At 35.1% G+C, this 60,011-nt stretch overlaps 5 protein-coding genes across 5 annotated transcripts; 2 read left to right on the forward strand and 3 right to left on the reverse strand.

Moving 5' to 3' along the window:
* Positions 1-15,563: 15,563 nt before the first annotated feature.
* On the forward strand, positions 15,564-17,342 carry LOC136781318 (uncharacterized). The gene has a single exon (XM_066740168.1). The coding sequence runs from the start codon at positions 15,564-15,566 to the stop codon at positions 17,340-17,342; it is 1,779 nt and encodes a 592-aa protein (XP_066596265.1).
* A 2,698-nt stretch (positions 17,343-20,040) lies between these two features.
* LOC136781319 (uncharacterized) lies at positions 20,041-26,848 on the reverse strand. Its single transcript, XM_066740171.1, has 2 exons — positions 25,308-26,848; positions 20,041-20,233 (listed from the first exon to the last, which is right to left on the reverse strand). The coding sequence occupies exons 1-2, from the start codon at positions 26,846-26,848 to the stop codon at positions 20,041-20,043; spliced, it is 1,734 nt and encodes a 577-aa protein (XP_066596268.1).
* A 17,581-nt stretch (positions 26,849-44,429) lies between these two features.
* Positions 44,430-44,774, reverse strand: LOC136781320 (arp2/3 complex-activating protein rickA-like). The gene has a single exon (XM_066740172.1). The coding sequence runs from the start codon at positions 44,772-44,774 to the stop codon at positions 44,430-44,432; it is 345 nt and encodes a 114-aa protein (XP_066596269.1).
* Positions 44,775-48,390: 3,616 nt separating this feature from the next.
* LOC136781343 (ribonuclease Y-like) lies at positions 48,391-50,352 on the reverse strand. The gene is made up of 4 exons (XM_066740195.1): positions 49,946-50,352; positions 49,618-49,754; positions 49,006-49,349; positions 48,391-48,920 (listed from the first exon to the last, which is right to left on the reverse strand). Exons 1-4 carry the CDS (start codon positions 49,986-49,988, stop codon positions 48,590-48,592), a joined length of 855 nt encoding a protein of 284 aa, XP_066596292.1. The 5' UTR covers positions 49,989-50,352; the 3' UTR covers positions 48,391-48,589.
* Positions 50,353-50,564: 212 nt separating this feature from the next.
* On the forward strand, positions 50,565-55,820 carry LOC136781321 (uncharacterized). Its single transcript, XM_066740173.1, has 10 exons — positions 50,565-51,074; positions 51,192-51,252; positions 51,421-51,882; positions 52,231-52,614; positions 52,783-53,412; positions 53,505-53,672; positions 53,907-54,232; positions 54,434-54,710; positions 54,871-55,209; positions 55,312-55,820. Exons 1-10 carry the CDS (start codon positions 50,565-50,567, stop codon positions 55,818-55,820), a joined length of 3,666 nt encoding a protein of 1,221 aa, XP_066596270.1.
* Positions 55,821-60,011: the final 4,191 nt, after the last annotated feature.

Below are 60,011 nucleotides of genomic sequence, written 5' to 3' on the forward strand. Positions count from 1 at the left end.
GATAAGAAAGCTCCAAGAGGGACATATGTGGTGAAGCACGACGTAAACAGTGGCATAAATTTCATTACTATCATGGATTCGAAGCCCGTCTCAATAGCTTCAACTGCAGCAGGTGTCAATCCTCTATCTATTTCAAAAAGATACAGCGCAGAGGCTAAATCTAAAATTGAAATACCTTTTCCGCAAGCTTTTCACCTATATAACAAATTCATGGGAGGTGTTGACCTGCATGACGGACATTGCAATGACATACTCCCAAGTATACGATCAAAAAAATGGACATGGGTAGTTTTTATGAGACTTATACAGGCGTCTATTACTAATTCTCTTGTAATTTTCAATGCTGCTAACGATGGAAAGAAAAAAGTTGGAATAAAAGAGTTCACTATTTCGATTGCCAAATACTACTTACAAAAAAGTAGTCGCAAAAGTAAAGCACATGGACGATCTAATAGTGACAAATTGAGGATTTGTTCCAATGGAAACTGTCCAATAAGAACAAGAATTTTCTGCAAAACATGTAATTTAAATATTTGCAATAAATGTTGGCTAAAAAAGCACACCTAAAAGTATGAATAAGTGAGAGGCAAGGGGACTCACGGAAAACAAGCACCCCGAGACGTGAGAGGCAAGGGGACTCACGGGAAAAAAGCACCCCAAAGGAGACAGAATTTTACCACATCCACGCCGTAGTCTCTGGGTAACGCTAAGAGTAAAAAAATCTTCCTAAAATTTGCACAGAAATCGTTTTTTACCAATAGGTTTTTAGAACAGCGGCCGAAACGAATTTTTATTTTTTCAACTTTATCAATTTTTTTCTCGAAATCTATGGACTTTAGAAAAAAATTCATAAGAACAAAAATGTCTTAGAAGCACTCGGGAAACATCCTAAAATTTTTTCAGAATTTTTGGAGACATTTTTAAAAATTCCATTTCACAAGTTTCCCGGAAAATCAAAAATTGTCTCAAAAAATTCTGAACAAATTTGAGAATGTTCCTCGAGCGATTCTAAGGCATTTTTGTTTTTATGAATTTTTTTCTAAAGACCATAGATTTCGAGAAAAAAGTTGATGAAGATTGAAAAAAAAAAATCGTTTTTTCCGCCATTTTGTAAAGAAGCGATGGTTCAAGGTCAACAAAAAAATTCCCTCTTAAACTTCAACTCCCATGGTCACCTTTGATCACGGTCGCAAGGTGATATCTTCACCGTAACACTTCGAAAAAAAATCCTAAAAATTTTTTTTTTCGAAAATTTAGGTGTTTTTTATGTTTCAATCGAGCATATCTCTTTTCCTGTAAGTTTTATCATGATTGTGGCAACGGATTCTGAAAGAGCATGCAATTTTACATCAGAATATGTGGTTCAAGAATTTTTTCAACGCCAATTACATAGGAAAAAATCACTTTGAAAACGTGCAAGAAATTTTGACATTTTGGACGTTAATGGGTTAATATTATTATCATTTGAAGACATAATTAATAAATCTAAATCTATCACAGTTATACTAAAATACCAATAGCCTCATTGTAAAGGAGAAATACTCCTAATAGCGACAAATTCCTGAGTATAATACGAAGCGCCAGACGCAGCTCGTTCACACTGTCGCCAAGGCTAAGTCCCGACACGTGGCAAATGCACTTCGACGGCAGTCGTATGTTCTAGAACAATGACGCATTTGACCATTGGGACCCGCAAATGTTACCATATAAGGTAATGTTTGACGCTGCACTTTGAGGGTAAGAGCCCCAAACGTGCAGCCCCAAAGTTCAGTTCGAGTCTACAGCTAAGAGGCACCAGTCGAATCTTTTAGGACCTTCAGTCCTCCTGCCTCTTAGACTTCTATAGGCAATCCTTTGCCAATTAAGTACACTATTAACTAGCTCATAGCTCTGGTTATCAACTTGTATAAAGAAGAAACGTTGTAAACAAATCTCAATAAATCTTATTAAACAAAAGAATTTCAAGTTTGTCGTGAATCAGCGATTGAACCACAACAGTTCAACTAATTCGTTCGGATCATTCCAATGTACATAGTTCACTGGTTTATCATTAACACACATATAACCGCTGCCTTTTACAATATTCTTTGGAGGAAATAATGGACTAATTATTTTCTTCCATTTATGACCCTTATTCCCACGAAGCTTTCCCTCGCTACTGTAATCTGCTCGGTGTACATTAGTTTGAGAAAGAATATTCTTATATGTTTTTAAATCATCTTCAGTATAATCATGTGGCTCTTTCATGAAGATCAATTCAAATAGACCAATAGTACCCTGATAATACTCCTTATCAATAATAATAAAATCTCCACGATCTACTTTAAAAGCACATTTTCCAATTCTCATTTTGTTAAGACTACCATCTTGTTCAACTCCAAAATTATAATCAATTATTTCCTTATTTTTACTCATAAACATCTCTATATATTTACGTCCAATTGCTCCATATTCTGACAAAGAACTATTTAAATCTAAGGATCTTTGCAATGGCGATGATGGAGTTTCTGCTTGCTTTGGTGATGGTATTGCTAAATCATTAACATCCTTTTCCACTTTCACTCCCTCCTCCTCCCCATCCCCATCCTCTTCCAGAGAAAGGTATAATGTTTCATTAGGTCGTGAATTTCCTTGCTCATCATCATCAGATGAAGGGGTTGGAATTTTAATTCTAGAGTTGTATGCGAAATCTTTACGTTGTGGAGCCGATGAGAGATAAGTCCTTTTACGTTTCGATGGAATAATAAAAGAATTATCGCTTACAGTTGTCTTCTGTAGCGGTTCCTGTTAATACTCATATTTCGGGGACACGAGGGTCATCTCATTATGTGCAGTGAGCTTCTTCAATGGCTCAACAATTGGTTTAAAAGTTTCATTTAAATTGGTTTCCATCATTTCTCTTCCTGATTTGAGTGCACGATATTTTTCACGAATTACTTTACTTTTCGCAACAACCTTCTTAAGCAGCATCTTTTCTTCCATTTTCCTGCTTTCCATGTTTTCCACGTTCAATCAACGTTCAATCCACGTTCAATCTACGTTTCCACGTTCAATCCACGTTTCCACGTTCAAACCACGTTCAATCTAGGTTCAATCCACGTTCAATCCAGGTTCAGTCCACGTTTTTATTTCCACGTTTATACTAGGTTTATTCCCCGCTCAATTGATGTGTGTGTGTTTTGATGGACACTTAGCTCTAAACTGAACAATCTTAAGCAAACGGTATACTATTTAATCTTAGCATACTCATCGAAACCTTTCCGATATCTACCATTTTGAATTGTACTATCCTTGTCGATCACTAGAAATCCATAATCATGGTGCCAGCACTTTGAACACAATTCATTGAATTTTTCAAATGACATATCCGTGTTTACATGATCGTTATAATTATGTTTTAAATTAGTACCATCTTGCTTAAAGATTATGAGAAGATTTGCATTATCACGAATCATGTGTTTAGGAATTTTAGCATAAGTTTGGCAGAGGTAGAAGCTAGTCAATATTTGAATGTCTACCCATGGAGAAGTAGTCTCTGATATTATCCTGCTTATCGTTAGCAACATCATCAAATATGAAAATAGAATTGGGTAACACCTCAGTTACCTTTACAACGTCGCTATTGTTTGAAAATTTTAAATATCCAATACCTTTTAGTCCTTTTAATAACCGTTCAAGGTATTGATACTTGGGTTGTTGAAGCGACTTTGAGTATACATAAATATTTTCAAATCTCACACCGTTAGGGCTTTCTACGAGACTAAGCAGTACGTTTGTTTTACCGCAATTCGAGGGTCCGCAAATTATACTACGAATTGTAGATGAAAGTAGGGATCCATGACGTTTACTCCTTCCTCCACAACCCCCACCGACAATAAAGCGATCGGCGTTGGAGACACGAATGTGCAGTGGTTGCTTTACGAAATCCATAACTGTAAAACTCTATGATCATGCAAGCTATTTATAGGCTTGAAGCAGATTATCTCATCAGTTCTCATTATGTCGTTGTTAATGTTAGATGTGCTACGTTTGGAGGATTTAACTATTGAGCAGCTTGAATACATTCCAAAAATTTTAGTATTGAAGCGCTTTCCAAACAGTATTCGACTTGTTTGGTGTAAATTGCCTGAGCACATTCGTGCAGATCCTGAAGTGCAACAATATCGTGCCTGTACGGAACATTATAATTTACCTAATCAAGATCATTTTGATGGAATACCGCCTTCAATAAAAAATTGCTGGATGTGTCAACGAACCCGTTAGGAAAGCATGACATGATGAGATATGGTTGTGGATCTTTTTTCAATAAGCTGCTAAATAAACTACCCTTCGAGCTGCATGTACCTGGCTACAATTATTGCGGTCCAGGTACTTGCCTTCATGAACGGTTAGCACGTGGTGATCGAGGAATAAACCCTCTGGATGATGCTTGCCGTGAGCATGATATCGCATATTCAGTATATAAGGACCTGCCCTCGCGTCATCAAGCTGATAAAGTACTTGCACGCCGAGCACGACAACGTATCATAGCTAGTGACTCATCCGTAGGTGAACGAGCGACAGCAACTGCTTTATGGGCATCAATGAATACAAGACGGAAACTCGGCTTAGGACTGCGAGTGTCTAGAAAAAGTACGAAGAAAAGAAAAATTCGTGTACCGAAAAAACGAGGTGGTTTATTGAGGAAAAAGTCACTTACTAAAACAAAACGGGGGGGTTTATTACCATTGCTTCCGCTGCTGAATGCGGTGGGCGCATTAGCTGGCGGTGCTGCAGGTATAGCAAAGGCTGTAAACGACATCAAAGCAGCCAAAAAACAATTGGAAGAAATGCATCGACACAATCGCTTAATGGAAGCGAGACGGGGACAAGGTTTATACCTCGCACCATACAGTCGAATAGGAGAGGGAGTGAAAAGGAAAAGGAAAAGAAAATAAATGGACTTCCTAAATCTGGACCTACTAGTAATATGCAATTATCAAACGTCTGCCGTAAAATACCGCATTTTCGGGGAGTCTTTATGCGTACATCTCTACCTCAAAATGAGCAAACGCAATGAGTGCGCAATTGTGAATCTTGATGACGAACAAGGTCCTGGAACACATTGGGTCCCTTACGTTAAACGTAATAAGCACGTTAAGTATTTCGATTCCTTCGGAAATTTAAAACCTCCAATTGAACTTGTGGAATATTTTGGACCTTCTGCTATAATCTACTACAACCACGACCAATATCAATCGTATGATTCAAGCATATGCGGTTAGTTGTGTGTCAAGTTTCTACGTGAACAATGTCTTTAACAGTTACACTCTCTGGCCGTGACTCGGTATTGGGGTCAGATTTTTTCCCCCCGATCAATCTTCGAGATGGACATTATGAACTCGGTCTCGTAGACTTTCAGAGCTTCAATTCAATCTCTAATGTTGATGAGACAAACAATATATTTTACGTTGATGATCAGGAGCTAACTATACCTACAGGTTGTTATGAGCTCAATGCTATAAATGACTTTTTACGTGCTCAAATGTTCGAAGGTGATGAAGAAGAAGTAATTGTTCTACGTGCTAATAATAATACATTAAAAAGTGAAATAAAGTGTAAATATCAGATTGATTTTACACAACCTAACAATATAGGCTCTTTGTTGGGTTTTTCATCATATAGTGTTATTACACCGAACACTCTAGCTGAATCAGACGAGCCCGTAAACATTATAATAGTAAATATTCTACGAATTGAATGTAACATTACAGCGGGTGCGTACACAAACGGTAGACCTCGACATGTTATACATGAATTTTTTCCGAGTGTTCCGCCAGGTTATAAAATCGCAGAAACACCGAAGAACGTCATTTACTTGCCAGTCATTGCGAAAGTAATTGACCGTCTCACCTTGCGTATTCTCGATCAGGAAGATCGTATAGTAAATTTCGGAGGTGAAGAAATCACAATTCGTTTACATATTAGAAAATGTTGATTTACAAGAATACTGTTATATACATATAACTACTTATACTACTTTTCTCTATTAACTAGCCAATAACTAGAATTAAAACATTTAATTAATAAAAGTTAGTTAAATTCAAAAAGGCTCCGGTTGCATTCTAACCAAGAGCCGTGTGGCATCATTCGTATGCAACCTGAACCTCTTTCTTAGGCAACAGTACTTCTTTGTTGCCAGGGCCTCAGAGCGCGCGTGGCCGAAAGTCTTAGTCAGCTATTAGAACAATCGACTTATTGACGCACGATCGATTCCCTAAAACCATACCATATATGGTCATGAGAATCGATGCATTTTAGGCAACGACTTGACTGCTCGGTTCCTGACCGATCAGTCCAGGCCCAGCAGTAACTAGAACAAGTCATCTGTGACTTTATCTGAGCATTAGCTCCCAAGTTACTCTAAATTCAATCTAACTTCAATTAGATAATCATTTTATTAAAAAACCTCTAAAACCTGTATAACTATAATTTATTTTTATAATTCAACATTATAAATAACTCTACAAGGACTGAATAAATTTAGTTGTACCAAAAGTACTTAAATTAGTTTGTCACGGTGTGAACCCATAACAATACTTATAAATCACCGATACTCGATGAGCCTATCAGTCCAACTGCTGCAGCAGGACAGAATACATTGAGTGAAGGTAACGCGGGAGGACAAAATACATTGAGCGAAGGTAACGTTGGAGCATCATTAACAAGAAGAAATATCACCTTTCTACAATCACTGGGTTTCAACGTTAGAAATAAAAATGGATCCATTAGATGTAACCGCTCAACCGGTGTTCGACAATCGCATCACTAAAATGGAAATGCATGCATACAATCCTTATGCAAATGCCTCATTGGGAAATAGTGATGAAATTCGAATTCCTATACAACAGCAAGATTTAATTCTTCTACCCTGTGAAAGTTATCTCTACATTGAGGGAAAGATAATCGTTGGAACCCGTGCTCCGGATGCAGCAACCCAAGATGTCGTAGGACTTGACTGTAATTCCATGGCATTCTTGTTTGATGAAATTCGTTATGAACTGAATGGTATTGAGATTGATCGCTGCAAGAATGTGGGTATTACTAGCTCCATGAAGAATCTCATCTCCTTAACTGCTGAGGAAAGTGCGTCTACGTCATTCAGGATGGTTTCTAACTGATCACAGGTCTACGAATCATTTCAACTTTTGTGTACAATTGCAAATGCTGTTGGGTTTTTGTGAAGACTACAGAAGAGTTATAATAAATGCACGTCATGAACTCGTTCTTATTCGAGCACGTGATGATATAAATTCACTACATTCTTCGAGAAAAATCATCAACTCCAAAATTGATTTGCAAAAAGTGCAATGGAGGATTCCTCATGTATCACTGAATGATTATACAAAACTTAAATTTCTACGTTTGATTGAGCAAAACAAAAGTCTAACCATGGCTTTTCGTTCCTGGGAACTCTACGAATATCCACTTCTACCTGAAATACAGAGGCATACATGGGCCGTAAAAGCTGCAACACAATTGGAGAAACCTCGATATGTTATACAAGCATTTAGACAAAATAAGAAGAGTACGCAGCATATGGAGGTGCTTAGATTCAATGACAGTTCTGTTCGTGATGTTAAAGTCTATCTGAATTCAGAATTTTATCCATATGACCGAATTGATAGTGATAGCGAAAAAAACCGTTATTCTGTACTATATGATATGTAAGTTAAATTTATCCATTCATATTATGCAGGAGAAAAACAGTCGAAACCAATGCTTAATTACAAAAACTTTGTGGAATACGGTCCTCTCTTCGTCCTCGATTGTTCGCATCAAAATGAATCTATAAAATCAGGCACTGTTGACGTTAAAATTGAGATTGATTGTACTAGAAATATTCCAAGTAATACTACTGCGTTTTGTTTAATTATACATGATAAAATCGTTGAATATAACCCGTTTACTAGTATTGTTAGAAATGTAAGTTAATAGACTAGATTAATATGTATCTTACTAATGTAGTGAGGGATAAAGAAAAAATAAATAAATAAGATATAATAAACATTTATTGATGTCATTCCTTAAAAACATTCCTTACAAACATTTCCAAAATTTATCTTATGATTATCATTGGGTAACTTTAAATTCTAAATTATTGTATCGTCCTCCAACATATAAGATTTTTAATGTATTCGCTGATGCAGCATTTTGAAGTTCTTTGATTAGTTCAGGCGACTCCAGTAACTTCATCATCCTTGAGGGTAGGAAGAACCATTCGTCTGTAGCCAGCTTCGCTATTAATTTCTCTCCATATTTGGTCTTAATTTTCACTAATTCAGTGATTTGATACTCCTTATTCTCCTCAAAAGTATTCAGCTTTACGAAAGTCTTAGGTTCGTAAGTTACAGTTGCAAGTGCATTGATCTTGGTTAAATCCTTTTTTCTGTGAAAAAACATAGAAATTGAGAAAAGAAAAACATTGAAATAGAATAGGAAGAAAAGAGAATAATAATAAAAGAATAATTCTTACCACCCAAAAGAGTTTCTGTGGTACAGCAAGGAAAATATTCGGAATATAGCTTTGCACTGGATCTTTCACCTCCTTGAAGCTTCTAATGAAAACTGACTGACTGAAATTTCCCGATTGCTAACAACAAGGGTTTTAAAAATGGTGGAAGGGATGAGATGCATTCATGGAAGGGGATGAGATGCATTCTTATTGGAAGTTAATATTTGGGTGGTTGGGTATTCTTGCCCGCCTACGAAATTTGCGTCAAACAAGTCGTAACACGTTACAAGCGGTTTCTCCTGATTTCTTTTAATTGCATAATCATGTTGTAGACTTTTCTAAAGTGAACTAGGGAAAATTTGCGTTAAACAAGTCACGACACGTTACCAGTGGGTTTTCCAGAATTCTTTTAATTGCATAAACGTGTTGCAGACTTTTCTTAAGTGAAAAGTGAAACGGGAAAATTTACGAGCACATTCCTTTTGATAGCTAGACATATAAAAAAATGAGAGAATATGAAAAAATCGGGGCTCTAAAGGGGTCATAAATCAAGTAACATTAGTCTAGACGTTTGTTTTGAACAAGTCATGGCACGATCTCAGACGTCCGGTGCTCGAGCATATCCGTTCTAGAAGATATCTGCACACTCTACAATCAGTTCTCCAATCGCTAGAATGGTGCCAATACAGTTTCTTAAAGTCTAGGTAAAAGTTATGTTTTTTTTGCTTTACCTACCCCTCCAAAAAAATGAAGTGCACTGACAACTCTTTCCCTTTCTAATACCTAGCCTGCTTGTTAGATGGATCGTATGATATGCTTAACTGAAAAGCTAAAAATGGCTAAAAGATAAGTCAGGAAAGGCTATAAAAATTCTTAAAACTGTTTTTTATTCAATAACTAAAGTTTTACTATCAGTTACTCATCCAGTCTCCATGTCTCATCCTCCTCCTCCTCCTCCTTTTTCATCCACATCCTCCTCTTGAAGGCTAGCTTCTGTATAGCCGTATCCCGTGGTACCGCGAGTGTATAATTTTAGTCAAACATCTTTTTTAAATTGAACTAGTTCACCCGTGTGTGTAATTACGTAATATTAAAATACCATTAGCGCGAAAGAAGATTAAGGAAGGCAGTCACCTGGCGGTGACTACTGGAACTAGCAATTAACTCAACCTAGTTTATCTGTGTAGCAGAGTCGGAAATAGTTAGGCTACGTAAGGTAACTAACCATCGACTTCGAAGGGTGAAAAAACTTTCCCTCAACTAGGGCCCCGTAGGATAACTTAGGTCCCCATAGGATAATTAACCAACGGTACCATAGGGTGAAAAATACCCCCTCCCTCCCTAACCAAACTCGATCCCACTATAAGACCCTTTCCTTCCTCATCCCCACCATTACCATACTAAGAGAGTCTTATCCCCACCCATCCCCCATCCACACCACAAAACAGCTTCCCCCACTCCCTGTCATCGGAACCGCATTGCTCCTCTACTATTGCACACCCAAAAACACGTGTAGCTCCTTCCTTCCTCTTCTCCTTCAATGAGGAGTGTGATAATGTCAATCAAAATCAAGTGAAGAAAAATGAAAGAGGAGAAATATAGCTCTTTCCACCTTTTTTCTCTTCAAGAGAGAAAAAGTGTGATAATGCCAATGAAAAATCATGTGAAAACAAAGGAATGAGAAGAGAGAAAATTCATTAATCATGTAAAATTATGTCAGCTTTTTCCTCTTTACCTATCTAAACTTCTGCAGTTTATGATAAGAAGCTGACGTATAAATGTGTGATAAAAGAGAAACATTATGTAGCGCTGCTGCTGTTGCGTGGGTAAGTTAAAACTGCGAATTAAGATATAATAAGTGAGCGAGTTCTACGAATTACTGCTGTGAACAGGGATTTAATTGAATAATTTCAAATCTAGTTTTACTGCTGATTGATTAGATAAAATATTAAGTAAATGAATTCTGTAGCTCTTTGATCAGGCCTATAGGATGAAAATCCGTAGCTTTACGGCTTTGATTCAGTCTATCGCTGAATATTACTGTATAAAGTTGAACATGGTGAATCTATGGAACCTACCAACGTATGATACAGCATCATTGGAACTATTAGATGAAGAACCATTACCTTCGATGGAAATACAAGAAGAATCATTACCTTTAATAAATCCACCAACTCCACCTCCACGACCACCAACACCAACACCATGGGAACCACCAACTCCACCTCCACGACCGCCAACACCAATGCCACGAGGGGTATCATTTGAATTTCATTCACAACCGTCGCCAATATTATGGGAATTACCAATTCCATCCCCTTCGCCACCACCATCAATATCATCGGAATTAACAATTCCATCTTCTTCACAACCACCACCACCACCACCACCATCAACATCTTAATTTAGTTTTCTAAAAGTAAGTAAAAAGAAAGGAAAGGGGGGAGTGAGGGGGAGTAGGAAAAAGAGATTAAGTAATTTAAAACTTGAATAAATGAGTGGAAATCCAAGGAAGAAAGATTTGTTTTCGTTGAGTGTAAATAGAGTGAGAGAGAAACATATTTGTACCAAATATTCGACTATACCATGAATATCAGCTAACTAAAATTTCAAAGGTTATAACGAGGTATGGTCAGCAAATACAATTAATGTTAAACACTGTAGAGTGTCTTCGACTACCATTGAAAATAAGTCGAAATATACTGGAAAATCATCCAGAGGTCTTTGATGAAATCTGTGAAACTCTTGAAAAATATAAAAAAGTGAATATCAAATTTGAAGATCTAACGAGAAAAACTTTTAAATTTCACATATATCAAGAGAAAAAGTTGATAAACAAAAAGAATGATTACGATGAAAACACAGAAGGCAATGGAGCTTCTGGAGTCGAAAGAGTTGTAAGAGAGGGAGGAGAAGAAGAGGAGGGAAAAGAAAAAAAAGAGTATTTAAATATGATGTATCAAATTAAAACTTACAGTAAGTATTAAGAGAATATGGTATAAATGTTTTAAAATATATTGAAATAATGAATCGTTTATTCAGAACCGTACAGTGAGAATAATTGAGAATCTCTGAGTATTTTGGTGTAACCAAGTTAACACCTGATTAGTGATTTTGGATCTCCAGCCAAGTTCTTCTTATAGCAGCCCAACGCTCAAAGAGAAGGAAAAAGCTTACAAAAGTTTTGCATGGATGCCAAGCATGGTGGCGCCACTTGTCTCGCGCAAAATTCAAATATTCGTTGCTCGTTATTAAAACTTAAAAACTAACAATAACTTATTTTGTTTCTTTGTTATTTCATTCTCTCTTTCTATTTTACAGATTAAAGGTTTTTCTCCCTCTTCCCCCCATCAGTCTTGGTCATCAAATGTGTAATCAGTGTTTGACGTAAATCACACACACACACACACACAACGCCCACATGTTTGCATCGTATAAAAATAAAAAAATTTAATCCTCTGATTTTAGTATATTATTTACTCTCATGTGTTACTGTTGTGTCTTAAAATGAATTTCCTACGTAAATTCACAGTTATATCAATATTCTCTCTATGGGTTGTGTTTTGTGATAATAATAGTACTTTCATTTCAAATTATTTAACAAAATATAGTTATGTTGACGATGAAAATTTCAATAATAACAATGGTATGGTATTAAATGCTGCGGATAATGAAATCTATAAACATGGATTAAGAATTTTTAAGCAAAACTTTAACTTAGTCGAGGATATTACGACCGAAGAAATTATTGATTTCATGCAAAGACCCCGATGTGGATTAAGAGATTTTTCGCAAAATAATGATTAGGAAGAGAACAGATGGTATAAAAAGGAATTATCGTGGTATTTTCATGTAGCTAGTATACCTCAATTGAAAACTGCACATGAAGTATTTAATCAATGGTCAATTGTGACAAATTTAACTTTTAAAGAAGTACAAGAAAAAAGTAAAGCAGATATAATTATTTCAGTTCAAAGTGTTAATCATAACTTTGTTTATGATTCAACAAAATGTGATGCTAGATTAGGAGGTCAGGTTGTGGGACATGCATATTTTCCTGATAAACTACAACAGCGAAAAGAAATTCATTTATATATGGATAAAAAACAATGGTTTTTTGGTTTAGGACCGTACAATTCACATTTGAATAGTTTATATTGGATTTTAATGCATGAAGTTGGACACAATTTAAGCTTACATCATGATACATTTGGGCATATAATGCATTCTTATGTTCAACACCACGATACTACGAATGGATCACCTTTTAATACAGTTGATTTAAATAATATTTATAATTTATATAAATCGGGCGAGGGAGTAAAAAATAGTCCAATGATTCCAACAACAAATGAAGATGTAACACCGCGAAGAAAGAAAACTTTTACCACCATTAATCCTACTTCAGATAAAAAACCACAATCAGAGGAAGAAGATGTTTCAAATTTTAACACAATTTGTAAATTACCTGCGAGTTATTTTCTCTATTTTATTCATGGTAAAAGATTTTTTGTTATTTATAAACAATGTTTTGGTCTTTTGACGTGAATTCAAAAGAATTTAAAAATCCACAATTAATTAAAAATTGGCTTAAATTTTTACCCTCGGACTTCAAATCAATTAAAGCTATACATGAAGTATCATTAGATGAGATTGCAGTATATTCTGATAATTATGTTTATGTTTTTAATGCAAAATCTTTGAAACTTATTTATAGCTATCCAAAAACGTATCAACAACTTTTTGGAAGTGAAGTACCATAAGATGGAATTCCGGCAGCTGTTTTAAGTAATATGGGTACTATCTTCGTTATCGTTGATAATAATTATGTGAGAGTATTCAAGAATTGCGCACTTTTTAAGGATATAAGCTATGGTGTACTGAATGAAGTATTTCCAACAATTTTCAATTTCAACAGTAAAATGTCACTATTTAAGTTTAACAACGGTAAGATTTATATAATTCAGGATGGTAATTATCGAGAATTCAATGAATGTCGTAATATTATTACAAAGACTGACAAATTTGATCTATCATTATTTGGAATAGAGTGTCCAACATACTCCGTAGTTGAAAAATTAAAAAATTTAATGGAAAGTTTGTTTGGTTTTTATTCATATAAATTAAGAAAAAATAATAAGAATAATGATGGTGAGTAAGAATCAATAAATCAAATTATTCCATATATTAAAACTTTTAACTCTATAAATGACACACACAATTACATTGTTTCAAAGTATGTTATATAATCTACTTCTAACCGCATACCTAATATTTCCCCACTTTTTATTTCTCCCACTTATAACTTATTCTATTCTCCCACTAATGTGTTTTTTCTTAGTATAGAAGAATATATGTATAAAATATTTCTTTATTCGTATAAGAGTTTCTGTTTTTTTACGACGGTTGCTGTGCTAAGATCAAATATTGAAATGGTTAAAATGAGTGACGACTTACATACTTTTATATTGAGAATTGAGAAGAATCTTACGGAACAATTAACATTAATCCATACTGTTATTGAAAAACAAAAATGGATGAGAGAATGTGATGAATTTATTGAAAATCTTGTAAAATATTTGAAAAGTGTTAATGAAAAAAAGCATACAATAAGTATAGGATTACAACAACATATTTTGGCGAAAATTACAAAATTTAAAAGTTATAAGAAAATTTTATTATATAATTTTTGTCTGGTGGTGGTAATAGTGGTAATAGTAGGAGTGAAATAAAAAAATCATCATTAAATAATGTTTGCCGTTGGGAAAATGTAGAATCTGGTTTTGAAAAGAGAATTATTACTGGTTTAATAGTAAATATCCTACACGTAGATCCACATAGATTTTTATTGGATATTAAAGAAATGATAATTGATAAAATTAAATATTATTTGGAACAATATAATTCTATAAAGGTAAATGCTATTTTTAATGGTGAGTTTACTATATCTAACATGAATAAATTTAGTTTGGATGTTAAAAGTCTTCAAACGAGAAATAACATTTTATTGAATACCAGTGATTTGGAGAAATGGTATATGAATAACATTGTGAGTTCAATTTTAACATCTCTGGAAGAATTTCAAGAACGTGACAGTGGATGGGCCTTATCAAAAATTTTAAATTTAGTAATAAATATTAACAAGTGTAAATTACTAAGAGGAGAACATTGGATGAATCTTCCGTTAGAAATACGAAAAACACGAGTAATTGTGAATGTTAAATCTAACGATGATAAATGTTTTATGTGGGCTATTGTGACTGCTTTATATCCAAAACACAACAATGACTGCAGTTCTTTTAAGGATTATCCTCATTATCTTGATGTTTTGAATTGCGATGGAATAAAATTTCCCATGACTTTAAATTAAATTAAAAAATTTGAAACAAATAACAATTTGACTATTAATGTATTCATATACGATGAAAATGAGAAACAATATTTGCCACTTCGTTTAAGTAAACATTTTGATGATCACGATGATGAAAATCATATGAGAAAAAAACACATTGATTTACTTCTGTGGAAAGATATTCATTTTGTTTGGATTAAAAATTTATCAAGTTTACTATCTAAACAACTAAGCAAGAATAGATACAAAAAATATATTTGTAACAGGTAAATATTTCTTATAAAATTAACAATACATATACATATTTTACATTATATATATTTTTTTTAACAGATGTCTACATTATTTCCAATCAAAGGAGAAATTAAATCATCATTATAAGGATTGTAAAAGACACAACGATTGTATAATACAGCTACCACATCAAGATGAAAAATGGATATATTTTAAAAATTTTTGTCGTAAAATTCAATTACCGTATATTATGTATGCTGATTTTGAATGCATTTTAGAAAAAATAGAGAATATTGATAATGAGAACAACAGTAAAATGAATACCGGTATAAATATCAAAAACATATACTATGCAGTATTAGATATTATTTTCATTCAAATTTAAATAAAGAATCATGTATATATCAATTTTATAGAGGAGTTAATTGTGTGAAATGGTTTGTCAATGAGCTAAAAAAGATAATTGAACAATGTATATTTAATATGAACATTCCTATGAATGAATTAACTAAAATAGAAAAGTTAGAATTTTTTAAGGCAACAAAATGTCATATATGTGAGAAAGATTTTCTTGAAAATGATGAAAAGGTAAAAGATCATTGTCATTTAACTGGTATATTTAGAGGAGCGGCACATAGTACATATAATTTAAATTATCGTGATTCCCATATTTTACCAATAGTTTTTCATAACTTAAGTAATTATGCTGCACATTTTTTAATAGAAGACGTAGCTTTATTATTAAATGGTATTACTAAAGTAATTGCTTTAAACACTGAAAGATATGTTGGAATTATGAAAACAGTTAAGATTCATGAAAACAAAAAAAATTTACAAATACGATTTATTGATTCATACAGATTCCTAAATACATCGCTTAGTAAACTATCGCAAACATTGTGTAAAAGTGATATGAAAATTGTAAGAGAAAATTTTATTAATAATACTGAGTTTGAATTAGTTACGCAAAAAGGTGTATTTCCATATGGTTATCTTGACAGTTGGGATAAATTTGAAGATACTACATTACCAAAATATGAAGATTTTTATAATGAATTAAGTTTATGTAATATAACATTAGAGGAATATGAACATGCGAAAAAAGTATGGAAAATTTTTAACATTAAAAATTTAGGTGAATATAATGATCTCTATTTAAAAACTAATGTTCTTCTATTAGCCGATATATCTCAAACTTCTAGAATGAATTGTTTATCAAGTTATGGATTAGATCCTGCTTATTATTTTACTCTCCCGAGTTTTACCTGGGATGCAATGTTAATGTTTACAAATTTAAAACTAGAACTATTTACAGATATTGATAAGGTAATGTTTATTGAGCGAGGTATACGAGGTGGTATTAGTCAATGTTGTAAAAGACATTCTGTGGCAAATAATAAGTATATGCATGATCTTTATGATCCTATGAAGGATGATGTTTATTTAATGTATTTTGATGTTAATAATTTATATGGATGGGCAATGTCACAAGCATTACCATATGCGGAATTCAAATGGGTTGATAATTGCGAGAATTTTGATGTTAATAATATAGACACAAATTCTACATTAGGTTATATATTAGAAGTCGACTTAAAATATCCGCAAAGTATTCATAATTCTCATATAGATTTACCATTTTGTCCTACTCATGATTTATCACCGGTAAATAGTAAACATAAGAAGCTTTTAACAACGTTATACGATAAGAAAAGATACGTTATACACATTAGAATGTTGAAAACATGCTTAAAACATGGTCTTCAACTGGATAAAATACATCGTATTTTACAATTTAAGCAAAAAGAATGGTTACGCGTTTACATTGAATTCAACACGGAATTACGTGTAAAAGCTAATAATGATTTTGAAAAAAACTTATATAAATTAATGAATAATGCCGTTTTCGGTAAAACAATGGAAAATGTTCGAAATCATGTGGATGTAAAATTGTGTACTGTATGGGACGGTCGTTACGGTGCTAATTCATATATTTCAAAACCTAATTTTCATAGTAGAGTTATTTTTAATGAAAACTTAATGGCGATTAAAATGAATAGATTATGTGTAACGATTAATAAACCCATTTACGTTGGTATGTCAATATTAGATATTTCAAAACTTTGTTTATACGATTTTCACTATAATTATATGAAAACGAGCTTTAATGATTGCGTTAAAATTTTATATATGGATACTGATAGCTTGATTTACGAAATCAAACATTTTGATATATATGAAACTATTAAAAGAGATTGGTAGAACAATGTTTGATACCAGTGATTATTCAACAAATAATATTTATAAAATACCATTGGTTAATAAAAAAGTGCCTGGGCTGATAAAAGATGAAAATAATGGATATATAATGAAAGAATTTATTGGTTTAAGATCAAAAATGTATGCCATACAAGTTTTCGATAAATGTGACATAAAGAAAATTAAGGGAATTTCATCAAATGTTGTAAAAAGAAATATTACTTTTCAAGATTATTTAGATTGTCTATACAATCAAGATATTAAAGTAAGTTTACAAGGTAGAGTAAATTCTAAAATGCATAAAGTGTATAGTATTTTAGAAGAAAAAATAGCTTTAAATCCATACGATGATAAACGTTTTATAATGGATGATTTTGTAAATACACTACCATGGGGACATTTCAAAAGTAACGAAAAAAAAATGTAAAGATAGAGAATAAAATGTATGTTAAAATTTATTTTGTAAAACAATTTTAAAGAATATTAAAAATACATATATACATATATAAAATTAGAAATTTAATTATAACATATTTTTTTAAAATTATTACTTATTATCTATTACCTAATTTCTAAATATTTGAACTTCCTCGAATGGGCAATGTACTCTTGTATTTTTTATAGTGTACATTCTAGCATGTAATTTACATTTTGTTTCTTGAAAATTATATAATTCTATAAGATCATTGAATTTAGGACATCCAAATTTTTCAATATTCACATACTCCATACCTAAATTTTTCAATATTTTTTGCTCAATGATACCTCTTTTGTAGCCAATTATTGCAGACTCTATGTCATAAAAATTTTTTTTACAATTACTTAAAATAAAATCATTCATATCACTTTGTTCATATTCCTCAAAACCATAATCTTTATATAACATTCCATGTAAATTTAAATATAAATATTGTAACGAGGTTCTCTCGTTACGTATCAAGATACCGGATTTAATAAAGAAATTAAAGAAAAGCTAACGATTAGTAGTGGTTATCTCAAACCCTACATTACCGACTCGGTGCATAGGTTTCCGAGTGGACAGGAAGTACCGTCTAGGAACATCCCTGTGGACCGTCAGAAGACCGGATGAAAAGACCGGCGCTCCACTTAAAAGTCCAAACCGACCAAGCGAGCAAGGCAGGGCTGTGCCAAGTAACTTGGTGGCTTGAGACGAGGAGAAGTGGGCACAGGGACTCCTGCGAAAGGCGAATTCTCTAGTCCCCTGAGGAGGGGGAAATAAGAGAGGGAGTCGGGCCTGGGACGTCGCGCAAGGCGGACGTACACCACACCGGCTCACCGATGAGTGTGTCCGTGTGCGTGAGGTGAGCTTGCTCCCTACGCAACGAACACACTGTATGCTATCGATGCATAAGGGGCCTGTGCAGGTATGGTAGGTTTCTGCTGCATGCCGGGTGCCGCCGCTAAGTCCATGGCTACGCGCATGGCACCGCGGACTTGGGCATTGCGGGGATGCACCACCCTGACAGTCCCTTATGGGAAAAGATCACGATAATGTTCTCGTCTCCTCACCTCCCCTCATATGTATGAGTGGGTGGGTGGGAGAGTGTGTCTATTGTCGCGAGGCTCGGGCTACCTGTAAGGAACCCTCCCCTCTCTCCACGACCTAGCACACTGAGCAAACCAGGCTTCCGTACCGTCCTCTATGCACTACCAATCAGCCCATTGGGAAATGCATACGATTGGAATGGCGGGGTAAGACCCCTATGTTAACGATGGGTTGTTGGTCACCCACACGACCAACTGGCGCCCTGAAAGTACCGAATGTAAGGACGGCCGAAGGTAATAGGAAGATAGCTATCACGATCAGCCCATCGTGGTAGAAGAATCCATTACAATATCGTGCACTTATTTGATCTTCTTTACGTTGTAACGTAGGGGTCAGCCACCTCGCCGAACCAAAGTAGATCGCACGCGTCCGTGTGCAATACCGGTAGTATTGCACATTGCTGACGCCCGGAATTCCTTTCCGGAAATGCGTAAATCCTTAGGCGCTGGCCGTGGATGTGGAGACTTTTTGGTCGTCATGTGTCGAAAGATCATGGCGCTACTGACGACACATGACCTATTAAGCCTCCTACATATATGCGAGCTCCGCGACCCTCGAGTCGAGTCTTATTCTGTGCAAGCTTAGCCGCTGCCGCATCTTCCGCGTTCCAAGGTCGTAACTCTAGTGTTCGTTCCACGGGAGCAGAGTACTCCACCGTATTCTAACTAAAATCTCTTGCCCAGTCGCCGTGTACTGGTAGTTAAGTCTAGTATAATTCAATCCGAAACAAGTCGTGTAGAAATCATCGCGAGTGTGTATCTTTCAGTCGTGCCTAACACGTACCGTTCTGAAAGATAACAACAACTGCTACGAACTGATTATAATTATTTAAGTGCGAGTAAAATCCACAACCATAGGAGGGTCTAGTCTCTCCAATAGTTGTGACGAACAATAAATAATCCTGCGAATGCTGATACAGCATATTTAGTGTTTACTGTAAGTACATTTGTAATATCTGAAAATATATAGATTTGTGTCAAATCTGCTGTTCCAACGTGTGTTTATACACACTATCATTCACCCCGAATCCTGCCAATTCATTACATTCTTACCGCTCGGAGTGTAATACTTTAGTTCATTGTACTGTGAGTCGCAAAGCTCAATCGGCGTTTCTACTGACCCAGACTGTAGTGTCTAGTCAGCGCGAAACACGACCGATAGGCGGCCACGACTACCCAGTACGTAACAACGTAATGCATAGTAATTATCATTTAACTTAAAATTAGCTGTATATATAAATCCAGTATTAATATCTATAAGAGCTGCATCTTTAAATTTAATTTCAATATCCACGTTAAAACCATCTACATCAAATATATGTGTAATTCTAAAATAATGAATAAATATTAGTTATTAAAAAATAATATTTTGATAGAAAATAACACTGACTTATCCATTTTGAAATTAGTAGGTGAAGAAAGGGAGAGAGAGAGACGATTGAAAGTTTTATAGAACTGTTTAAAAAAATTAGTTGTAGAATAGATGTTATTGACGGTAATGGAGCTATATATATAGAAAGAGTTACTTCATGTCTTTATACTCTATTCTCCCCACTCCAACGTTGTGCGAAACAGTGCCCCAAGTTGGCTCCGAACCTGTGGTCAGAAAGGAAGGTCTTATTCTAGAATAAAATATTCAAGGCAGAGGTAATAGGTAAAAGTGTTTTTTATTCAAATAAATAAAAAATATACAAACGTTTAAAAAGTAATTTTATGTACAAGAAAAACCGCGATATTTACAATGGCGAAGGCCTAGGGAATTTGCTGCCGTTAAATTCTACGGAATTTCTTTTCGCAGACGATTCCCTAGAACCCCAAGACTCAAAATTCCCCAGGAGGGAACGCGGACTTAGAAACTCCCTGACTGGACAATTTTTCCTAGGGTATTCCCTAGTAAAATCCCCAGCCACGGGAGAAAGCGAAGTCGGAGAGGTGGATTTAGGGAAGGGGAAGTCCCCTTACCCCTCAGCCCCCTTCTCCCAGAGCTATGGTGGCTCCGAGCCACCCCAACCCCTAGGGTGAATCTACCCCTCCCACTACCCGACTCGTCGAGAGCCCTGGATTTGAGGGTCGGAACACTGGGTCCGAGGTAGTCCTCGGAGGCAGTGTGGAGGGGAAGGAGAGGGTGGACTTCTCCCGGGCAGTCCCCGGAGAAATTTCCCTTAGGAGGGAGGAAATGCCGCAGAGGGGTAGTCCCCTCTTGGTTGGCAGTGGGTGGTGGGTGATACTTACCAAGGTAGTAGACCCGTAGAGTTCGCCGGTGGAGGCGCTCGTTGGCTGGCCTGGTGGAGGCGTCAAAATTGCCGTGGAGGCGGTTGTGCCGAAAGGCTCAAAAAAAAGGTGCTGCGGTTGCTGCGGGTAGCAGCGGTCGAGCAATGCTGAGGTGCGATGGGTCCTTATCAAGGACCCATCTATATAATTACGCGACACTAATCTTGCCAGCGAGAGAGCTGCCGCGGGCGATGGCCACCTAGTGGCCAAGCGCGCAAGTAGTGTCGCTTCGCGGCCGCGACGCGCCAGGGCCAGAAGACGCGCAAGCGCGCCGCGGAGAGAGAGACAGATAGAGCGGCTAGACGCTGTCGGTCTAGCCGTCTATTGTGAGCGCAATAGAGATGGGAGATATAACAGAGAAATGCGGAATCTACTTCGCAACATTTTCTGCTCCTCCCAATCTCGAACAAACTCCCCCCGTTGACGCGATGGCGTCAAAACAAGGAAGAAGAAAGTTAACTCAGTTTAATCACAAGTTTATTTACAAAAAAAAATAAAAATAAACGACATAAAACAGATAAGGACGAGACGACTATTTACATGGCTTCATTTGAAGTTTCGCGGAATTTAATTCCAGGGCCGGAGTCCACCGGAGTATAATTTTGCCCTGAGGGGCCCAGGCCTTCCATCTCCGAAGTTTGAGGGCCGAATAGAGCGGCACCTCGATCGTCTGCCCGAAGGCTCTGACAATAATTTTTTGCGCATTGCGCTCGATTTCCCTGGCGCTGGGATCGTCTAAGACTTTCCCAGCCCAGTTCGTCGAGGCAATGCGCTTCTGGGCGGCAACCACGGGCCTCCGACGTCGCGGGTTCGATGGTGGTTTCCGTGGCGTTGGTGGTGGTGGCTTCTCTTTTTGCCCCGCCGGGAGAACGTGGCCGAACAGCCGTCGAAATTCCGCTTCCTCCCGGGGGGCATGCAATTCGAGGACATCGTCCCCCTCGTCCTCGTACCCTACGCCCAAGAGGTGGGCCCACGGATAGTCCGCCATGATCAATCGCGCTGCACCAAAAAAGGCAAATGATGAGTACGAAGACTCAGTAAGTATCGTGGGAGTTTTGGAAGAAATGACATGGCGGAGATCATAAAGTGTTCCTGAAGGTTTGGATCAGGAAACAAGACGACCTGAAGAGTCCCAGGATGCCCGAGAGAGGAGGTGGTAACCTGAAGAGTCCCAGGAAACCAGGAAAAGAAAGTTAAGCAACCTGAAGAGTCCCAGGAAGCTTGAGAAGGAGAGATGACAACCTGAAGAGTCCCAGGATGCCGGAAAGCAGGGTGAAGATAGACCCTGATAAGACCCAAAGTGAGGGCTAAGAGAGGAGTTTACAGAGTTGCGAGAGACTCCGTTGAATCTCTTTTCTCGCGGTTTTAAGGACAGCTACGCGAGCTACTCCGTCCACCCCAGGAACTAGTTTGAGAATCCGCCCCAAGGTCCACATACGGGGAGGATTGTTAGGTACTTTGACAAGCACCAAATCTCCTTCACCGAATTCTGAGTTAGAGTTCTGCCATTTCGGTCTATGTTGCAAAGTGTGTAAGTATTCGGAAGACCACTTCTTCCAAAAGGTCTCGGTGATTCGATTTACGGTTTGCCAACGGTTTAATGATGATTCTCGTAAATCCAAGGTGGATAATTCAGGTGGGGAATTTAACGCCCGTCCTGACAAAAAATGCCCCGGAGTGAGTACGTCCAACGACTCTGGATCATCATGTAACCGCGATATAGGTCGTGAATTTAGGCAGGCCTCAATCTTAGTCAGTAGTGTGGTCATTTCCTCGAAATTAGGCACGAAAACTCCGAGGGAGCGCTTCAGGTGGTGTTTCATACTTTTTACAGCACTTTCCCAAAGACCGCCCCAGTGGGGAGTAGCGACCGGAATGAATTTCCACTCGATTTCACGGATGGACTCGGTGGGTTGAGCGCGGGCGGCTTCTAAGGCACATCGGTAGGCGCGTTTTAGTTCCGCGTCCGCTCCTTGAAAATTAAGGCCGTTGTCTGAGTACATAACGGCGGGTTTTCCACGACGAGAAATGAATCGAGACAGCGCAGCGAGGAAGGCCTCGGTATCCAATCGAGAAACGAGTTCCAAGTGAACAGCACGGGTAGATAGACATACGAACACTGCCACGTAACATTTCATGGATTTTGCGTTACGACCGTGATGCAATTTAACCAAGAAAGGCCCAGCATAGTCTACTCCGGTGTGTTCAAAAGTGAAGCTTCGCGAAACCCTAGCGGCAGGGAGTGATCCCATAAGCTGGTTACCGAGTTTAGCGCGTTCGCGAACACACGTGACGCATTTGTGAACGCATGATTTTACTAGATTTCGCGCATTCACGACCCAAAACTTTTGTCGCAACGTGGACAAAGTTAGTTGGAGCCCCCCGTGAAGTGTATCTAGGTGCGTTTGCCTAATGAGTATGGCCGTTAAGTGGCAATCCGGAAGAATAATGGGGTGTTACATTTGTTCAGAAATTTCGGCGTTCCGAAGCCGCCCCCCTATTCTTAGGATTCCTTGTGAATCAATGACCGGATGTAAGGAAAGAAGCTTTGACCGCGACGATATACGTAACCCATGATTCAAGGCTGAGATTTCGCTCGCGAAGTGCGTTCGTTGAACAACCTTTACCAAGGCTTCAATCGAACTGCGAATTTCCGTTGCAGACAGGAGGGAGTCCTCCCATTGGCCGTTTTTTCTGGTCCGCTGGACAAATCGAAGAACATAGGCCATAACTCGGACCAGTTTAGACCAAGACGAAAACTTATCAAAAAACCAACACTCAGTTGTGTCGAATTGAGCGGTTAACGCTACCTTCCGACTTTCTTCCGCGGTTTCAAAGACCTGAACGGGATTTGCGGTGTGCTCACGGAGAAAAGCAGGCCCATGCCACCAAAGTGAGTCCTCTGATAACTGTTAAGCACTGGTTCCTCTTGAGCACAAGTCTGCAGGATTCAACTTAGTGGGTACATGATGCCAGCTGGCTTCCGATAAATGCGTTTGGATATATGAAACGCGATTAGCCACAAACGTCTTCCAATGCACAGGTTGCTTTGCTATCCAGGCTAAAGCGACTTGCGAATCCGAATAGCAACGAATCGCATCACAACTCCCGACCAAGCTTCCCTTGACGTGAACCAATAACTTGACTAGAAGGGCAGCTGCGACCAACTCCAGACGAGGGATTGAAGTGGTCTTGATCGGAGCGACCTTTGTTTTGGACATTACTAAATGTACCGAGAGTTTAGCGTCCTCATCAGTGAGGCGTTCATAAACGACTGCGCCGTACGCAAGTTCTGAGGCGTCACAAAATCCAATTAATTCGCGTTTTCCAGTAGTAAGTGATTGTCCGGTCCACCGTGGAATCCGTAAAGTCTGTAAGTCTCGGAGATGCTCATAGCACTTGAGCCATTTTGACTTAATAGGCTCAGGAATTTCTTCATCCCAAGAGAGTTTAAGCAACCAGGTGGATTGCATTAACTGCTTTAGAGTGATGATTATTGGAGAAATCCATCCCAATGGATCGAAGATCTTAGCATTCTCTGATAAGAGGATGCGTTTGGTTAGTACACCAATGTGTGAAGGAGAAACACGGAAGCGGAAGCTATCATCCCCGTGATCCCAATATATGCCCAAGACTTTACTTGATCCAGCAGGATCCTCAAAGAAAGAATGTAGCTCGGTAGGTTCAAGCGGGGAAGACCCCGGTTGGTTGAATGCCCATTTGCTTAAGGAGAAGCCCCCTTTTGCCAGTAGAGCGATGAGTTGTTCCCTAACCGAACTAAGTTGCTGTAAGTCATGGGCGCCAAAAAGTATATCGTCTACATAAGTAGAATTTAACAACACATCCTGCGCGAGAGGGAAGTTAGCTCCGTCCGTGTAAGCTAATTCGCGCAAAACTCGCGAGGATAGGAAAGGTGCCGGTCCAGTACCGTAGGTCACCGTGTTGAGTTCGAAGGCCTGAAGCTCACCGGAATCAGACTTCCATAAAATGTTCTGATACTTGCGGTCCTCAAAACGCACAAGAATCTGTCTGAACATTTTAACAATGTCAGTGACGCCTACATATCGAAAGGAACGCCAATTCATTAGGATCCGCGTGATGTCCTGTTGGAGCTTGGGTCCAATGAATAACGTATCGTTAAGCGAGACGCCAGTAGAAGTTTTAGATGATGCGTTGAATACAACGCGAATCTTGGTCTTCTGATTCTCGGTCTTGAATACTGCATGATGAGGCAGGAAAACGCGAAAGTCAGAGTTCCTAGGAACAGGAGACATATGTCCCAACATAAGATACTCCTGTAAGAATTGAGAATAACTTTCAGCCTGTTCTGGAGAAGTATCCAATCGCCGAAGTATTCTTGATAAGGTTTTCTCTGTTACCCGAGAAGAAGAACCTAGATTATGCCTTTCGATGTCGGATCGAAAAGGTAAGGCAACGACAAAACGACCCGAAGGGGTGCGTGATACCGTATCCACAAAATGTTGTTCACAGAGGGAGTCCTCTGTGGACATGGGTTTGACCTCAGGAACTTCTTCCAGTTCCCAGAAATCGCGAAGAGTGTTTTCGAAGTCAAAGCAATGATGAACCGTGTAACTATGGGAGCGACTAGCCTTGGATAAGACTCCGGCTACGATCCACCCGAAAATCGTCTGCTGAGCAAGTACTGAATGATCAGGACAACGAATGTACGGACCTTCTACCACCTCAGCAAGATAATCTGCACCAAGGAGCACATCAATTGGAACCTTGGTAGAAGCGAAAGTATCTGCGAGCTCAATTCCGTTTAGTGCTGGAATAGATGACGGAGAATAAGACGGAGGTAGATATGGAGTAATCTTTGATAAGATTATTGCGGTTACATCCAATGAAGCACCGTGTCGTTTGAGAGAATGAAGGGTAATCTGTGCCTCCGCTCGAACGGTTTGAGCCGAATTCACTCCATGGATGGTAGCGTTGATACGTTGTCGCGGTACTCGTAACTGCTGAGCTAACTTTTCTGAGATAAAGGAAGTTTCTGAGCCCGGGTCAACTAAACCGCGGACTATAACACGAGAACCGTCATGAGCATCAATCCTGGCAGAGAACGTGGCCAATAGGACTGATCGTGTATCGGTAACGCTAAGATGCGTTGTAGAATGCGAGCTAGAGGGTTCAGGCTCGGAAGCGGAGTTTGTCGCAGGGGTAGTCCCCCGTGACTTGCTCCCCCCGGTGCCAGATTTGTCAAAATGCAACAACGTATGATGCATTTTACTACATTTCCTGCATCGTGACGAAGAAGAACAATTGGAGCAACTATGCCCTGGCCTCAGGCAGTTGATGCAGAGGTTCTGTGAAAATGCAAACTTTGATCGAGCCTGAGGGGTCAATGCAAGGTAGTCCTTGCACTGATACAAGAGATGGTTACTACCACAGTGAGCACAACCGGTACTATTCACACTCGCAGCGTGTGACTTCAAGGATTTCCCCGATTCCTTTTTGGAAGTCTTAGGTTTGTTGCCTAATGATTGCAAAGAGTTAATGTGACGCGTTAGAAACTCCGAAAATTGAAGAAAGGTGGGATAATCCTTGCTGCTTCCCAGATACATCTCCCAGGCCAAGCGGAGGGTGTCATCCAGTTTGTTCTTCAGTGAATGAACAATGATGGGATCCCAATGATCGACGGCGTAACCCATAGTTTTGAGGGCGTTGAGAGCAACCGTGACAGAGTCCCTAACTTCCTTGAGAACTTTAAAATTGTCACCCCGAAGCGTGGGTACTTGCGAGATCTGGTCTAAGAACGTATCCGTGATCATTCGTCTGTCAGTATACCTAGCTACTAGAGTGTCCCATGCTATCTCATAGTTCTCGGAGGTGATCGCTAAAGATTTAATGACCGTAGCCGCTTCACCTTGCAAGCAAGATTTTAGATAGTGGAACTTGTCTCGCCCGGAGACATATGCCTTTTCATGAACAATGGAACTGAATGTTTCATAAAAGTTGTTCCATTCTAAATAATCCCCGGAAAACTTCGGCAAATCGATAATTGGAAGCCTAATGTGGTTTATTTCGCCTGAAGGCGCCGTGGGACCTGATGCTGGCATCACCTGATTGGAGCGAAGTTCATCTAAATGTCCTAGGATGTATTCTTCCGCGTCACTATGGGCATCAAGGGCCGCTTCATACCAGCTTTCGGTTACGTAATCCATTTTAGCTAATTCAGCCGGTTTAGTATGAGTAGTGATCTTAACGTGAGTTTTATGCAACACCTTAAGCCACTTCTCGACGGCCGCAAGCCTATCCTCCAAGAAAGGGAGGGTGAAGTTGCGTACTCCACGTTTCTTAATGTTAACGACCAACCGAACGAATTCATCCCGAATCATGGGCACGTAATTGATCGCTTCTAGTAATTCCCCTGAGCTAGGCGTAGTCATCTTGAATCTCTATTCCAGAACAAACCACAATCTTAACCCAGTCAGAATCTCCAACTTAAAAACACTGATGCACTTCGAACGTTTTTTGCCGGAAATCCGGCTCGAAGGACCAAAAATTTGTGCGAAACAGTGCCCCAAGTTGGCTCTGAACCTGTGGTCAGAAAGGAAGGTCTTATTCTAGAATAAAATATTCAAGGCAGAGGTAATAGGTAAAAGTGTTTTTTATTCAAATAAATATAAAATATACAAACGTTTAAAAAGTAATTTTATATACAAGAAAAACCGCGATATTTACAATGGCGAAGGCCTAGGGAATTTGCTGCCGTTAAATTCTAGGGAATTTCTTTTCGCAGACGATTCCCTAGAACCCCAAGACTCAAAATTCCCCAGGAGGGAACGCGGACTTAGAAACTCCCTGACTGGACAATTTTTCCTAGGGTATTCCCTAGTAAAATCCCCAGCCACGGGAGGAAGCGAAGTCGGAGAGGTGGATTTAGGGAAGGGGAAGTCCCCTTACCCCTCAGCCCCCTTCTCCCAGAGCTATGGTGGCTCCGAGCCACCCCAACCCCTAGGGTGAATCTACCCCTCCCACTACCCGACTCGTCGAGAGCCCTGGATTTGAGGGTCGGAACACTGGGTCCGAGGTAGTCCTCGGAGGCAGTGTGGAGGGGAAGGAGAGGGTGGACTTCTCCCGGGCAGTCCCCGGAGAAATTTCCCTTAGGAGGGAGGAAATGCCGCAGAGGGGTAGTCCCCTCTTGGTTGGCAGTGGGTGGTGGGTGATACTTACCAAGGTAGTAGACCCGTAGAGTTCGCCGGTGGAGGCGCTCGTTGGCTGGCCTGGTGGAGGCGTCAAAATTGCCGTGGAGGCGGTTGTGCCGAAAGGCTCAAAAAAAAGGTGCTGCGGTTGCTGCGGGTAGCAGCGGTCGAGCAATGCTGAGGTGCGATGGGTCCTTATCAAGGACCCATCTATATAATTACGCGACACTAATCTTGCCAGCGAGAGAGCTGCCGCGGGCGATGGCCACCTAGTGGCCAAGCGCGCAAGTAGTGTCGCTTCGCGGCCGCGACGCGCCAGGGCCAGAAGACGCGCAAGCGCGCCGCGGAGAGAGAGACAGATAGAGCGGCTAGACGCTGTCGGTCTAGCCGTCTATTGTGAGCGCAATAGAGATGGGAGATATAACAGAGAAATGCGGAATCTACTTCGCAACATTTTCTGCTCCTCCCAATCTCGAACAAACGTTTTAGATATATATATCACAATCGTTGTGGTTAATGAAAGAAAGGAAAAGAATAGGAGAAAAAGTAGTTTGAAAATAAAACTTAAATATATATATTTAAGTAATAAAATATTTTTTATTTTATAATTGTTTACAATACATTATCTTTATCTATCCATGAATTATGTGATTTATCAAAACCTAACCATTTTACAAAAACTTTATTTCCCTTTTTACGCAATATTTTCTCCACAAGATATACATTTTTATCTTTAACTTCTGACAATTCTTGCTCATAAAATGCTCTTTTAATATCATTATTACTCAAATCTTGCAACAGATAACTAACTGGATTAGTTTTTTGAATAACTTTTACTTTAAACACTTCAGTAGTCCAATTTGGTGTATATCCTTTCTCAAATAACATCTTATATTTACTTAAACGCACAAAATCACCAATTTTAAATTTTCCTGGAGCAGCAACTTTTATATTACTATACACTGTATTCAATAAATGTGTTGAATACTTTGCATTAATATCAATAGGTTTCATGCCAGTAGTACGATGTTTTCTTCTATTATAGTCGTTAATTATTGTTGGAAGAATATTTATACATTTATAGCTTCCATTCATTGTAAATAATTTCCACATATCATTTTTTAAGGTTCGATTAAAGCGTTCGACAATACTTGCTTTCATAATACTATATGTTGAATAATGATTGATTGTATGTTTCTTCATGAGATCTTGAAATGTTTTGTTATAAAACTCTTTACCACCGTCAGTCTGTAAATTTTTTGGTTTTCTACTTTTTATAATTTTACCAAATGCTTTAGTCACTTCATTTCCTGTTTTCTTTTTTATCGGTTCTGCCCATACATATTTTGAAAAAGTATCAATAACAACCAAAATATATTGGTTACCCTTATTTTGATGAGTGTAAGCTCGCATATCAACTAAGTCTGCTTGCCGTAAATCATCATATCCCTTTATTATTACTCGACGTTGTGGAAAATTTTTTCTTGCCGATCTATGAAGTTCTTTTACTAGTTGAACTTTCTCCTTATTCATTGTAGATATTATTATTGTTGTTGTTGTTTAATCAAAACTCTTTTCATTACTATTCTTCTTAAAAAAAAAAATCCTTTTAAATTTACTCACGTTATTTATTCTCCTTTTTCATTGTTTTTTGTGTCAGGTATAATTTTTTTTAGTGGAATTGATCCTGAAGTCATTATTCCTGTTCCAAAGAAAGGTTGATGATTTTCCAATCTTAATTGATTTTCCAATTGTTTATTTTCATTATTTTGCGTGTTTGAGATTGATTTTAAATGATCAATTTGTTTATTCAATACTTCTTTTGGATTAGGTATAACTTTTAGTGGAATTGATCCTGAAGTTATTCCTGTTTCAGAGAAAGACTGATTTTCTTGTAGTAATTGTGTTTTCAATGGTTTATTAATATCTTTTAGTTTCTCATTAAATTCTCTCACAAGTGCATTTATTTTTTCATTAACTTCTTCCTCAGTCATTACTTTCGCTTTCTCATCAATTTTCACCTCTAAGGATTTTATTGTTTTTTCAAAATTATTTATCTCTGAATTAACTATTTTTCTTTAATCTTTAAAGGAATTACTTAATTTAGTCAATTCTTCGTTTGAATATGTTAAAACATCATTTTTTACTTTATTCAACTTGATATCTTTCGTCTCGTTATGTATATTTATTTCATCAGAAAGATTTCTTATTTCAGTTAATATGTGATCGCGAAGATCTTTGAATTTTCCTTCAATTAGTGAATAAATTTTTTCAAACATTTGTGATCTTGCTATTAAGTTGTGATAATATTTTAGTATTAAGATCTTGTAATTCACTTTGTATATGTTTACGAAGATCAACATCTTTTTCATTAATCTTTGATAGTGTATTCTCATGAATATGTTGATAAAATTTATCATTGTTTTCCGAAATTAGATTATATAAATATTTTAAAGTAACAGCACATCATTAATATTCTCAGTATCGAATACATTAATAATTTTTTTATTTTGAGCGTCGAAAGAACGCTATGAATAATTGATATTCATTGATATTTCTCTTTTTCTTTTATACTGTAAACGATCTTTATATCTACTACTATCACTAGTACCATCAAACTTATTAATAGACATTCTCACTACTTCTATAAAACGAACTTATGACTTGCTTCGTTGAGTTATGAACAACACTGGCAAAATTTTTCAAGAATATACTGTTTTAAGCAATGACACCATCCTCGCGCAGTTCTTCAATAATAGATATGATTTCATTATCATGATTAGTATGACCAGCGTTTTTTGATGCTATTAATAATTTCAATCTATCGACAAGTTCATTTGGATTGTCCCAGTAAACATAATCTTTTACATGATTATTTAATAACATTCTAGATGGTATCAATTGATTTTGATCGTTGTCATCGTCGTCATCATCATCACTAGATAAATAATTTTTTGTTTATATAAGGATGATTCAAATCCCCTCCCCGAAAATGATTGTGATCTTGGTCTTGTATTTAACTGTTTTGTAGAATTTTCCAAGGAAGAAGATGCTTTTACTCTTGATTGACTTTCAGACAAACTTGGTAATGTTTTAGCTACTCTTGTTCTTGATTGATTTTCAGATGAGCTTGATAATGTTTTAGATGCTCTTGTTCTTGATTGATTTTCAGATAAACCAGATAATGTTTTAGATGTTGTTGATTTTGTTGCGGATTTTTTCGTTATTAAATTAGAAATAATATTTTTATACTTACTACCTTTAATTTGATCTTCAGATGACCTATTTCGCCGATATGCATTAGTTTTTAGTAATATTTTTTTATAATTCTACTCATCATCCTTAGAGTATTCGTTCGGTTGTTTCATGAAAATAAGCTCGTAAAGTCCACGTGTTCCAGGATATTTCTTTTCACCAATAATAATATCATCATTTTCATCGGTATTAAATAATACATTTCCTAACATTAATTGATTCGAAATAGGATCCATATACACTCCATATGTACGATCAACGTCAACATTTTTATTATTATAACATTTTTGAATATACTCAAAGGATAAATTTCCAAAACTATTATCAGTATCGAAAAAAACTTCTGAATCATCAACTAACATCGACTGGTCCGATTTTTCTGCAAGAGATTTATCTGACAAATTTTCCAAACTTTCCTTTCCATTTTTTTCCTCTTCTTTTTTCCCCTTCTTTTTATCCACTTTAAATGTATTTTCCATATCTTCTTCTTCATCATCATATTCTTCATTTTTAATCTTTTCTTTTTCACTTGTAATGAATTATGAACTAACTTTTTTAATGGTTCAATTATGGGTATATATGCTTCTTCAGCAAATTATTCAGCATCTGCTATTCCCATTTTTAAGTCCTTATATTTTTTTTAATCACTCGACTTGCTTTCGCAATTTTAGTTAAAACTTTTTTATTGGTAAAATCCATGATTATTTTTTACCGAACAATGTAATGTACACAAGTACACGAAATCAACTGATTTTCAAATCAAATATCTCCACTATTATAACACACAGAACGGATCAAAATTTTTACGATAACGTCCTTGAACACTTGAACTATCCTTATGTATTACCAAAAAGTTGTAATTATTTCGCCAACAATGATTACATAATTTTAAAAATGTTTCATAAGACATGTCTGTATTTACATGATCGTTATATATATGTTTTAAATTTGTTCCATCTTGTTTGCATAAAATTAAAAAATTTGCATTATCACGAATCAAATGTTTTGGTATTTTTGCATATGTTTGACACAGATAAAAACTATCAATATTAGAATGCCTACCCATAGAAAAATATTCTTTCACAAGAATTTGTTTATCACATGCTATATCATCAAATATAAAAATAGAGTTTGGTAATGCATCATTTATCGATATAACATCGGTATTATTCGAATATGTAAAATAGCCAATATTATTGATTGTTAACAAAACCTCTTCTAAATACTTATCGGTTTATCCATGGTTTAGGGATAAATTAATTATAATAAAGTTGACTATAAAGATTATTTATTCAAATCTTATTGCAACTAAATTAGAGATTACAAAGAATAGCACTACACTTATAATAATTAACCACACTTTTCACCACACGTCCGCACCCTTGCTTGGTCGAAGGTAGACTCCCTCCCACTCTACACCTCTGCTTCCTCATTGGTTCCTTCCCTTGTCACCAACCGACACGGCCATTCTGACTGCACGTTCGTCCTCGAACAATCTATTAACATAAATAAATACAAAACTATGCCCAGTTTTGGCTTTTGCACCACCAAATCTAGGGACTGACACCCTTATAGAGGACAGCAGGCCAGAGGTTTGCAACCAAAACCGAGAAACATTAACTATAAATACAAATTACCAATACTTTTTAACAATCTTTCTCAAATTGTCACTTTAATAAATTTTACCATCCTCTCCTTTCAAACTCTCCATTTCAGTATGAGAGTCAATACTCAAATCAGATGCATTTCTATCATCCAACATCAAACAATCCTCATCGCAGATATCCGAATCCTGCTCCAAAACCATATTATTACATATTACTTTTATTATTTCTGTTAAACCATCACGACCATGTGGGACTTCTCGTAAACTTTCATGCGGATATTTACAAATTTGGTTAGAACCGTCAATATGTTGAAGTTCATAGCGATCATTTTCCAACATTCGCATTATCTTATATGGTCCTTTATATTTAGGATCTAGCTTTGCTTGATTTCTTTCACAGCATTTTATAAATACGAAGTCATCAACTTTAAATTTCTTAACTTTTGCTTTATAACGGTTAAATCGTTCAGTTTCGTACTTAGCTTGTTTTTCTATATTTTTATGTGCAATTTCTCTAATTTGTTCAAGATTAGATTGCTCTTCGTTATTAAAATTTACTGCATTTACTTTGGAAAGTCCTAACGACCTAGCTTTTGTACCAAACATTAATTCAATTGGGGAGTAACCTGTGACTCTACATAACTGTACTATTTAAGGCTACTTGAACTTCCCCTAGTTCCTCTCTCCATATATTCTCTGTACTATTCTCGATTACTGTAATTATATTTTTTAACGTAGACATAATCCTTTCTACCTGCCCATTAGATCTACTGGCTCCAGATGCAATGAAATGTAATTCAATATTATGCTCTAAACAACATTTTTTAAAATCTGCACTAGTGTAACATCGGCCTTGATCGGCAATAATACGTAATGGCGTTCCAAACAACGTTACAGCATATTTAACTGTTTCAATAGCACTAACTGAATCTAACCTAAGTGTATGTCGAAGTAAAATATACTTCGTAAATGCATCAACAATAACATAAGCATACTCTTTTATTTGACTTTTACCGCTAAGTTTTCCCGTAATATCAAGATGTATAGTGTGCCAAGGTATCGACATTTTAGGTATAGGGTGTAACCGAATTTGCTGGGCTCCCGATGGCCCCTTACAAGCTTTACATACCACACAAGTATCTATAAATTTCTTTACCGTTCTCGACATATTAGGAAACCAATACGATTCATATAACTTTGCTAGAGTTTTATCAAAAACCAAATGCTTTAACTCAGTATGAACATGGTTAATCAAAGACCACACTAACGATCTAGGAATTATAGGTAACCAACAACTATTCCTATTTCGCTCTATCTTGCGTAACAATATTCCTTGCCTTATATCATAAGTTTTACTTATATCAGTTGATAGTTCTTTATTTTTCCACTTCTCCATAAGATCTTTAATCTCAATATCTCGCTGTTGTTCTACCAAAAGCCACCCCTTTTGTAAATCTAGTTTCTTAACAAACTTAGTAGAAAATATTGGCTTTATATTACAATCTATGATAGCATTGTCAACAGGACCAATTGGATTACGAGAAAAGTAATCAGCATGAGCCATTTTACGTCCTTCACGATAGATTATTTTGAAATCATAAGATTGCAGTATAGCCCACCATCTATGCACTCGCGGTGTTAGATCTTTTTTAACAAAGGATGCTTTGAGCGCATTGCAATCGGTATGCACGGTAAAAGGTCGTCCGTATAAATAATGACGGAAATTGGTGACAGCACATACTACCGCTAAAGTTTCTAATTCATAAGAATGATAACGAGACTCTGCTGCCGTGGTACGTCTGCTATAATACGCGATTACATAAGGTAATTTGTTACTACGTTGGATTAGAATAGCCCCATAACCAAGTGTACTAGCATCGGTATGTAATTCTGTATCTAAAGCTGGGTCAAAAATAGTTAGTACGGGATCAGAAGTTAAAATTCGTATCAAATCTTGATGTAAAGCTCTATGCCTATCCGTCCAATTGATTTCCTTCTTAGGTTGTGTTAGTTCATATAGTGGACCCATTAAAACTGAAAAATTAGGAATGAACTGTCTAAAATAGGAAGCTAAACCAATAAATTGTCTCACTTGCGAAGCTGTACTTGAAATAGGAGCATCTATCAAAGCTTGGACTTTACAAGGGTTTGGTTGTACTTGGCCAGAACTAATCACATAACCTAAATACGTTAATTTTCTTTTAAGAAAACTACATTTCTTTATGTTTAACGTAAACTTGGCTTTACTTAATGACTTCAACACCTGCCCTAATCTATCTAAACCCTCCTGAACGAACAGTAGTAGATGGACATAAGATATCATCAATATAGATCAAAACGTATTCACAATCGCTAAGAGCTTTATTTATGCATCTTTGAAACACGGAAGGAGCATTTTTCAGACCGAAAGGCATGGCTAAATACTCATACTGCCCGTCAGGCGTAACAAATGCTGTTTTTTCTATAGAATCATGATCCATACCAATCCCATGAAATCCAGAAGACATATCCAAAGTAGTGAAATAGTGAGCACCATGGAGCCTATCTATTTGATCACCTATACGCGGGAGTGAATAATTATCTGCCCGGGTGTTAGAATTTAACTCTCTATAATCGACTACTATTCTATCACTACCATCCTTTTTCTTCACCAATAGAATAGGGCTGGCAAAAGGCGAATTACTTTCACGGATAATCCCTACATTCATTAATTTTGTTTGTAACAATTTGTCGCTCAATAGGGGATAATCTATAAGGTCGTCTTTGTACAGTTTTACTTGGTTCTATAAGGTCAATTTTCATAAAACCTGTAGTTATACGTTCCGAAGGTAAATTATTGCTAGTAAACGAATTAGAATATCGGGATAATAATTCCAATAATTTTTGTTTTCCTTCACCAATAAGATCAGTATCTATTTTACTCTCGTTAATATCAATTATACTACAACCCAAAGAATTAAGGGTTCGACTAAATTTTATTCCCTCTTCGTTGATTTCTATGGTTACTCTTACAGTGACTATATCCCTTCCCAAAATAAAAGATTCGTTCAACAAGCTATCACCGACTACATAAAATAGAATTTCCATAACTATTTTCGGTACTATTACTTCAGTTTTAATTTGTGTGGAACATTTTATATCCATATTCCCAATTCCAACCAATACAGTGGGCTCATAATAAGCTTTACCCTTTAGGCTTCTAGCTAAACTTTCTTTTACTAAAGAACATTCGGAACCCGAATCGAAGATATATGGATAGACCTTACCCCCATGGCTCAGAGATCCAGCAATATTCCTTTTGCCACATACAGGGTGTAACGAAACGACCGCCTTTTCTCGTAACTGGAGGTTCGGGGTGACCATCCAAATGCACGTGTAAAATTTTGTTCGAATCGTTCAAGGGGTTTAAAAGTTATTTCCATTTAAAACTCACCCTTTTTCGGTCCTTTTCGAACGACTTTAACTGTGCATAATAAAGTGGAGAAAGTGAAAAAACAATTGACGAACACCCCACTAGAATGTAAAAATTATCGATCGCGCGCGATAATACATTTGCTATTTATTTCATTAATTTGGCTATTAGATTAATTTTAAAAATAGCAAAATCCTTTTCATTACAATTCCAAATCAATTCAATACAAGTATCATTGACTGAATTGATGGAAAGAGGGAGAAGATAGAATGAAAAGGAAAGTATCAAAAGCTAAGATGTCACGCGACTGCACTGATAATTTAATAGGAAACACATCAAGGCATTTTCTTTCTACAAACGAAGGTAAAAAGAATTATTTAAAATCAATTCATTGATGATAGAAAAAATTAAACTTACCCATTATTGTTCTCCAAGTTCCTTTACACCGAAGTTTTTGAAAAAGCTTCAAACTGGCTCCTCGATGATTTCCAGAATGCACACTTTCATTGATTTTGCATTTAAGAACTCGCGAATTTAAGCAAATTAGGTGTTAACCTACGTTTCTTCAAAACACCGGTTAATTTGAAACTTTTTGAACTGTTTGAAGTAGGCTGAAAAGAGAGACACAGAGAGATAGAATAATCAATAATTCGTTTCGACCACTCTTAATCACCCTACTTCAAACAGTTCAAAAGTGTCAAATTCTCCAGTGTTTTGAAGAAACGTAGGTTAATACCTAATTTGTTTAAATTCACAAGTGTTTAAATAAAAAATTAGTGATAGTGTGCTTTCTGGAAATCATCGAGGAGCCAGTTTGAAGCTTTTTCAAAAACTTCGATATAAAGGAACTTGCAGAACATTTAATGGGTGAGTTTAGTTTTCTCCTTCATCAATGTATTGATTTTGAATCATTCCCTTTAGCTTCGTTAGTAGAAAGAGAATGCCCTCATGCATTGTCTATTAAGTTATCATTGCGCTCGCGCGATATCTTAGCTTTTGATACTTTCCTTTACATTGCGTCAACTCGCTCTTTCCATCAAATCAGTCAATGATGCTTGTACTGAATTGAATTGGAATAGTAATATAAAGGATTTTGTTATTTTTAAAATTAATCTAATAGCCAGATTAAAGAATTAAATAGCAAAAGTATTACCGCACGCGATCGATAATTTTTACATTCTAGCTGGGTGCTCATCAATTGTTTTTCACTTTCTCCACTTTCCATTATGCAGTTAAAGTCGTTCGAAAAGGACCGAAAAAGGGTGATTTTTAAATGGAAATAACTTTTAAACCCCTTGACCGATTCGAACGAAATTTTACACAAGTACTCGAGTTGTCATCACGAACCTCCAGTTACGAGAAAAGGCGGTCGTTTCGTTACACCCTGTATAAATTATATTAAAAAAAGAACTTAGTTTCATTGAAATCTTTCGTTGAATCATATGAGATTTGTAATAGATTCTTCTACCACGATGGGCTGATCGTGATAGCTATCTTCCTATTACCTTCGGCCGTCCTTACATTCGGTACTTTCAGGGCGCCAGTTGGTCGTGTGGGTGACCAACAACCCATCGCTAACATAGGGGCTTTACCCCGCCATTCCAATCGCATGCATTCCCCAATGGGCTGATTGGTAGTGCATAGAGGACGGTACGGAAGCCTGGTTTGCTCAGTGTGCTAGGTCGTGGAGAGAGGGGAGGGTTCCTTACAGGTAGCCCGAGCCTCGGGACAATAGACACACTCTCCCACCCACCCACTCACACATGTGAGGGGAGGTGAGGAGACGAGAACATTATCGAGATCTTTTCTCATAGGGGACTGTCAGGGTGGTGCATCCCCGCAATGCCCAAGTCCGCGGTGCCATGCGCGTTGCCATGGACTTAGCGGCGGCACCCGGCATGCAGCAGAAACCTACCATACCTGCACAGATCCCTTATGCATCGATAGCATACAGTGTGTTCGTTGCGTAGGGAGCAAGCTCACCTCACGCACACGGACACACTCATCGGTGAGCTGGTGTGGTGTACGTCCGCCTTGCGTGACGTCCCAGGCCCGACTCACTCTCTTATTTCCCCCTCCTCAGGGGACTAGAGAATTCGCCTTTCGCAGGAGTCCCTGTGCCCACTTCTTCTCGTCTCAAGCCACCAAGTTACTTGGCACAGCCCTGCCTTGCTCGCTTGGTCGGCTTGGACTTTTAAGTGGAGCGCCGGTCTTTTCATCCGGTCTTCTGACGGTCCACAGGGATGTTCCTAGACGGTACTTCCTGTCCACTCGGAAACCTATGCACCGAGTCGGTAATGTAGGGTTTGAAATAACCACTACTAGTCGTTAGCTTCTCTTTAATTTCTTTATTAAATCCGGTATCTTGATACGTAACGAGAGAACCTCGTTACAGATTTTTTAAACAAAAAAAAATAGATTTTTTCGAAAATAACATTGAATTTTGGTTATATGTTATTAATAATGAAAAGTAAAGGATTTGTTAATAGTGTAATAAACAATCTTCCCTTTGAGCTTCACGTACCAGGATATCAATTTTGTGGACCCGGAACACGATTACAGGAAAGATTATCACGCGGTTAAAAAGGTATAAATCAACTTGATGCTGCATGTCGAGAACATGATATTGCATATTCTCAAAGTAAAGAATTATTGAGAAGACACGAAACAGATAAAATTTTAGCAAAGAAGGCTAAAAAAATAGTTTTTTCTGAAGACACTAAATTTGGTGAACGACTCGCTTCAGCAGCAACTTGGGCTGCAATGAACGTAAAAAGAAAAGTAGGAATGGGTTTGAAAAAAAGAAAGAAGACAAGAAATCTAAAAGTTGCAAAACGTGGTGGATTCTTACCTATTCTACCAATTTTGAAAGCATTAGGATCATTAGTTGGAGGAACAGCTGGTGTAGCTAATGCAGTGAATACAGCAAAGCAGGCTCGTAAACGGTTGGATGAATTACAACGTCATAATAGAGCCATGGAAGGTCGTGGTCTTTATCTAACATCTTATAAACGTGGTAGTGGTATAAAGCATGGGGGGAAAAAAAGTTAAGAGAGAGAAAAAGAAGAAAGAACTAATAAGTGGATTAATAACAAATTTTCAATTACTCGATATGTGTAAAAATATACAAAATTTTCGTGGTGTATTTATGCGCAATAAACTTCCACCGTTTCCATTCAAACATGAATGTGGAATTATCAATTTAGATAATTACGAAGGTTTAGGTACTCATTGAGTGGGTTATATTAAACATGGTAAAAACATAGATTATTTTGATTCTTTTGCAAATTTGTAGCCACCAATAGAATTAATACAGTATTTCCATCGTGATAAAAATGGGTACAATCAAGACATAAAAATTGAATATAATTATAATAAATATTTAGTCGTACAATCAAACAATATGTGGTCAGTTGTGTGTTAAATTTAAAAAAGAAATAATTAAGTAATTAGAGTTGGTGTGTATATATTATTTTTAATAATCAATTCTTTAACATTTACGCTTTCGGGTAATTCTTCAATATTGAACGCTAATTTTTATCCACCAATAGATATTAGTGATGGGAAATATGAGCTTGGCTTGATTGATTTGCAAACCTTTAATACAATTCAAAATATAAATTCATCGTATAATACATTTTATTATGAAAAAAATAAAATTGAGGACAAAATCGAAATTCCACATGGATCGTATGAGCTTCGCGCTATTAATGAATATCTACAAGATGCTCTTATTGATCAATTAAATGATGATGATGCGGATAATAGTATAGATGATATATTAATCATACGTGCTAATAATTATACATTGAAAAGTGAAATTAAATGTAAATATGATGTTGACGTTAGTAAAAAAAATAATATAGGAAAATTGTTGGGTTTTTCGGAAAAAAGAGGAGTCCTCAAAGCTAATGAATTACATGCATCTGACATGCCTGTGAATATATTGAAATTAAATATTATACGAATAATGACGAATATAACTGCAGGAGCCTACAATAATGGTGAACTTGTGCACGCTATTCATGAATTTTTTCCAAACGTTGAGCCGGGATGTAAAATCTCGGAAACGCCAAATAATGTCATTTATCTGCCGATAATCGTGAAGGTAATTGATAGTTTAACTGTTTCCATTGTCGACCAAGATAACGATATTGTAAATCGCAGTGGTGAAAATAATACAATTAGCCTCCATCTACGAAAATGTTAATTTACAACAAAGATTTTACATATAAATTACAATCTCCACGAATTTAAGGAATTAGTTGGAATAAAACTTCGAAATCAACACAACAACGACGAGGGCGACGAAGAAATATCAAAAAACGACAGAGTAAGCTGAATATTAAAAATAAAAAGTTTTTAAAATCAATTGGTTTAAAAGTGTTGAAATAAGAAGAAATATTTGTTGATTTATTAAACATTATCGAAACACCTCATTACGATAACCGTATCAATAACATTGAAATACACTCTTACAATCCATATGTGAATTCATCACTCAACCACAACGACGAAATACGCATTCCTATCCAACAACAGGCCTCGTTGTGTTATCAAGCGAAAGTTTCTTATTTATTGAAGGAGATGTATCTGCAGTCGCTGCTAATAATGCCACTATTGATGAGAATAAATTGTTCTTGGATTCAAATGGAGCTGCTTTTTTGTTTAATGAAATACGTTATGAATTAAATGGTGTTGAAGTGGATCGTTGTAAAAATGTAGGTATTACTACTACATTGCGAAACTATGCATTATTGTCATCACATGAGAGTACAACTTTGAAATCAGCATCGTTTGATATTAATAGTAAAAATCCAATTAAGAATTTCCAATACTTCAGCTTTTGCATACCGTTGAACAAACTGATGGAATTTTTTGATGATTATAAAAGTGTTATCGTAAATACACGTCATGAACTCATACTGATAAGATCGCGCAATGATTCTAATGCTGTTTATTGTACAATGGATAATATTAATGTTAAAGTAGACTTAGTACTATCGAAAATTCAGTGGAAAATACCTCATATTACGTTGGAAGAATATACAAAATTACAATTTTTAAACATTATTGAAAAAGATCATCCTATTACAATGACGTATCGTTCATGGGAATTGTATGAATATCCTATGCTTCTCAAAACTCAAAACCACTCTTGGTCAGTAAAAGTTTCAACAAAATTAGAAAAGCCACGTTTTATAGTATTTGCATTTCAAACCAATAGGAAAGATAATGTAAAGAAGAGTATGGCTAAATTTGATCATTGTAATTTGAGAAATTTAAAATTATATTTAAATTCCGCATCATATCCCTACGATAAATTAATTCTTAATTTTGCCAATAATAACTATACTATTTTATATGATATGTATTATAAATTTATTAATTTCTATTATAATACTGAATCAAAGTATATTATGCCTATGCTGAATTTCGAAAATTTTATAGACTATGGTCCATTTGTTGCAATTGACTGTTCTCATCAAAACGAATCAATTAAAAGTGGTACTGTAGATATTAAGATAGAATTTGAGTATGATTCTAATATACCTGAGAATACTAGCGCATATTGTTTAATTATTCATGATCAAATTATTGAATATAAACCATTAAGTGGCATTGTACGTAAATTAATATAAAAATGATGATGTAATATGTATTTTTTTTATGAGAAAGGATAGGTAAAAAGTGTCTTGAATATGTAATATTTATTAATGGTTTAAGTACAAAATATTTATGTATAGATATATATTTACTGTTTTATGATTAAATCATCCTCTTTTTCATCATTGATACTATTAACTTCAGTCTATTCCGTATTCATTCTCAATACAACATTTGATAAAATTACGATCTTCGTCATTATCAATTAAAAAATAATATGTATCTACAGCACTGTATCCATCCTGTGAAAAAAATTAGTTTCGATTATAAAAAGAAATTGATATTACAAAAAAATTTTTAAATATTTTCTCTTTTATATTTACCGTCCGCATTATATGCTCTGGACTTAAAAATTTGTAATAAACTCCAAATTTATAATAACGGAAAAATGGCTGTAGATTATTATCGCAATAAAATGTAATAATTTTCTTCAATATCTCCATATCTTCAGATTCTAATTGATTTAATTCATAAGGTATATTAAAAGTTTTATCATTTATATTAAAATTCACATTTTTAGTATGGTCTTATATCTATGAACATAAAAAAATATTTATGTATAAAATTATTTGCATATAATGATTTTTTACTTACTAGCTTTCGAAAATTGATTTCATCATTTTCCTTCACTAACTGATATATCCCAATACCAGATCTATAATAAAAGATTTTATCATCAGACAAATCGCTAAGCCATAACTCTATTAAAAATTCTAATTCATTGATTATACACCGCTTTTCATAGTTAAATATTTCCGTTGGTAAATTGACAATTGTACCATCAATCAACATAAATGCCATTTTTTAAAGAAAAAAAAATGTAAAAACAAGTAAAAAAATATATACACACATACACAAACTTTTATTTCTCTCTTTCAGAAGAGGTTCGACAAGTTAATGCGAGGAAGAGAAGGAGAAAGGTCAAAGGAGAAAAAATGATTGAAGAGTAGGCTTTGTGACATGGGTAAACTAGATTGTTTGAGCTAGAACTGAGTTTTTTATCTACGGTCATATGCTATTATACTAGACATTTTTTCCCCATATTCTTGTAGTAAGATTTGGTATAAGAAGGAGTAGGGAGAAGGATGAATATAGAGCAAAAGGAAGTAGAGGGGAAAGAGTAGGGATATACCACCTACTTTATATAATTAGTAATTCAATACCACTTTTTCCTCAGTCTATCAATTAAAACGAAAGCTGTGTGTGTTTTAGTAAAGAATAAAGTATAGAAAAAAATAATTCTTCTACATACATCATCATGAAGTGGTTGGAAGAGATTAACAATACTCTCAGTAGCATGAAATCGTATTTGCCTAATATAAGATGGTCTGATTTAAACGAAGGTGAATATATAATCAATGATATAAGAAATGTGAAAACTAAATTTGCTGATAAAATAATTTTTGAATTGAATAATGATTATTCACTATTTCTACCAATGAGGTTGCAAAATATTCTTATGTGCAATGATCAGGATTTATTGAATAAATTGATAGACATTTTACATGAATGTAAAAAAGATATAGTCATGTATGTTGATTCTACAAAAAGTATGACTCTAAATATATTGACGAAAAAGAGAGTTATTAATAAGAACAACTGTCGGCAAAGTAAAGTAAACGATGAAAATGGTGACGACGACGACGACGATTGTGACAACGGTGGTGGTAGTGGTGCTGATGATGATGATGATACAGCAGAGGATGACATAGAAGAGGTAGAATACATCAATACCGAAGATGAAGTATTGCTATATGAGGAAAATAAGAATAAAATTGCTGAAGAAAATAAAAACAATTCTATTGCTGGAAAATATCGTAAAAGAAATGCAAAAACTGTATTATCAAGAAATAAACTATCGCCATCGGTAAAAAACAAAAAAATAAAGATAAATTAAAAAAATATCTGATTTTTAAGACATACTATTTTTTTATGTAATATTGATTCAAACATTTTACCTTATACATTAATATATATGTCTATAATCAATGTAATTTTTTTTCACTTTATCAATGTAAATCACACACGCATAATCTAAAAAATATATATAATCAATTTTATTCAAGTTTTAAATTACTTAATCCCTTTTTCCTACTCCCCCTCACTCCCCCCTTTCCTTTCTTTTTACTTACTTTTAGAAAACTAAATTAAGATGTTGATGGTGGTGGTGGTGGTGGTTGTGAAGAAGATGGAATTGTTAATTCCGATGATATTGATGGTGGTGGCGAAGGGGATGGAATTGATAATTCCCATAATATTGGTGATGGTTGTGAATGAAATTCAAATGATAGCCCTCGTGGCATTGTTGTTGGCGGTCGTGGAGGTGAAGTTGGTGGTTCCCATGGTGTTGGTGTTGGTGGTCGTGGAGGTGGAGTTGATGGATTTATTAAACGTAATAATTCTTCTTGTATTTCCATCGAAGGTAATGGTTCTTCTTCTAATAGTTCCAATGATGCTGTATCATACGTTGGTAGGTTCCATAGATTCACCATGTTCAACTTTATACAGTAATATTCAGCGATAGACTGAATCAAAGCCGTAAAGCTATGGATTTTCATCCTATAGGCCTGATCAAAGAGCTACAGAATTCATTTACTTAATATTTTGTCTAATCAATCAGCAGTAAAACTAGATTTGAAATTATTCAATTAAATCCCTGTTCACAGCAGTAATTCGTAGAACTCGCTCACTTATTATATCTTAATTCGCAGTTTTAACTTACCCACGCAACAGCAGCAGCGCTGCATAATATTTCTCTTTTATCACACATTTATACGTCAGCTTCTTAACATAAACTGCAGATGTTTAGATAGGTAAAGAGGAAAAAGCTGACATAATTTTACATGATTAATGAATTTTCTCTCTTCTCATTCCTTTGTTTTCACATGATTTTTCATTGACATTATCACACTTTTTTCTCTCTTGAAGAGATAAAAGGTGGAAAGAGCTATATTTCTCCTCTTTCATTTTTCTTCACTTGATTTTGATTGACATTATCACACTCCTCATTGAAGGAGAAGAGGAAGGAAGGAACTACACGTGTTTTTGGGTGTGCAATACCACATAAAATTTTAATGATTTTATTTTGATTGACATTATTACACTCTTCATTGAAGGAGAAGAGGAAAGAACGAGCTACACGTGTCTTTTTTTTGTGGGTGTGCAATACCACATAAAAATCTGTGTTATTAACGAAAAACATTTTTTTAGATTGACAGGATGAAACGTGTACGCATATCTGCAAATTAGCAGTATTTAATCTCCCCTCTCTCTTCCTCTCCATCTTTCCCTCTTTCACAAAAAAATTTTCCTAAAAGGAGTGTCTAACGCACGCACACGCGTGATGACCTTGTGAGAGAGAAAAAAAAGTTTTCAGTGGCGGTGGGATTCGAACCCACGAGTATCCTACACAATCGTAGGGGGACTTTATACTGGTTTCTTTTATACCAGTGCTTTAGACCGCTCGGCCACACCACCTTACAAGTATGAACCATTAGTTCACAGTATCTTTTTTATTAGAGTAACAAAGGTAGGAACAAAACTCTACCTCATTCCCCCCCCCCCCCCCCAAGCAATACCAACCCCAAAAATATCCAACTTTTTTTAAACTTACTTTTTAAATATACCACCACCCTCACAGGCCGGGCTGCAGCGGGGCTGGACCTCGCGCACGCCGCCACCTAGCCACGCCGCCATAAAAAAATAATTACTAGACAAGCCGCCAGGCGGCGCCACACACAAAAATTTACTATACTCGCCACCAGGCGTCGCCACAAAATAAAATTCACTATACTCGCTGCCAGGCGGCGCCACTAGGATGTAGGGGAAAAAGTACGTTGAGAAATTTACCCCCACCACATCTAGGGAAAAAGTATGTTCAGAAATTCGTACACCCGCTGTGGTGACATAGATATCCTACTACAATTAGGCCGTTTTCCTATTATAAAAATTGCTACAACACTGTGCATCACGGAGTAACACAGTGCAGCAAAAAACGTTTTGTAATAGGAACATTGAAATAATACTAGATGAATTTTCTCAACCGTTCAGTAATCTTATACCAAGGGGCATTTACGAACAATGCTTTTTCTATGCAGATTGCAGAGAATAGTTTCGAACAGTTCCCTTTCATTATATATTATTAAAGAAAAAGTAATTATTTTGATTTTTGATTCATGAATAAAACCATTAAGGATCGATATATATGCGTATATATTAATGCTGTAGATATTGGTACTAAAATATTACTTGTTATGTTAACTTTATTTTAAAATATTTTTATATCGTAGGGCCGAGGCTCAATAACTTTTAAGTTGAAGTAGTATAGTTAATGTTATGTGAACTATATCACTTTCACTTGTGATTTGATGGAACTGGGCCTTAGATCTTTATCAATAATATTCATCAGCTAAAAAGACTGCAGAAATGGATAAAAAGAGCATTCTTTTCTTTATTGTAGAAACTAATAACAATGTTTCAACAGAAAGTAGTTCAACTTCTGACATAGATTCAAGTGATTCAACTTTGAGCATTATAAGTGCTAATAATGCATTAAGTGACGTAAGTGATTCAGAATCAGAAACAGCGAATAAATTTTTGTTTCCATTGTATAAATTACTTTTTTTTGGTAAAAGAAAATGTCATACCGAGGAATTTTTGTATACTGTACATAAGTATTCAGATTTTGAGTTTAAAATGCATTTCAGATTGCCTCGCTGCATAGTGTACAATCTTATTGGTAAGTATAATTTTATATTAAATCTTAACATGTAAAAATTCTTTTAAATAATGTTGTAAATATTTAATTTAGAATTGCTTTAATTTCAACTTCCAGAAACAAGTAAATTGTGTGTAATACTTCTTAAATGTATATACAATGCATAATTATTATTGAACAACATGTCAAAAATGAAGTAATATATAATATTAGTCTAAACTTTTACTGATTGTATAAATTTTCTTTTCAGATGAACTTCAAATGACAGATATTTTGCCAAAACAAACATATGGTCCACGAAAAATATCAGCAGAGTATAGTATTCTATTATTTCTCTGGTTTATAGGTAATACTGAACCCCTAAGGACCCTTGCTGAGAGATTTAAAATTTCAATTTCATCTGTTTTTCGGATCATACGTCGAGTAAACACTTTTTTTAAAGAGAAAGTGACCAATATAATAAAATGGCCTTTAGGAAATGAAGCAATAAAAATTGAGTCTGAATTTCAAAGGAAGAGAGGAATACCAAAAGTTATCGGGGCTATTGATTCAACACATATAAGAATTCAAAAACCAAAATCTGAAAATGGAAACCATTATTTTAATAGAAAAAGGTATCCTTCCATCAATTTAATGGCTGTGTGTGGTCCAGACATGAAATTTACTTATATTTATTGTGGGGAGCCTGGCTCCTATCATGATGCTAGAGTTCTGCGGAGATCTGAGTTATACCATGAAGCAATGAATCATTGTGAAGCATTATTTCCTAATGAAACATTTATTCTTGGTGATTCTGCGTACCCCACATTAACGTGGCTTGTACCACCGTTTAAAGATAATGGTGCTTTATCAGAACAGCAGAAACAGTTCAATTTTTCGCATTCCTCGACACGAATAGTAATAGAACGTGCATTCGGTTTTTTAAAGTCAAAATTTCGTAGGTTAAAATTTTTCAATGAGTATATGGACTTGAAATTTATTAATGATATAATAATTTCATCATGTGTTTTACATAATTTAAGTATTATGGATATAGAAAATTTTGATATTGATGAATTAGACAGCGGTCAATCTAATGATGTTCTGGATGAATATGAAAATATGGTAGATATAATTGTTAATAACCATGACAGAAGAATGACATTGTTTATGCAATTGTACAATTAAATAAATATATATATCATGATACACACAGTTTATTATAATAATTATTAAATCATTTATTTTGCTATAAAAATGTTACAAATAATATAATGAAATTGCAAATAAAAGACTTTATTTCAAATTACTCCTAATAACTTAAACTTAATATGTTATATTATTAAACAAATACAACCAAAATTAACTATTTTAAACCATTTCTTCGTCGTTCTCTTGAATAACATAATATATTTGTTTTATGAATTATATTATTAAATTTTTTCAACATATAATAATCTTTTTAACGTGCATGTCTATCACAGTTGCTCATATATGGCAATTATATATAGAACTTATAAAGATAAAATATAAAAACAGTAGTTTTAATTAAAAATTGAAAAGAATATTTAGTACTTTAATTATAATAACTTAAAAATAGAAAGTATAACATTAATTATGTTTATCTTTTCTTAGTAGTTCAAGCATTAAATGATATTTTTTATTTTCAATATCAATAATATCCCGGTGCCTATCCATTTTTTCCTCTAATTTCCTTTTTAACATTTTTTGCTTTATTTCAGAGTTTTTCTTTTTAAGCGATATATAATCTTCTTTTAACTTCATTTCTTGATCTTTTTTTTGTAAAAGTTCATTATGTCTATGCCGTAAATCTGTTTGTTTTACTTCTAATAAATCTAAATATTGCTCCCAATTGTGTTCCAAACCTATCTTTTTTATTTTTTTAGATTTTTCTTGCTTTTGTTCTTTCTGTAATTCCTCACTTTACATGAAAGTATTCAAAGATAATATAATAATAAATAATAATTATATTTTAAAGTAATTCATTTTAAAATCATACACATTACCTTTGGTTCATGACTGAATTGTTTGTTATATTTTTTTCAATTATGTGATCTTCCTTGTCCTGATTTTTCTTGTTTATCTCTTCAGTACTTTCTAAGATGGTATAATTACCAATTGAGCAGGAAATATTTGTAGGCTTCTTTGTATTTTCTACATTTGCCTTTGCAGAAAATGAAGAAAAAGTTGAAATCTGGGACAATTTTTCTTTGTATCCGAAAATTTCATCAAACTCTTCGTAATACTTAAAATTTTTTAGCTGCCGCCCACTTTTGCTATTGTTATCGACACATTCCTTATATGATTTGTGTAAGGCATTAAATTTCCATCTAACTTGATCTCTGCTAAACTGAAAACAGTTTATCTGTATTATAATTGACAAACTGTGGATTACTGTACGGATACAAAAAATTTGTTTTTTTAGCTACGCTTTATGGTTTTCTGCACTTTACAGTATATTTGATTTTTATCTTATTCTTTAATGAAAAAAGTATGTTGTATATGTATATATATAAGGGAAGAGAAAGAGATTTTACTCTGTCTTATTAATTATTTTACAGTTGACATTGTAAACTACAGAAAACTCAACATAGTCAAAATGAAGATGTGACTCTTACTTGAAAACCTAAATCATCCATATCTAAAACAATCTGATCCCATAAATGAGTTTTCTTTTTAGGATGTTCTAAGGAATCTTTATTTGCATCATATGATGGTAGCATACATAATATTGAATTGTGAGTCCATTGAGCAGCTGTAAAACAATAATTATAATAATTTTGAGTATTTATTTAAAGAAAGGCATCTTATAATAATTATAATAAATGCCAACTTTAATTAGGCATATATATTAATTTTAATTAAATGATTTTCATATTATTTAGTTTAGTTAGAAATGCACTTATATTAAAATATAATTAAAGCATATTGATAATAATATCTTACTTATTTTATTTGAAAACTCCGTGGACTCCATTGCCTCCTCCATATTTCAAACTGCTTAAACTTAAACTATATAAACACTACTGCCAACCTGAAGACTGTACCGACTGTGTACATACATAATTACAGTATTTTTCTTTTATTATGTTGATATTAGTGACATTTAACTCTGAACTTCTTAGAGTTTGACTGTGTTTCAGGGTGTTGGAAGAAAAATTAATAGGAACATAACTTGTGTTAGAATGTGTTGCACAGTGCTACACTGTGTTGCTAGTAACTTCAATAGGAAAGCAGCCTTAGTATCATACATTTTGGTGCCCCGGGTGAGGAAAAATGAGCTGTAGAACTGGTATGATGATGGGTTTAAAGATAAAGATAATTGAAATTGGGTGACTTCTGGGAAAGGCCCTATAAAGTGTGCTTACGCACCTGAAGCGCCATACTCGAACCGCTCATTAACATGTAATGAAAAGTTCGTATTTAGTTTGCGCAATCCATTTCCATCTGAAGTGAGTAAAAAAAAAGAGAAATGAGAGGATATTAAAAAAAACACGATTGAAAAGGCTAGGAAGGCATGTGAAACCAAGAGTTTTTTATAAAAAAAAAGGAAGGTTGATTCATAATGGCTCCATTACCTCTAAAGCGTTTAATTAGACGTCAAATACATTTTGAGGAAGAAATCAAATCATTAGGAGAACGATTAAAGGTTAAACCTAAGGATTCGCTCAATGAATTAATTTTGAGGTCACGATTAGACATTTTGAATTCCTATTGGGATAAGGTACGTGAAACACATCTTGAAATTATTACAAGAGAAGATGCATCAGTTGAAGATTATATCAAGGATAATGTTTATAGGCGTATTCAAACTTCTTATGAAGATGCTAATGATTTTATATTAATGATGTTAAAGGAGATAGTTTCGAATAACCCTATTCGTTCTTTCAATGGATCATTAATTGAGTCACAGATTGTAGATCAGGAAGTCATGGAACCGATGATATGTGCAAAATTACTTAAATTAGATTTACCTAAATTTTCGGGTCAATTTGAAGATTGGGCGAGTTTTTCTGATTTGTTCAGGGCTTTAGTTGATTCTCCACCTATTAACCCATTTGCATCACACAGAAAAGTGAAAAATTCGTTCTTATCACCAAACATTTTTTTTATTGTGTTTAAATAAAAATGTTTTCAAATGTTAAAAATAAAAGCAATATTACATAAATAAAGAAATTTTACTTCCTAATAGATTTACCTTGAAGCTATTCGCGATCACCTCTCTGCATTGATTGAGAGCCAAATGCGCATGGGTATAATATACGCTCTGGTGATAAATGCCCAAGTGCAATGTGCGCATATATGCGCGCTCTGGTGATAGTGGCCAGGCAAAATGCGCGCATATGTGCGCTTATGATGCAAATGGGTTAATAATGCCACTAAATTAAGTTATTTGAAATTATGTCTTACGGAATCTGCAGCTGAGTTAATTAAAGAAGTTGCTACGACCAATAACAATTATAATTCCACCTGGCAGGCATTACAAGATCGGTATGACAATCCCAGATTAATTGTTAATAATCATTTAACTGCATTTATGAATTTATCGAAAATAACAAAGGAATCTGCTAATGATTTGCGTAAATTAGCTGACGATTCTCAAAGAATTGTGAGAGCTTTAGATAATCTAGATGTACGCATTTCTTACTGGGATGGTTGGTTAGTTCACATTTTATCTAATAAATTAGATGTTTATTCTAGAAAATTATGGGAATACGAGTTAAATTCTTTTGAACTTAAAACTAAATTTCCTACGTTTAATCAATTTATTCAATTTTTAGAAAAGAGAGCTTGTACATTAGGAATGATAGGATTAAACAAAGCTATTGAGCACAAGGATGGTGCTGGGAGGAAAATATCGAAGAGACCTTTTTTGGCTAGAAGTGATTCCACTCCGTATATCAAATGTTTTCTTTGAAGCGTTGCACATTACTTGGCTAAATGTAATTAATTCAAAGCAAAAAATGTCGGTGAGAGACATGAATATGTTTCACGAATTCGGCTTTGTTTCAATTGTTTGGGTAAACATATGGTAAAAGGGTGTAATAAAAAGGCTGGTTGTCGTGTTTGTAATATCAAATATCATTATTTAATATGTCGTTCCTCAAATAAAGCATCTAATATCTCCAACGATGAAAATTCCGCTAATATCTTGAAGGTTCAATCAAATTCGATAAATGTAAATACTGTTTCAAGAATACATTTAAGGAATTTAGTTTTTTTGCCTACAGCTCAAATCATAGTTAAGGATATTTATAATGAGAGTTATAATATCAGAGCTTTGCTGGATCAAGGTTCAGAAGCGACTTTCATTTCAGAAAATATTGTGCAACTTTTACATTTGAAAAAAAGAGAAATCAATATTGATTTGATTGGTATAGGTGCATCAAAAGCAGGACATAGTAAATTTTGCACCAATATTACTATCAGTTCTATCTTGGAACCAAATTTTGAGGTTAAGGTTGAAGTATTAATACTACCAAGATTGACCGAATTCTTACCAGCACGCGATTTGATTGAAACTGAATTGAACTTATTTAGTGATATTTCGCTGGCTGACCCGATGTTCTACAAGAAGTCCAAGATAGATATGATAATAGGAGCGGATGTTTACGGTAAAATTCTATAAGAAGGTTTACGAAGATTTGATAATGTTAATTTAACTGCTCAAAATACTGAATTTGGTTGGGTTATTTTTGGAAGTACTAAAGATAATAAATAGATCAGGTTATCAAAGTCTATAGCTAATATTAATTGTTCATTTTCTCAATTTGATCATTCAGCAATTTCCGAATTAACTTTCGATTTAACAAAATTTTGGAATTTAGAAGGAGTACCAAACTCAACTGATAAACTGACAAATAATGAGATTGATAGGTGTGAATTGCTGTTTCGTGAAACTCATTTTCGAGATGAAAAAGGAAGATTTGTAGTCAGATTTCCCTTGAAAGGGAAATTACCTGCTGTTGGTTTAGAAACAAGTTATATAGCTGAAAGGACTTTAAAAAGTGTTTTCAAAAGATTTGAGTCAGATTCTCGATTAGCTAAAGAATATAAAGAATTTATGCGTACATATGAATCTTTAGGGCATATGACAGAGATTTCTGCTTCAGAATATAAGGATTCGAAAGCTTGGTATCTACCACACCATGCTGTGGTTACATCTAACAATTTGAATTGGAAATTACGAGTGGTATTTGATGCATCGCGAAAAACATCTGAAAGTTATTGTTTAAATGATTTTTTATTAGTCGGACCGGTATTACAAGCAGATTTATCGTTGATTTTATTAAACTGGAGAACATTTAAAATCGTTTTCACCGCTGATATAATAAAGATGTTTAGGCAAATGCAAGTATTGTTTGATGATCAAAATTGTCAACGGATACTATGGACAAAAAATTTAAATGAAGGTATAATAGAGTATAAATTGAATACGGTAACGTATGGTAATTCGTGTGTGTTCCTTTTCTTGTTATTAGAACATTAATTCAACTTGCTCAAGATGGTCGAACCAAATACCCTTTGGGTTCCTTTTGCCTCGAAAATCATACATACGTAGATGATATATTTACAGGTGCAGAATCTCTTGAAGATGCTTTAATCATTCGTAATGAATTATTAGAATTGTTGAGCACTGCTGGTATTCATTTAGATAAATGGGCATCTAATTGTAAGGAGTTAATCCCATTAAGTAAAGATGAAATTAAAGAAAATAAATAGATTAAACTGGAAAATAGTGATAATGTTAAAACATTGGGTTTAATTTGGAATTCTACTAGGGATTCTTTCATCTTTAATTTTAGTCATTTGGTGTGCGACAAGATTGTTACAAAGTGTTCGATATTATCTAACATAGCTAAGTTTTTTAATCCATTAGGATTATTGTCTCCAATTATTATTACAGCAAAAATTATTATGCAAGATTTATGGATTCTTAAGTTTGATTGGGACATGCCTTTGTTAGGTGAAGTATATGATAAATGGTTAAAATATTGTAAAGCTTTAAAAATGAATTCCGATATTATTGTAAATAGGTGGTTAAATTGTAGGAATGGACAATCTTGTCAATTACATTGTTTTTCCGATGCATCAAACAGAGCATATGCGGCCTGTTTATATTTAAGAGTTGAGGATAAATATGGTAATGTTTTTGTAACTATGTTGATGGCTAAAACAAAAGTTGCTCCTGTAAAAACTATAAGCATTCCAAATTTGGAATTATGTGGGGCGGTATTATTGGTGCGGTTAATAAGACATATAAATAAATTAGATTTCTTTAAGAGCTTAAAAGTATTTTGTTGGACAGATAGTTAAATAGTGTTATCATGGTTACAAAAACATCCGCGAAATTGGAAAACTTTTGTGGCTAACCGAGTATCATTAATACAAACTGAGTTACCTAATGCACAATGGATGCATGTTCCTGGTAAGGATAATCCTGCAGATATGGCATCAAGAGGGTGTCTTCCTGCTGAATTGTCTGATTTATGGTGGAAAGGACCAAGTTGGCTTGTCCTCAATCAAGAGAAATGGCAAATGACAGTTGCAAAAATACAAATTCTTATTGTACAATCTGGTTTTTTAGAACCAGAAATTATATCTAGATATTCTAATTTCACGCGTTTGAAACGGATAGTGGCATTGTGCATTAGGTGGATAACTCGATTTAGAAATAAGAATGTTATATTGCATACATTTATAACAACAGGTGAGTTACAATTATCTCAATTTTGTATTATTAAACTAGTACAGAGTTATAGTTTTGGGAAAGAAAATTGAAGCTTTAAAATTATCAAAAGCCTTGCCTAAAAAAAATATGTTGCGTAAATTTAATCCTTTTTTGGATTCAAATGAATTATTACGTATAGGTGGTAGGTTAGAATATTCGGATTTGAATTACGAGCATAAATATCCTCTATTATTACCTAAAAATTCGTATGTAAGCAAATTAATTATAAGAGAAGCCCATATAAACTGTTTGAATGGAGGTATTACTTTAACTTTATCTTATGTGCAAAGAATTGTTTGGATTATCAACTGTAAACGATTAGTAAAAACAGAAATAAGAAATTGTATTATCTGTCAGCGAATTAAACCTAAATTCGCACAACAATTAATGGGTAACTTACCTAAATTAAGAATAACACCAAATAGAGCTTTTTCAGTATCTGGAATTGATTATGCTGGACCTATTCAAATCGAATTAAGTAAAGGACGCTGTATTCGTACTTCGAAGGGCTATATTGCTTTATACATCTGTTTCACAACAAAAGCCATCCATTTATAATTGGTTAGTGACTTAACTACAGCTGCCTTTATTGCATCGTTCAGAAGATTTGTAGGTAGAAGAGGTATTTGTTCAAAATTATTAAGTGATAACGCTACCAATTTTCGTGGAGCAAGTAAGGAATTGAAGATAATGTTTCATGCAGCGTCGGCATTTTACAAGCAATCTGCAAATTTATTAGTTAATGGTGGTACCATGTGGACTTTTATTCCCCCAAATACGCCTCATTATGGGGGACTATGGGAAGCTGGAGTTACATCTACCAAATACCATTTGAAACGTATTATTGGAGAGAGGGTGTTAACATATGAGGAAATGACTACACTTTTAGTTGAGATTGAAGCATGCTTAAACTCAAGACCTTTGTGTCCTTTAACAAATGAACCTGATGACTTAAGGGTTTTAACACCAGGTAATTTTTTAATTGGTACTAGTGCAATGATTATCCCTGATGAAGAGTTACCTTTAAATATTCCAATAAACAGATTGAGTAACTATCAACAAATTCAAAGAATGAGAAATCATTTTTGAAAAAGATGGTCACAAGAATATTTACAAGAAAGAAACAAATGGAGAAGTACGGAAGAAAACTTCAAGTTGGGTCAATTAGATATTGCTAAAGATGATCGATTACCACCATCAAAGTAGTCTATTGGAAGAATAATAATGTTACATCCTGGTCCAGATAATGTAGTTCGTGTCGTTACAGTGAAAACTGCGACTCTAATAGCGAAGCGGCACATTAGAAATTTAAGTCCGTTACATATTTCTGATCATTAAATATTTAAGATTGTTAATTTGTATTGAGAGATTCGCCTTGATTGGCGAAGCCGGGCGGTATGTTCATGCAATTTAAGAATTAGCTATAGTTTGTCATTATATATATATATATACAGGGAGGTTCTCTAACGGCGGCATATAGGAGATTCGTGTTAGTTGACTATAGCGCTCAGGATGATGGTATCTGAGAGCGCTGATTGGTCAATATCATGTAGTGCCAACATGAAATGATCCGTTACCAATAGATGAATACGAAAAATGAGACCCATCCGCCATTTTGGAGTAGAGAAGTGTTTACATGCTAGTTGTAGAAGAAAAAGGTGTGAAATGGAAAAATGTCAAATAGTGAGGTTACTAAAGTAAAAATGGAAAATAATGAATGGAAAGTTCGACTATTCTTACTTTCTATTCATTATTTTCCATTTTTACTTTAGTAACCTCACTATTTAACATTTTTCCATTTCACACCTCTTTCTTCTACAACTAGCATGTAAACACTTCTCTACTCCAAAATGGCGGATGGGTCTCATTTTTCGTATTCATCTATTGGTAACGGACCATTTCATGTTGGCACTACATGATATTGACCAATCAGCGCTCTCAGATACCATCATCCTGAGCGCTATAGTCAACTAACACGAATCTCCTATATGCCGCTGTTAGAGAACCTCCCTGTATATATATTAGTTTTGCGTTGCGTTGGAAACATATAAAAAAGAAAAATAAAGAAGTATTGTGGTGAGTTTTTTGGTAAGGGAGGAGTAAAAAAGAAAAGTGAGATAATTAACAAAAAGGAGGACCATTCCTAATGGAGGTCATAAGATGATACTAAAGTATTTAGTAGCCTAAAGACTGGCAGCTCAAAGGAGTATTGATAAATATAAATATTGAGGTTAAGATTGGAAAGAGTTAGAGCTCAAAAGGTTGGTGAATATTTGTTGGTCGAAATGCCCTCAGGTGGGTTAATAATTTTATTCTGTTCTATTGTATTTCCTTATTTGTAAATTTTTATCAAGATTGGTTTAGTTCATAAAATTATTTATTGTTTGATTGAAGTAAAATAAAGGGAAGATTTTAACTTGCAATGGCTTTTTCCCATCTCTCGAGGGTTTTTTATGCCATTGCAAGATTTGAATTTTCGAATCTCGGTATTTAAGTTGTTTTCACTCATCATCATTCACCGGTGGAGCAGTTCATTTTTTTAAGCTATGAACTTCACTAAGAGAATATATTTGGTTTACAATTAGTATCAAACAACTGGAATGGAAAAATCATAAAAAATTGAAAAATGAAAATTTGGCATTGAAGGCAGAGTTGCCAAGTGTAGTACTTTCAGTCAGAGTTGCCAGAAACAAGCTTTTTTGCAACAGAAACAGTTGAACAGGGAAGGCAAGCACACAAAGCCGTAAGCCCCTATAAGTGTCAAATGGCTACTGCGCCAGTCAAGAGAAGAAGGTAAGGGCTACTCACACTACTTTAGGCCATATCCGTGTGATCAGCATTCTGCTGAGCACTGCTGAGGAGAAGTGAAGTTGAATGAAGCCAGATCTTGCCTCTCTGTATACCTTAAATGCTGTGTTTACCCAAAAAGTCGAAGCAAATAAAAATCTTTTTCCTAAATTAGTTTTTAATTATTATAAAATGCTTATTTGTAGCTATTAATTTAGTAGATTTGGTAATAAATGCGTTCTTATAATAATAAATAAGCAGTTGAGGTATAGTAAACTTAATGTTTTTATATTAACCTGCTAACAAATGCATTTTTTTATTTATTATTTAGTCCAATAAGTTAATGGTTATTAAAAAAAAATCTGCGTGTAAAGAAAAAAAATTAAAAAATTTTAAACTTCGCCAAGACTCGAACACGAACCCGCCGTGTGGTAAACGGCAACCTTACCGTCTGCGCTACACAGCTCATTTGTTATACCAGAAGCAAAACAGCCTTTTAAAGACTGACTACAATTCTTTCACTAACTCGTCATAAACGATCAAGAATTAGCTGCAACAATAAATACATTTATCTCCACAGCATTATTGCACTAAATTTATTATGTTTTTAATTTGAAGCATACAGTTTACATGAAGATACGATACTTTAAGGGTGTTCATGCAGTACTTTAAATACAGAGCTATTCATATGCTCAACTATCATAAATTAATTAAGTAATATTATAATATATCTTATATGTAGTCGAATAACTATGATAATCGAGCATATGAATAGCTTTGTATTTAGAGTACTGCATGAACACCCTAAAAGTATCGTATCTTCATGTAAACTGTATGCTTCAAATAAAAAACATAATAAATTTAGTGCAATAATGCTGTGGAGATAAATGTATTTATTTTTGCAGCTAATTCTTGATCGTTTATGACGAGTTAATGAAAGAATTGTACTCAGTCTTTAAAAGGCTGTTTTGCTCTTGGTATAACAAGCGAGCGCTGTAGCGCAGGCAGTAAGGTTTCAGTTTGTCATGCGGTGGGCTCGGGTTCGAGTCTTGGTGAAGTTTAAAATTTTTTCATTTTTTTTTTCATTACAAGGAATTTTTTTTTTAATAACCATTAACTTATTGGACTCAATAATAAATAAAAAAATGCATTTGTTAACAGATTAATATAAAAACATTGAGTTTATTTTACCTCAGCTCATTTGTTATAATAAAACGCATTTTTTGTATTTATTACCAAATCTAATTAATTAATGGCTACATTTGACCATTTTATAAAAATTAAAAATCAATTTAGGAAAAGCATTTTTATTTTATTTATTCACTTATACCATAAGTACCTCAGCTGTCAGATAGATCAAAGCTGTCACTACTCCTTATTTCTTTATTACATTTTATTTTTCCGTATACTAACATTTGTCTTCGTTCACGCCGTTCACGGTGACAGGCTGTGAATATAATATATATAATTTTTGATATATTACGTTCTGCATTTAGGATGGCGACTGACGTATTTCCGCTGGCAGTATACTTTGTGCAGTCTGCATTCCTTATATCAAAATTCACTTACTATAGAGCGTAGTACTATTTAAGATGGCGGACTTGGCAACGCTGATTGAAGGTCATTTTTCAAGTTCAAAATGCCTCTGGGAATTTTTTAACTATTTTTTCCTTTCTCAGCGCACAAAAATACATTAGAAATGACTCCTAAACTTACCGCTCCGATTATAACAATATTACCCTCAAGTACGCAAGGTCTGCTACGTTTCTGCTACAAATCTGCTGCAGGCTCTGACGCAGGTTATGTTGCGTTTATGTGCTGATCTGTCGCAGATTTTGCCACAGAAAGCGGTATCATTTTGTTATTAATCTGTTAGCAGGAACTGATAAACCAGGTTCTGTTTCAAATATGTTGTCATTCTATTGACTAGATTTTGTAGCAGAATTTCGTTTACTTTTGCGAAATCAGAAAAGGCTATCTGGAACGGTGGTTGAGAATCGTTTTCCAACATGCGATAGACTAATAAATTCAAACAGGACCGGGATCCTCCCAAGATTCGTAATCATGGTGACTTCTCTCCCTTTTAGCCGATGAAAGCATACTAAAGCGCTATCTCCAAGGATCAACGGTCGACAATCTCGGAACGTATAAATAATCGACAAAATTAGGACAAGTCTTAATAACAGTCATTTGCCATCATCATGTGGGCGATGTGCAGCGTTACCGAATCCACCACGATTTCTAAGCCTAAAGGTGGGCATCATTTAGTGATGCTAAGCGTTACAATATATTTTAAGAAGCTTTCGTTTTCTGACCTCAGGTAAACCTTTTTAATTCATTGCTGTCAACACCATTCAAGCCAAATTAAATATTGATGTTTTCAACAGGACCATTGCACAAAATTAAATCAGAAAAAAATAATCTGTACATGCAACTGTACAAAAGATATGTACAAAGTTTTAAGTAAATCAATCAAACTGATTTCTTTATATA

This window comes from Prorops nasuta, unplaced genomic scaffold, assembly GCF_024137725.1.
Source record: "Prorops nasuta isolate Cenicafe-Biocafe unplaced genomic scaffold, Cenicafe_Pnas_1.2 PNAS00022, whole genome shotgun sequence".
Classification (NCBI taxonomy): domain Eukaryota; kingdom Metazoa; phylum Arthropoda; class Insecta; order Hymenoptera; family Bethylidae; genus Prorops; species Prorops nasuta.

Excerpts from the sequence above, each read along its gene's own strand:
- LOC136781318 (XM_066740168.1), top strand. The coding sequence starts at position 15,564 with ATGAACATTCCTATGAATGAATTAACTAAAATAGAAAAGTTAGAATTT.
- LOC136781319 (XM_066740171.1), bottom strand. The coding sequence starts at position 26,848 with ATGGGTTACGCCGTCGATCATTGGGATCCCATCATTGTTCATTCACTG. Across the intron at positions 20,234-25,307 it reads GGCGTCTCGCTTAACGATAC|AATTACACATATATTTGATG; the intron begins GTTATTCATTGG and ends TCATTATTTTAG.
- LOC136781320 (XM_066740172.1), bottom strand. The coding sequence starts at position 44,774 with ATGGTGAATCTATGGAACCTACCAACGTATGATACAGCATCATTGGAA.
- LOC136781343 (XM_066740195.1), bottom strand. The coding sequence starts at position 49,988 with ATGGAGGAGGCAATGGAGTCCACGGAGTTTTCAAATAAAATAA. Across the intron at positions 49,755-49,945 it reads GGAGTTTTCAAATAAAATAA|CTGCTCAATGGACTCACAAT; the intron begins GTAAGATATTAT and ends ATTGTTTTACAG. Across the intron at positions 48,921-49,005 it reads AATTCAGTCATGAACCAAAG|TGAGGAATTACAGAAAGAAC; the intron begins GTAATGTGTATG and ends TTTCATGTAAAG.
- LOC136781321 (XM_066740173.1), top strand. The coding sequence starts at position 50,565 with ATGGCTCCATTACCTCTAAAGCGTTTAATTAGACGTCAAATACATTTT. Across the intron at positions 53,673-53,906 it reads AGATAAATGGGCATCTAATT|CAAAAATTATTATGCAAGAT; the intron begins GTAAGGAGTTAA and ends TTATTATTACAG. Across the intron at positions 55,210-55,311 it reads ACCTATTCAAATCGAATTAA|CTGCCTTTATTGCATCGTTC; the intron begins GTAAAGGACGCT and ends ACTTAACTACAG.